The sequence below is a fragment of the Paramacrobiotus metropolitanus genome, unplaced genomic scaffold (assembly GCF_019649055.1).
Source record: "Paramacrobiotus metropolitanus isolate TYO unplaced genomic scaffold, Prichtersi_v1.0 Parri_scaffold0000036, whole genome shotgun sequence".
NCBI lineage: Eukaryota > Metazoa > Tardigrada > Eutardigrada > Parachela > Macrobiotidae > Paramacrobiotus > Paramacrobiotus metropolitanus.
This window is the reverse complement of record NW_026570256.1, coordinates 307,495-368,442: the sequence shown is the minus strand read 5'-3', so window position 1 is coordinate 368,442 and position 60,948 is coordinate 307,495. Positions and strand designations below refer to the sequence as shown.

The following is a 60,948-nucleotide window of genomic DNA, read 5'->3' as shown; positions in this document are numbered from 1 at the left end:
AATTCATGTTATGAAATCAAGAAACCAATCGGAAGGTGGATGATCTCTGTTTCGTGTGTTGGCAAGCCAATCGTCGTTGAAATCACTATGTACCGGTAAGTCAGAGTCCGCCAGCGTTTTTGGTAAATTAAATGATATTGTCACTTACTATTTAGAAATGTTGAAAAAGCAAAACAAATTGACTGATTATCCTAATTTACGGAGATTTGCCAACGCATAACTGCGGTGGCCTACTATGCGTTTTGGGTTATAGCTTGGGATTTTTCGCAAGGTTCTAACCAAGGTATTGAAGGGACCGTACAGCGCAATGTATTAATTTTAGACTCTCATGTTGGCCTCCGTAAAATACAGCCGCATTCAAATCGAATTAAGCGCTGCAGCTTCCACATTTTCTGGAAGGTGTTTTTATAAAAATCATAGCAAATAAATCCTTCGGTTAATATCACAGGATTTTTATTTCTGGAAGATGGCATTATATTATAACGAAGTAAACAATTGCAACGGTACTGATTACTGCGACTGAGTACTGCTATGAAGTTGCAGGTTCTAAGGTTCATTAAGCTATTCCGAGGTTCCTAGGTTATTGTGAGATTGTACTTACGTTTCTTAGGTTTCTTAGATTATTCTAAGGTTTCTTATGGTTCTTAGGTTTCCTACCCTAGGTTTTTTACGTTTCTTAGGTTCTTGAGGTTTCTTAGGTTATTCTTAGGTTTCTTAGGTTATTCTAAGGTTTCTTAGGTTATTCTAAGGTTTTTTAGGTTTCCTAGGTTCCTAAGAAAACTTAAATAACATAAGTGACCTTAGTCCCCTTGGTATAACCTAATAAAAATAAGGAGAGACTCAGTGTAAACCTGGAAACCTAAGAACCTAGTTTGATTGTTGGACAGTTTTCAGAGCATACCGGTCAGAGTCAGGCTTTTGCCAGTCAGAGTCAGACTTTGAGCTGTCAGAGTTTGAGTAGTCACAAGGGAGCGTAATTTTCCACATGCTTGCAAATGCACCGGGTTTGCAATAAATATCTCTTGTTTTCTCAAAGGTCCAAGACTCGTGCCAAAATGATTTCATCGTCACTGCCACCGTATGAACGGCTCTTATTTGATGCGCAGCAAATGAGCTACGAGAACACTGTCGTCGTTCGCAATGATGACAACGTGTATTGGCTGGGAAACATACAGAATATCTCCGTAGACTACGCCTACATTCACTTCAGGTCCACAAAAGTCAAACCTGGCTGGATCCACGCGGCCCGCGTGTGACCCTTACCGTTCATTGAGGACATCCACCGGAATGTGTATACCGGCAAGCGGGTATTTGCGGCTCTCCGTGACGAAGACGACGGGCCATTTCGTTTTCGGCCAGCTGTTATCGTTAGAAGAGTCACTGCGTGCACATCTTGCCGAATATTTTGCGTCAAAACGAAGAAGAGCGCGTCTCACAAGGCTCGCATGGAATTCGTGGATAAATGCCAGGTTGCCGTCCAAATGCCGGTCACCGATCCGCCGCTGCTGTGCCGAGTCGATGGACTAATGTTCAGAAAGTTTTTCGTTCCGTTTGACAAAACGCAACACATTTTAATGACGCTTCCGACAGATCGCGGATCATCAAGCATTTTCGCGACACGATGAAGCGTTGGCCACCTTATCGGATTGCTGTCGATTTCACCTCCGCATCCAACCGGACGGATGCATGTTTATTGTTGTCAGTCTGTCAGCTGACGCACAAACGGCGCAGCGGATGTCCACAGCTCTGTCGGAAATGCTGCTGACCCATCTAGCCACCCGGGACGATCTGCCACCGTACTTTCGCGCTGACCTTAGCGAAAGTGAAGAGCTTCTCTGCGAATCAGGTTTGGAAAGTCGAGATTCCCGATTGTGCTGGGAATTACAGTATACCACAGTAGAGAATCCATTGTTAATATACCGCTTGCAGCGAAATAATAAAATATCGCGAGTCAATGAACAATCGAGCAAGCGGCTTTCTATCGAGCTTCAGTGCCTATTAACAGATTAAACTGATGCAGTATGAAAGTCCCGATACCTTTCTCTGCTTGTGGATGCACGGACTGACCAGCTGAATTGTGCTTCTATTGGTAATCTTCCGCCTGTCCTCCTGAGCGAAATCTTTTCTTTTCTGGAACTGCATTCATGTGAAAAAATGAAAAGGTGAAGAAAAATTTGTACTTAATGCTTTAAAACCAAGGTGCCTTCATACGCACAGTACGCTCTGGGCAGATATTATGGTCAATCTTACCCAAGTGCCCCATAAGTCCAAGACAAGAATAATCATGATTCATGAATAACCCTTATTATGCATCAATGCGCAGCATTTATCATGAATAACCTAATCATAAAATTAATAACCAACGAACTACTGCACAGCACCTATCATTTTTACCACGGTGGTCCTGCCGGTGAACAATTTTAAGACGGCAAATAAGGCCCAGCGCAAACGGCGTAGCTGTCGGTTCCTGTACCAGCTAGTTTTGAAGTCATACTTCGTAGTTCATGAAACTTGTCCACTTTACAAGGTACAAGTTTTCAGATATTGATTTCATACAGCTTTTGTTCTTTGCAAGCCTGGTGGCCGCCTCTTGGGTAGAGTACTGGAATCTGTGTTTTTATTGGTAAAATGGCAATTTTTAGCCAATACGTGATCCTGACCATGAGCGGTGAGGACGGGAAAATAGTATATACAGATAGTACTATATACTAATAAATATTTTTAACGTGCGTTCGACTACAGCCTGCCAGTAGTTCCACACAGAGTTCATTATTATTGTAATTCACAAAAATGCTTAAAAAATACGAAGAACTCGGAAGTTTACTCGTAAATAATTCAGCGTCCGTTTTGTTGATATCTGGCTTCGCTGTATTCAGAGCGTGCGCTTTATGGCAGGAGCTCCTGAGCAGTCGTTGCGCAACCGAACACATCAGCATCAGTTTGGGGACATGTACTAACAACACACAATCCGTCAACTTCAACTGCTTCAGAGGAGCAGTCCTGCTGAGCCGTACCATCAGCTCAACCACCAAGAGCTTGGCTATACTGCAACCTTTCGCTAACAAGTACTACTTATGGAATTTGTTATCAGTCATGCAAATCAAGTGGCCTACATTAGTTTTCAAAGATTACACTTTACCCCATGCCGGTGGCATATGCGGATATGGTAGGTGGTCGGACCCTGAGAACGCTAACTATTACGGGAATTATGGTGGGACAGTATGGTTACAGTATTACCACAACACCAGCCAACGTATCGTGCTGCACAACTGGAAACTGAGCAATATTTTTAGTCCAGCTTTATATCAAATATTTTTTGATTCATCTATAAGTATAGTCAGACTTATACGGCTGCCAGCCCATGAGGTTACGTGGATGAAACCTCTCACCCGCGAGTTCCGGGGCGAGATTGATCAACTGCAAGTCACTATCCCAAAACTCGTTTTGGATGGCTGCCAAGATTGGGAGAGCATGACCAGCAAATTCATGTGGGCGCTGGACAGTAATTTTGCACCTGTCGCGGATGACGTTTACGTGAAGGTCAAGAGTATTCATGCTCGTTGGGTGCGGTCACTCGCCTATCCGCATGAATGGGACAGCATTCGAGCATATCTCTCACTGTAAGTTACTTGAAATTTATAGATCTAGTGAACTCAAAATGAACGGCTAAGCAAAACCTTTTCGTATTAGCATAAATCGTGAGTGCGACTGATGTATCTTCTACTCTGTTGAGTAAAAAAAAACCTCATTACAGAAGTAGCGTTAGGCAACCGCGTAGTATGTTGTACAGTACTGTGTACGCACGATTTGCAGCCCAAATTTTTGGTTCCTTTGCCACTTTAATATAATAACGTTACGGCTTCAGGATTGCCTCTGAGATTTTAATTTGGCCGCTGTTTTACTGCGATTATGGTTCAGATTTTTCTTTATGGTTAGTATTTAACAGGCTATGGGGATTTTAGTCTTTTACAGCAGAGCTTCGGAAAAGAACGGAGCATCGCGTGAGTTTTGAGGCGGAATGCGAATAGCTGAAAAACGCTGGCATTTTACTTGTTGTCCTTTTTATATTTCGAATCATACTCAGACCTCAGTATACAATGTTTTCTTTAAACCGGACCTCCTCTACCTTTTTCCAAATTAAAGCGATGTATTTTTTAAAATTACAATCTATTCCCCTAAAAAATTCCTAGAATTTTAGAAATTAGCTCCGTATAATGCGACATTCTCGAATTTATTTTGATTTACAAGTTTTTCTGACATTTCTTTGTTAAACGTGCCAGGTATCTTTTTCTGAAGGCATTCTTAAATTTTCGACGATTTCCTGCTCTAAACGGAATCGTGCCAAAACTTAATTTGTGGCAATACAATCTGAAACAATACAAGTCAGTTGAAAGTGGCATGCAAGCGCTTCATAAAAAAATAATTAAGAGCCGTGCTTGCGCCTCGAATAAATTAAAAAGGTAAAAGTAACCGGTTCACAGGATAAATTACTGACGGAAAAAAATACGTTAATTAGCACATGAAATAATACTGCATTTTTTACGTAGATTCTGCGGATTTCACGCCGACGGAACAGCGAGATCATGGATAGAAACTGATCTGAGACTGGTGGATGTCTACAAGTTGAGCAGAATGGCTGTGTTAGGAATCGAGGAGATATTTCGCGTTTAAAGAAGGGACTGCGTCAGCGAGCGCCTTTTACAATTTTTTTTTAACGCTAGCTAGCTGTCAACTGATTTTTTAACATTTACAATTTCAACTGCAATGAAACACAAATCATTTTGGCTATCCAGTATCAGAAAACGATATAAAACAGTGTTTGCTTGCTGTCGTGATAGGTAGGATCCTATCTGTATACCAATGTAGTACTCTGTAGAGTACAGTACAGTACTTGTTAAAAAAACAAATCGTGTGAATCTTGTGATTCAAAATAAGTCAGTATTGAAGAGCCAGTAACGGACAAACTCCAGCGTATACTGCGGTTTACCACTAGTGTCGCCTGATGGTCTCCTGGGAGAGGCATTGAACGTAATCCATGTACGGATGCGGCCTTCTCGCCTCCTGCTTGAAAATAATAAGTACCGTTACATTTTATTTAACACGTGGGTAAGTTATAATCTGATCCATTTTATTATAATCATCCATTTTACTCGCCAAATAAACACTAACTCAAAGATAGCCACCAACAACAAACCAGAAAAAGTGTAAGAACTGGCTAATCGTGACGACGAGTATAGAAAATGGTGAGACTGCTATGTCGCGATGTAAACATAAATAAAGAGTGTTATTCTCTAGCTGAAAATTCTCTCTTAGTCCCAGCTTGCGATGCATTACATGCAATAAAGAACTACAATATAGGCAGTTTTGCAAGCGAAATTTAAAGAAACGCCGTAGCTGCTACAGTATTAATAACTACTTTGTCACCGCTCAGAGACTATTTTGTTCCATTTCTGACGACAACCAGGCAAGTTTAGCGGTACAACCTTCCTTAAGTCAAACATGGTTTTCTACTAATACCGTTTTTGAGCATGAATATTTGCACTTCCCCCGAATCCGCTTTAGAGAATTCTGTCCTCAACGGCTAAACGAGGCACCGGTTAATGCTGCGACTGTTCCTCGTCCTCTTAATCTTCATCTTCTTCCGGATGACGACGTCTGTGGTGATTGTGTTTGTAGAGTACTATGCCGCCGATAATCAGCAAGATGGCCTGTTTAATTACAAATACAGTACAAACAAAGGTCATGGTCGCATGGTTGTTACATACCGCAATAACAATCGCGGCAATAATGACAACGATGTTTGGTCCACCGTCTGTAAAAGGTCACGATGTTTATTTGTTATTTTGTGTGCATGTGATAAGTAGCGTGAAAGTGCTTGCCTGTTGATCCGGCCGCAGTATTATTGCTCGCATTAGTCGGACCCCCTTTGCCGGCTGATTGTGAGGAAGGCCTTGTCCACTAGCCGCCGCCCCGCCAGCAGATTCCTTGTTATCAGCCGCTGATTGCACGCTGGGATTATCCGCAATGCCTGTGGCACCGTTTGAAATGGCAGCATTATGTGACGGTAGGGAAGATCCGATTGGTAGTGGTACTTTCTGTTCACAAACTCTCGTTATCGCGGCATGTCAGTCCTTCAGTAATTCAGAGTTTCAGACTACGTACACGTAATTGATTAAAAGATGCAAAATTCATTCAAAATTCTGCAAACAAGCTGTACATACTAGAAAAATCAAAGTGAAGTGAGCAAGCCATATTAAAAGGACTTTCTCAGTCCCACCTCGTTGTTTATTTCCTGTACCGTCACTAGCCTTTTCACCTGAAGATCAGCTGATGTAATTTGTTTTGCTGAATCTTTTTTTTTGATAGCCTTTTCCGGTGTTTCTCCGTTATCCGACGCGCAACGGTTACCCAATTGCAACTGGCCTCTATCATTACTGAAGCATTTTATTTCGGAACACAGGTGTTCATTCCAGATCACTCACATGAATGTTGAACGCACCATTCCCGATAAAATACGACATACAGACCGATAAAGAATTCATGAAAAACAAACAAAATGTTACAGAAACGGCTCTATCAAATAAGAAGAAAATCACAGCCACGCCTTTACGGAGTGGGGGAGTCCATACAATAAGAGTGCGCTCGGAGAGGATCTTGAGGATGATGCGGGGGACTCTGGTGGCTGGTGAAGAACTCGACGAAGACCTGGTTGGCCGTGGTGTAGTCGTTGCTGCGCAGTTCCCACGGCTTGTTCTCGTCCTCCCGCTCGAAGACAATCGTCTCGTTGGCCGGAACGTCGGCCACGCGGAAGACGATCTTGTTGCCGTCGTAGCGGATGTTCCAACCCAGCAGGTCGTGGCACACGTGCCGGAAGCTCTGGCTGGACTTCTTGAAGGAGACCATGTCCTGGCTGCGCTGCTTCTCCGCTTTCTCCAGCTGCTTCCTCAATTCTGCAAAATTCTGGACTTGAATACGTACAGTAGTACGGGTATTAACGGAAATGGGTGCATTAAACAATTATGTAGAAAAACGGGGCGACGACAGCGTTAATAATCACACAAGTAATATTCGTATCGACTGCATTCAAATAAAAAAACCAAGTATTTCGACAACATACGAGGTAAATCTCTTCAATTTTATAATTTAAGTTATACTGCACATTATCAAGCAAAATTTATAAATTCATCTCGGAACTTGTAAATCTTTATCTGGATCACTACCCGGTAATCACTACTCAAATTTTGACCCACGGCAATTTGCAGCCACTGCACTACGATAACTTTCTTGGGGATAGTAACCATACTCCGTAGCACTGTTCTTCACAGTATCGATTGAAAAAACGCAACGCGGGCACACTAACATGTGAAAACAGTGAATTTTTTAAGAGAAAAGCCAGTGACCCCCAAAAAAGCAGTTGCAACAACCATAAAAAGCGATATTTGGCGATTGTTACTCTCACCTTCCAGCTGTTCGCCGGGACCGCGCAGGAGCTCCTCCGCATTCACCGTCACATCCCCGCTGTATCCGCCGCCCATCTTCACCTGGTTGAGTTTCTCCTGCAGCAGTTTGTTCTCCTCCAACACCTTCCCCGCCTCCGCCAAGAACTCCTTCTGCGCCGCCTCCAACGGACTCTCCCCGACCACCACGACCTCCGTCCGCGTGGGATCGTATTCCCCGCGCAGCATCCGCAGCGTCCATTCGCCCAGCCGCTCCTCCAGTTCTTCCTTAACCGTCCGTAGCTCCTCGTTCTCCTCCGTCAGATTCTGCAGTTGTTCATGCGCCCGCACCGTCTCCGCTTCGTAGCGGCGCTGGAGGTCCTCCAAGCTGGTCTTTAATTGGGATTCCGATGAGAATGTCCGGTTGTACATCTGCTCAAAGTTGTCGGCCAGCGTCTGGCTGCGTGTGGCCCGCTCTTCCAGATCGCGCAATTTCGCCATGATGGACGGATCACCGCGGCGGCTCGACGACTGGTCGATGGTTTTTTTGATCCGTTTAAAAGTATCGCGTACCTTAAAACAATGTATTGCGTGTCAGTTATTTTTCATATTTGCTTATTATCGATGGTTGCGTGACACTGAATGCAAAAAGAAGTGGTATAGCCACCTATCAAATTCTCGTATCTGTTCTAATTGCTCTGTTGTAAACTGTAAATTCTGAAAATGATTTATCCTTTAATTTATTGGTAGTTCAGTGAAGTACAAAAGCCTGTTCAAAAACCAAACAAATGCACCATTTCCGTCTAATTCACTAAAACTGCCACTGCATTACGTTCTAAGAAAAACAAATTATGCAAAAATTCTACCATGGCAAATACTTCTGATAATCAGTAATTAAAAACGAAAGTAGCCAAGAGCCGAGTGAGCGGAAACTGAGCCAAGTCAGCGGAGCATTCATGAAATCAAGACGGATACAAAAGTCCACTTACGTCTTGAAGCGCTCGTTGAGCAGCAGATTCTCACTGCGCGCAGATCTCGGTCCAGCTGCTGCGTGCGCGTCATATGCTCCATTTTGATGTGGGCAATCTGCTCTTCGTACTGCTTCCGCATGGCGATTCCCTCCGTTTCCGCCTTGTCCATCTTCTCGCGCAGCCGGTCGTTCTCCTGCAGAATCTTCTCCGCCTGCGACCACATTTCCCCGGCTTTGGCCATGGCAGCCTGCCAAGAAAGAATGAGTTTCATTTAAATACTGTACGCATAGATATCGCAATGGTAAAACTGCAAAATGCGCTCCACACTATCCCTACGTTTAAATATGATTTAAATTCCTGAATTATTTTCTAAATACATATTTTCGATTTTCTGACAAATATCGCACACATCAGTTTTGTTGCATAAATCATAACACTGATTTTATCTGTAGAAAAAAAAACTAATTTATCGCCAAAATTCACAACGCGGACGCAGTTCCAAAGCCATGGCAGCCTGCCAAGAAAAAGGAATTAACACTGCTACGCTGCCACAGTTCCAGATATTTAATTCGGGAAAATTCGTTTATTAATCGCACAAATGTACTCTTAAAAAACGATCGAAAAAATAAAAACGTTTGCTGATTTAATGCAAGAGAAATAATTATCGGATTAAAATTTTCTAATGGAAAATAATACATAACAAAAAATAATTAATAATAAGTAACGAAATTACTAATTAACTAATCGTAAAAATATAAATCATGCAAAAGGAGATAATATAACTCATGTCTTCGTCTTGCTTGTACTTGCGCAGTGTCTCCTCCGTCCGCAATCATTCCAAGCTGACTTCTTCCTTCAATAAATCGCGCTCGAAAGTCACAGGCGTGATCTCCTTCTCCAACTTAATTAAACCCGTGGTTTTTCCAGGCAATAAGGAGAAATTAAGGCTCATCTCGCCGCCGGAATCCAGTCGTCGTTTCTCCGTTGTGGAATCGACTACAAGCAGCGACTGCCTTGCAAAATTTCGTAAAAATAAAAAACTTAATCATTAAATATCCACTTTAAATTAAAATAGTCGCAAAAAATAATCAGCACTCTAAAATAACAATTAAGCTCTTCAAAAGGGACGGAAATTGCACTGCGCAGGGAATAAAATGACAAAACCCAATCAAAAATCAAACAGGCAAAGAACGCTGCAAATAGTTTCTGAGAGTTCCTCACCATTTTCCCCTCGCAAATTCTCGTCGCCGCTCTTCCCTCGCCAACGGGCGCCCCATCCAGCCTGCGAAACGTGGCCAACACTCGCTCGGAGCTTTCCACTTCTGATTTCTGCGCAGCGTCTCGCGCAGTCTCCCCGCCCCTGCCTCACTGGCGGGGGTCTCCTGTGCCGTTTTCCGCTGCTCGTCCGTCCCATTCTCCACACTCTCCGCGTTGAACGTCAGACGGCCGCGGGGCTGGTTGTAATTGCGGTTGACTGTTGGGGAACGCACTCCGCGCCGATTCTCGCCCGGTCGCAGCGGGGTGCTGGCGGCGCTGATCATCGAGGGGCGAGTGCCAGGGGCAGCAGCGGAGGGTAAAGAATACTCGCGGGCGGGTGGCGGTGGAGGATGGGAGAATACGGGAGGATAGGATGCGGAAGTAAGGGTGGAAGGGGGACGGCGAAGAGGTTGGAAATTCTCGGACGAAGACATCGTTGTGGGTGCTCTGGCAATATATATTCAGCATTTGTTAACTGTTCAAACACTCGTTAAACTGCTGATTTCAGTGATTTGGGCCATTTGGCGATCAATCACGGCAAGAGCGGTAGCAACTTCTAATTTAAACACAAAAAATAAACTGTGCAAACGCCGGCCTGGGTGGCTGCAATAGCGCTGTGATTTAAAACGGCCGGTCTAATAAAATGTACGGAATGCCATTCGATGAATGCGCACTGCGCAGATAGAGGCGTGGTTTGCCGTGTTTATAATAATTATGCCGGCCGGTCTGCATGCAGTATTGCGACATACTGCATTTCTATTGTACAATAATTATACGTACAATAGCAATACATTGTACCAACCTGTTGAATACAGTATTCAGTGAAATCCCCATCCCCATCTCGTTCTTCCCGATACTGTAGGTAAGCGGTGGTAAGATGACAACTATCGAAACTTATTGGCTATCGGCTGGAATTGTAGTTTTTTATTAGGCAGTAGCAAACTGAGTAGCAGCAACGCAAATGCAAAAATTGCTTACTTTTTCCAAAAATTTGATAATAAAACCAGCCTTTCCTTGGTTTACTAACAGGCAAACTGCTCAACAGCATTAACACCTAATCTGCATAGGCCAAGAGTGGTTGCAAATCGGGCTAACTGCAATAAACCGTATGCAGTTTTTAAGATACGATCGAGGCATCGGGCACAGGTATCACGGTATTTCTGCGGTTTTGTCGTCCGCCCGTCAGGGCCTTCTGAGCATATAGCCTGAGCATTGACGCCATCGCTGACGTCGCCGTCCAAGCACACAGCCCGGCAGATGCCGATTACGCATTTGCTGGGAGCCGTTACGTTCTCGCAGAACGCCCAGTTCGATATCAGGAGCACTTCTCTCGCGACGCAGGGTTCCTGGGTGGTACGCCGCTGATGCTGGAAACGTTCTGGCCATTCAAGAGTTGTCTTCATTGGCTGAGTAGGTGCAAGAAGTGCTGGAACTCTGCCGCGAATTAGCCATGAGTCGGAAGTTGGAGGACGATGATGCTGAGGCGAAGATGTCGTCACGCAAGAGAAGATCGGAGTGACGGCAGTGACGGCGCCATCGATTCGGGACGACAGTGGGGACATGCGCATGGTGACACCGCTGCGTCGTCCCTGTAGATGATTTGGATTTCACTTTCACTGAGGAGCGATGCGATGCAGCTGCAAGACCCGCGAAAACAATCGGTGAGTGTGCCAACAATGAAATTCAAGGCCAGATTTATTTTTGATGGATATTCAATCTTTAAAATTAATACGAGCAGTGATTCTTAGTTTTCTTGACTTCAGATCGTTTTTGTTTTGTACTGTAGCTTTCTGCTGTGTATGTTTTAACCAAACTGATAACTGTAGCCTGGAAAAATTTGCAAACAAGATATACAGTAATTTTGAAATTGCTGATATGCTTGTAAACTTGCAGAAATCATCGCGTTGCAGCTTTTATGACTTTGTCGGCTGCTCAACGGTCTGACCCCGAAGCGTTGTACATTCGATCAAAGGCAATTCTCTTCGGCACCATAATCTAGCCATCGGTCAGTTCAACACAGGATGTGTGTGATCACGTTGGCATTTTCGTCACAACCCTTGTCGTGTCAGGAGGAAACGCTCCTGTGCCCGCGCCTAACGGACATCGGGTGGACGATGGTGGTTCATTGTGAAGCTATCCAAGCGTACTGTCGTCAGTGTGCCGTTCTACATCGAAAGTATAGATGAGAAAGTGATCACCAGTACCACTATGGATCGCGGAGGATTCCAAGGCTGTCTGGGGAATGGTCGGATTGTAGCACTGTAGCCGTCACTGGGCTCATACACACTCGAACTCTTCTTCAGGTTTGAATACCTGTACGGAATGCTCATTATAGGGCCGTCCAGTGAACGATCCGTGCACGCTTCTGATTGCCGGCGATTTCCCATTATCCGGAAGATAAATCTGGAAGCACATCACCGCCTGCTCTGTTAATGATGACGGCGAATCTGCAGATCAAATCTGACCCAGTCACTGTCACCGGAAGCTGCCGTTTAGGTGCCGGGAACGGATGAACTATTCGGTTCCACCAGAGCATCACCGAACGACCCGTCAGCCCCTTCAATCTTCCCGCTTGATCTGACTGCGGAGAAATCGCCCTTACTTTTTACGCGAGATTCATTCCAACTGGTACCGGGCACCATTTCACTGTGCGTCCATATATTTTCCCGCCAATCATTGTGCGTCTGCGCTGAGGATAATACGACGAGATGTTCGTTCCACACGAAAGGTTGTCGCTGACCGTCTGATGAATCCCCTTAAGTCCTTGACTGATCGCTTCCTGCATCCAACACTTCCAACATCGAAAAAGATAGCAAAGCAGAAACTCGAGATTACAGCAATAGCTACATTGTCGTTACCTGAAAGTACGCATCATTGACTGCCCAAAGCATACAGCGTGGTAACGCCAAGTTGAAGACAGCGCATATTTAATTCGCTCCCTCACTTCCCTGTACTTGTTGGTCCTGCTCAATTATTATGGATAAAACTATGGTTCACGGTTCACCTATTCGAAAAAAAATTTTCGCTGTCTTTTGTATAGATCTCATATTATTTATATTTTAATTTCATTTCCGGTGAAATTTCAACTGACCAGCGTTTTCAGGATATTTTGGCTTGAAACTTTTTAACGCTCTTCGTACTTTTCAGTGTTTGTTTTTTTTCTCATGTACTTTTCCGCCTATTTCAAGAAAAAAATAAGGTGGTTGGCTTTCCTTATCTTCCACAGGAAAGAGGATTTTTTTAAAATATGCTGTTTTCAAAAACCGACCGGGATTTTTTAGGTCGCCGTGGTAAATTCCCTGTACAGTTGTAAGGCATTACTCGGCTTCTCCCGGCCTGTTTTCGCACAGACACAACTGTTAGGTGTCCTAGTTTTGTGTCTGCTCAGGGGGTAGTCGCTATTAACTACACTTGTCCAACAAAATCTGGGACCTACTGTGTCATCCAGGAATCTTCCCTTTGGGAGACCCTGCAGAATCGGAATCCAATTCGAATATGGAACAATTTTGTTTTGTTCGTTGGCACAAATATCAGCCTTTACGGTGAAAAAAATGTACGAAAGAGACCCAGACGATCTGGATTTTTTGCGTAATTTTTTTGTTGATCCACCCCCTTTGCATTTTGCGAAGTGGTCACTGGTCAAATTCCAGTGACCACTTCCGGAAAAAATCCGAAAATTCCAGAAAGAGTTTATCCACCAAAACAGAGTGTTTTTCCAATTCTCCAAACATAGCGTTACTAGTTTTAGCAATAAGAGGGTTAAAAGTACCAAACTCTGAAATTTTAATAATTGGCACCCAACTGTCTTCAACTTGGCGTTACCACGCTGTACGGCCATCGCGAAGAGCTTACACTAATGCTTCCTTTTCCGTTGGAGTGTCGGCGTACAGGATAATCCCATTTGGATGAAAACTCCGCAAAGAACCGGTAAACTTTACATCGTTTTGCTGCAGAAACATCTGCATTTGGCTGCTTCTTGTTGCCCCGAAACTGACGGCATCAATCTACCGGTGACCCTAATTATTTTGGGCGATGGTGCCCAGTTTCTTGGATGACGGGATAAAGCCGCAGCTGAGGGAAGCGGTTCAGTCAGCAAGGACTCCGCGGTCGACCGCACCACTGCTTCAAATTCACACCGTCCAGTCGCTTGCAGTTCGCGCTGAAATGCTTGCAATCGCTCAAACCCAATCAATTCTCCGCAGATAATCAGCCCGATTATGTAGCCGAAAAAGGAGCGCGCCGACGCCGCAATACTCGACTGATCCACAGCCGACGGAAATGATATCGGTGCCTTGAATCTGCACTTCTTCCTCCTGGACCATTTGATCGTTCACACCGATTTCAATCTTCTTCTTGCGTTCACGCATGGACACGGTATGCAACACCCGCTTTTGTCGATGAGTACCTTTAGCTGTGCCGCTGAACCGCTGTTAAAGGTCAACACAATCAGCAACGAATCCGGCAGCGCGCTCCAGTGTGGAAACGGAATGGCTGCTTCAATGGCATAAGTCGGTGTGATGAGTGCCTTCATGGGTGAGAATAAAGAGCCGACGACGTGCAAGCGCTTCCGTGTGAAGGCAGTGGGAAATGTAAATATTAATGAAACCCACATTCGGATCGCTTTGTGCTAGAGGAAGCAAATGGAAAAAAAATGAAGCGCCGCTGCCAACACGCGAAAAGTCTCAACACGTGAAAAAGGTCATCAATTCTATGACATAAATGTGAAGTGTACATTCCGCGAATTTTATTTTCTCATCCCAACTTGAAACCGCTCCATCAACTGAAAACTGTTACTATTGACGCCGCATGACGTAACCCCGAAACTCACACAAAGAATAACAGTACCGTACTACACTCATATTCGTTTTTACAACAATGTACATCGACAAAGCCAACGATTCATTCGACGGAAAACAAAACCATCGGTGGACCAACAACTTCCGGTTATGAAATTCAAGCCTGCTGAGAGAATCCTCCGGCGACTGGCTCCCTTGGCCTTGCCTCCAGCTGGTTTGCCTGCGTCTCCTGTGGGCCACCAGCAGCCTTCTTCGGCAAAACCGTTGGAGCGTCATTGGGCAAGGACCTCCCTGGCCAGCAAATTGTTCAACTCTTCGTTCCTGCGGATGTCAAGTCGGAGAGGACGCGGAATGATGCGAGTCTTCCAGTTGTCACGTGCGGCATTGTCCGCCAATCGAGGACTTCGGCAGCCAGATGCTCCAGGACAGCGGACAGGTAAACGGGAGCATCAGCATCGATGCGTTCGTCGCATTTGCCCTTGCACAACATACGATGGATACGACCAACGGGAAACTGCTGCAGTTCAGCGCGGCTGGAACTTGGCTGGAACAGCGGGACTTGGCCTTTCGCTTGACTTTGCCTTCTTCAGCACGTCCACTCGTGATGAACTCGAACACTGTGCAACTCACGTCACGTAACGTTAGCGCTTGGAAAGATAGCGAAAGTATCACGACCGAGTTTACATGCGGAGTTGCTGTTATCAAGGAAGAATGTCCTCGGTGTCTTCATCAGATTTGGCTATCATGTCTGTGGCAGCACATTTTGAACCACAATATTCAGGCTGTACAATACATGCGGCCCTGAAGAGGAAAAGCGCGCGCAAGCGGATGACCGGCTGTTAACGGAGCTCGGTGGATCGAAACGAAAATCCTAAGAAATTCACTGCCGTAGGACATCGTTGTGGACATTAAATAGCCTACCTGAAGTGTCGGTTATACCGAATTTTGTTGCATACTAGTTGTTTGTGTATATCTTGTGTATCTCGTTCTACAATTCTGAAAGTTTTAACGGATGCTGTTTGATGCTCATAAATTTCGTTTTGACTCTCATAAACTACTTATATTACCGTGTTTTTCGAATTAGAAGCCCTCGGCTTTTAAATTTTCGAAGCTCCCTAGAGGGAGGCTTATACAGCAGAGGTTCTATACTAGCTTCATTGTTATAATTATAGTGTTTATGGAGAGAGGCTTCTAATACGGAGGAGGCTACTAAATTTTCGAACTATAATGGTGGGAGGCTTATATGGTAGAGGAGGCTTCAATTTTGGAGGAGGCTTTAAATGTGAATAACACGGTATGTAAAGCGCTTTTCCTCTGGTATGTGGTCAAATCGTCTCGCCATGGAGGTCGTGCTTCTGGTTTCTTAGCGCTATAACAAGAATGCACCGGGTACCGCTATCGACGCGTAGGTGGAAGGGGAAGACTTTCCCAGGAGGTGGCAGCAGAACGCTACGCGAAAACTTTTACCACGGCCTTTCAACCCGGCATGCAGCTTATCCTTACATAGCATACAGAATTGATTCATTATCCAGCTTATCTCTTTGTAAAACCACCAAATTATTCGCCTGAAATTCCGCGGCTACAGTAGCATAAAACCATAAGGAAATTATTCCAAGGTTTTAATGTTCTCGAATGCAAAAAGTGGTTTAAGTTGGCATTAAAGCTAGCTAGATGGAAACGGTTTTCTAATAACATAACGTAATAGACTGATCGTATCTGAAAGGTCAATGTGCGAACCAGATCCATTTGAGTCGGCGTTAATAAAGAAAATCGTACGTAGACTTCTAAGCGGTCAAATTAAACTCGGAATCGTAAATATATCTTTGGTGTAACTTTCGGTTAAAGTGTTAAGCAGGGTAAACTAGCAGTAGATTGAAACAAGAACAGAACGAGAAAAGAAGGCAGAGAAACAAACGCAGAGCTAGCATTGCAAGATGTTGAAAGCCGACTAATAAAGCTTCATGTTTTTTTGCAGAAAATGGCATCCTCCACCACGCCTCGACCAGTTGACGGATTTTACTTTGAGATGGAATTCATTTTCGATCAACACGAAGCCCATGGATGTAAGTACGGGGAAAAAATAATTCTTGCCTAGGTACCTTAGGAATGATGAAAATACACTGCTATTTCCAGAGAAATTTTACATTAATCAACAATCATGACCCGCTAGATATTACTAAGATGCCAAATTAAGTTAAACACTTTGTCGTATAATACATCAAAAATAAAATGTTGTTTGTGAGATGTAAGCGCAGTTAAAACATCCTGCTCAAAACGAAAACTCGTATTACTGGAATAATTACATCTCCTTTCTTTCAGTCAAGCCAACCAAGGCGTTGACGGACCTTATGCGCCAGCACAACATGAAAGGCGATTATTACGATTGCAACATGATGGTTGCTTCGCACAAAATGCACTTCATTCTTTTCGGCCACCGCAGTCAGGAGAAAGTCGAAGCATTCAAACAAGCCGCTGAAAGAACAGTAAGAACCTTACAGCTAATAAAAGCGCCTAGTTATTTACTAATGTTTGTTTGTAATAATGCTCCTTTGGTGACAATCTATCCGGTTGCATTTAGTTTTTCTGGTTTTGGTTTACAGTACAGAGTAGTTACTGCGGGAGTACGTATGTACATAATTTGTATTGTTCACTTTGATATTGCTTTCCTGCTGTACTTGAACGCGTGACAGCTTTGATGCCTGGTTGATCCGTAAATGTCACTTCCAGTTGTCTTATCTCAGTACCCAGCAGAAAACATTCTGGCGTGCTTCGGCCGTTGTAGGAAAAACCTACAGGATTTATGCCTTTCATTGGCGCTTCTCGACTTTATGCGACTACTGAGTGTAGAAGCATTAAAACAAAATATAACTAGTAAAATGCATGCTAGCTTTTGAGGTGCATTGGCAGACCAGAGCGCAGCCGTTGGTCACGTATTCCATTTTCGTGTAGAAAGTAGTGCAGAATGCCGAGATCGTTACTCAGTGCATGTGTTTTGTTTCCAGCCTGGATATGAGGGCAGGGTGTAAAACCTGGCACTGGCAAGTGCCTGTGGCATTGCCACTGGCATGGCACGGGATAAAACCTGGTATGCTATCCTTCTGGCACACAATAAAATATGGCATGTGCCAGAAAGCACGTGGCACAGCGTTTAATAAATAAGGAGAAAAATACTGATGTGTGTCATCATTGTACCGTACACGTTGTAAGTAAGTATCGATTGTATATAGTTGCAAATACGTAGATGAGTTAGATCCGTACATAGGCAAGAGTTACAAAACCTTATTAATATTCTCAACGAATTAGACTCACCGGCACGCACAGCTCGATCAGCAATTGCGTAACGGTGGTGCAAAAAGAATGAACTCAAGAGCTAAACTACACTGCTCCCGCGTTGCAATTTGCAATCATTTGGCAAGGACGGTGTACGTCTGATATTGTAACGCAAAAATCTTAATCGCCTAATGGAGACCGTTTGGTGTCCAGACAACAAGAAGTGACGATCTAACAGTAGAAATTTGTATTCTACTATCGGACTTATTCCGCACCGTCTGGACCTATACGCGAAGGTAAAGGTCACGATACGAATTACAATCACACAACAATTTCCAACAGATCAAAATGACGCCGATCTTAACGCAGCTGCATAATTATGAAATGCAGACAAATATTGCGGCGATAGACGCTCACGGTGTGATTCAGTAAAAAATTACACCGTAACACTGTAATGTGATCCATTTAAAAGCCGAAAACGTCCGTCAGTCTGCACTAAATAGGTCTGTAATATTGTTGACATCATCATTTAAATTCCGTAATTAGCGGCATCATTTGCATCCCAATATATATTCGAATTGCTTTTAACACATGTTCAAACGGGTGCCTAAATTTCCAATAAACCTGGTGGGAATGTTACAAGTGCAGGCCTACTACAGCCGGCACAAAGTGAAACGGCAGTCATCGATTATCAAGTTAAATCAACGCTGATTCATTGTTGCCTTTGACTGCACAAGTAAAAACTGACATGGCTACTACTGATTGTTATAGGTTTTGGGTTGACTGTTGTTTGGAAAATAGAATACTATGCAAACATAATAACAGTTCGTTGCAAAAGTGCAATTGGCCAATGTGTTATGCTTGTGTAAGTATGTTTATAAAACCTGTGTAAGGCGCCTTTTTTTTAAAACAGTGCAGTTTCACACCCGCATCGTATCGCCGGCTCAGGTTCAGTGCACATAGAGACATAACATTATTGTGGTAGTTACCATTCAGACATCAAACGATAGTCACTTTGAACTTAAAATGTAGTATCCTGCCATCAATCATCGTTTGTTATGCAGACGACACACTGAAACTTACAATTGCGAAAGGACTACGAATAATTTTATTGATTGAACGTTCCGGAACATTACTGAGCGCGTTTGCATTAATTTGTCATAGCGCTTGAAAGTGTACCGATATTGGACATTATGGATGACCATTGGGTAAGCGGTTCGGAGCTGTGTGATATACAAATCAATTTTAAACAGTCGTCATACAAATATTGATAAGTACCGACATTGTGATTTTTGACCATTAACTAGTACAAGCAGATGCCATTTACACTTAAACCTTAAAAACCCAATAAGCAGCGAAGTGTTAAAATTATGTAAAGTTGCAGTAATACAGTATATGCAGAGTAAGTTGACAGGTGAATATTACTGTTGCTTTTTTATTTCGTTTTAGGATCCCAGTAGTGGGCCGGGCAGTTGGTGCAAAGATGATCGTGAAGTGCTGAACAGGTTACAATCACCCCCGGAAAAAGAGCGGCAGTGGTAAATTTTAGCCTGGTCTGAGAAGTTCATGTAACCTTTATTAGTTTGTTTGTTGCATGGGATTTGTTTCCATGATAATAATTTAACAGCTTTTAGTGACCGCTAGAATAATAAACTGCCAGTTAACTGAAGAAAGCGCCCATACTTTTTCATATTAAATTCATATTAAGCAGTTTTTGAAGCCATGGGTATCGCAAATATTTTAATGGCTACGTACGGTTGGGAAGTTTCGCAAGGAAGTGGCTAAAAATTGACAAAAAGTCGTGTTTCTAAAAATTTTGCCAAGTGGCTGTTAGTCTTTTGTAATGCAAATTTCAGTGTGCCGTGCCTCGCCCATCGGTACATAAATCTCGCGCGTTTTTGTTGCCGCACTATCTGTAAATTGCTCTTAATATTGGGTCAGTGAGCCCTGCATGGCACTCGTATTCAGAAACTATTGCTCTTGTACCGTACGTGTATAAACAGATTTTTTGTATTAATAAGTTTTATGCGTTTTATGAACAAAATTATAAATCTTTTCATTTTAGGGCTAAGAGAAATTTTGATGCTTACCGAAGCGACAGCAGCGCGAAATCGACGCCACAGAAAAAACATCCCACAGTAACTTTGCGTTCAGACGCCGACGTCGAACATAGCGGAACTGCAAGCCATCAACCGAGACCCCAGACTGGGCGTCGCCGGTTACCGTTCCCATCTGACGAGAGCCGAAGATCGCCGTTAAGTTTAGCGAGCGCAAGCGCCATTTTTTTTGAAGCTGCAGTAAACTTAAACAGTGTGGCACTGTGTGGGATACGCCGCTTAGTCTATATTTTGACCTAACCCAAACATTTGCACGTTTCTCCGTCTGTTTGCTTGTGTTTGTGTGCGTCGGACAAGCTTGTATAGACCACGATAACACGAGCACACGATATAATATGCATGGTTTAAGTACTTCGAGAGCTTTCTACATCCGCCTTATAATGTACAATTTAATACACCCGTACAGTTTGAGCGAGTGATCTTTCTTTCCACCCTATCTACCTGGTTCGTTGTCAGTCGACTTGTTGCTTGTATAATGTTAGTCACAGGTAATTAAATAAACGATAAGAGTAGGTTATAACTTGATGAGAAAAACTAAAGTCTAGAAAACAGAGCAATCGTAATATGTTTTGTGGAAATCGTAAAAGTCGTAAAAGTTTTATGAAATCGTAAAAGTTTTATGTTTTTCGAACCGGTATCAGGCAATAAGCTTTTCTTGTTTCCGTTTCAGGTTTCTCGCATCCCACGGAAATACAAAGATAAAGTTACGGGTGAACTTCTAACCGGCACTATCAGCAATGCATATTTTCATGTTACTAGAGCATGCGTGCAAAAAGAACTACAGGAATTCAACCCATCAGACATAATCATTTTGCCGGTCGTTAGAGATCGACTTGAACCAGTGCATTATCAGCATATGAGAAATGTTTTTAAAACTCAATTTTAGTACAGTAATAGTCCATCTTGTATTCGTCGGCACGAGTGACCGCACGACGTTTGGTGTTAAGACCTTTTTTGTCTTTAGCAGTTTACCTTTCTTTAGCGGTTTAGCTTAAAAGTTGCAATTTAATCGTCTTTATTTAGCAGTTTATGGATTACTTTCTGACGGATATGCTTTACTGTCGCACTGTCACGTTTTCGGTTTACTATGCTATGTGTAAAATTGTCCTCTTTAATACCGTTCGGTTGGTAAATTGCAGTAATTCGTTGGTTTGCGCTTTGCGGTAAAGTTATTTATGAAAACCCAAAGCTACAACATCGTACTAAAAGCTATAACTTTAATAATAATTTTAGTTTTCTGGCATTTGCCATATTTTATTGTGTGCCAGGGGGACAGGATACCAGGTTTTATCCATTGCCATGCCAGTGGCAACGCCACAGGCACTTGCCAGTGCCAGGTTTTACACCCTGCCGGATATGAGAGCTGCTGGTAAACATCGGCTCGACGAATTGCTCCCTTCGAAAGGCCACACTGAAAAATATATGGATTGGGACAAAGATAAGGTTAACGACATCTGCCGCTATTCCGCGGAGCGCATGAGAGAGATCTCAGCGGAATGCAAAAAAATGGAAGAAGAGCCAGCCGGACCAAATGGCCCACCGGTCTGGATCGCCAGGGTAGGCTGTGAGGAACATACGAGTATAGTAATATAGCAAAGTCACTAAATACACAACGTATTTATTTGCCACGCAATTAGTGTTACTTCAAATAATCTTCAAAATGAGTTAGCTGACGCAGGACACCAACTAGGTAGTACTGCGCTGCTATAAATACTCCTGCTCTTCATTTTTACGCAGCGTATTAGTACGCTTGCATGCGTCATAATTTTGTTGGTTCGGAGTTCTACTCATGTACCGTGCGAGATAAAATGTATTACCACCAGCACAAAGATTAACAAAGTGCACTGCACAAACGAGAATCTCGACTTCATATTTGTTTATTATTTAGTAACTGGGACTTAACCACTGCGTCTGTCAGCGGAATTAGTTTATCGTTCTACTGTAATTTGCACTATACAGCGAAGAACCAAAATATATGCGTACGAGTGTCATATTACACCACTAAATTTATAAGAGATTGTGAGTAGAACAAATACATAAGTCCATTTTACAAGAAACTAAAAAAAATATTTCGTTTGTTAACTTAGCGCATGCATGTATGATTGTGTTTGTCTTCTGTAGGTGGAGGGAGGTGTTTCAGAGCGGGAACTAGATTTTGATTGGCGCACCGGAACAACGCCTCCTCTCCTGCCGAACAGTAGTCAGAACCGGCTCAAGGGAGAACTGTATGATCTTCATAAAACAGAATAGTGTATGTTACATGTTTCTGTTGGCTGTTTGGCGGCCTCTCAAGTCGTGAATCATTAAAGTTCAAGAATCAGTATGAAGTACGCTGTGTTATGTTAAGTAACCGAGAATTAGGCTAAGTGATGTCCAATTTAACATGCTTAATTGTTATTAATGGCAATGTGGCGTACAAGTATTGTGCTACGTGCTCCATACCGCCCACTACGTTATTATACAGCGCCAGCACGGCTTCGATGCTTTCCAGAGTTCATCGCTGCTCACATCGCAGTTCATTTCTGTTTTGCAAAGCTAGCAGTCACATACAGACTTTCTTGTCCACCCGCCACACCCGACTACTTTTCTGAATTATTTTGTCCGACGCCAAATAAGGTGTTATAAGTGCAGGGCTGGTAACCGGCAAGCGCCCACGCACAGGTGCGCAGCCGATGCCCCTCCCTATTCGAGAACTTCCACTTTCCCACAGGGCACTCTCCTTTCCGGAGAAAGATACGAGCAGTATGCACATTAACTTGAATTAAACGGCAAAATCGATAACAAACCTATTGCACAAGTGTGTTAGGCAAATCGTAAGTGAACTTTGGATAGTTTACCATGAACTAGCAAGCTGTCGAGCATGGTTCCGGGATAGAAAGCCGCGCAGAATTTATTCTGTTTTTTCTTGTTATTGTGTAGATCGTACAGAGTCTACAGACATACTCGTACACATCCAACTACAAATGCTTTTTATCGGACAATGCCTCAAATTGGCATTATGTGATGATGATGTGGCGCATACTTATAGCGTTTTGTTTGCAAACCGATGTCATAGCTATCTGGCGCTAACGTTAATATAAAACTGGTACACAGAAAGTATTCAGACTGCCGTGCGAGAAACGAATTTGCAGTTCGGCTCGGGAAAATGACCCGCAGTCAGTGGGATACAGTTACCGCATAGGCGCATACTCTGTCTGCAAGCGTTATTATTGTCTGATACCTACTTTACCTTGGAAATTGGAATCATAATGATTCCGGCTAAGGCTGTTTTGCTGCGGTAGGAACTATAGGCGGCAAAATAAATAACTGGCTAATTTATCGCAAAGACTGCGGCAAAATAGCCATTCCGAATAATTAAATATGCAGTGCGCGATCAAGTTTTCGAGTATTCACTGCCATATATAGAAATATATATTTTTAAGTCCACTGGGTGCACGGTGTCGAATTTAGTGGGCCCGGACAGACTGCTTTTATGATCGATAACCTCGAAGACTTGGTGCAATAACATAACAGATAAATAAATAACATAAAATTTAAAGGTGTTTAATAGTAATTAACGGCTGCAGCAATTTTGCAGTACGCAGTTTTCGTTAGACTGACTTGAATAAGGCGAGCGCTCTTGACTATTTGGAGGTTACTGTTCCTTATAGTCTTGACTGGTTTTGCATGTGTATTTGAGTTCCGAATTGGCTGTTTAAGAATATCATACAAATGTAAAAGCATCGCACAAACAACCAAGCGCGGTAGTTAAAAAGGTCGGTAAAATTAGTCTGCATTCAGGCATTTCAAGCCATTTTACCTTGGACCTTGTAATGCTTCTCCATCGACTACATAAGCAAAACAGCAAAAACTGCCGCTAATACACGGCAGTAGCAAGGCCATTGTCTGCAAAATGCAGCTCTTTGGCGAATACTTACGAGATATATCGGCTACAATGTCGTCCAAATGCTTGGGTGGCTTTTCGTTCCACCTGCAAAGTTAAATCCACTTAGTTTGCCATTTTTGCTTATGTTTGCTGCTCGATGCGTACAGTTCGTAGGAGAGCGTAATAAACGGCCAAATGCAACCTTTTGGTTCACAAGCCTCGCTTGTCAAAGAATTCAGCCAGTGGAAAAGGTTATCCATTGCGCGTTCTGTTAGCATTGGACAATGGTCTTCTAGTGCAGACCGGAAGGAAGCCTCGTATATTTGTGCCGCAGATTCCGAAAAACTGTGTAACCATCGTGGGATCGCAATAAAAAACGGATCACGGCAACATCTTAAATTCCATCGTCCAGGGCCCCTAACCCGATGCAGTAGCTCATCGTCTAGCCACAACACTTCTCTGAAGCATATCGATAACTTGCTACTGAAACAGCAGTTCTTCAAGGCTAGATGTTGGCAAATGCAAGCGTAATCCTTATAAATATCTGTCTGATTTGCATGGAGATAATTTCCGTACATAGTAACGAAATCATATGTATACACCATGGGAAAGGGTTTGGGAAATCGCAAAAATTCGTTGAGCAAAAGTCTGGAGTTGTTGGCGATAACCAGCCAGTCGAGTTGCACGTCCATGACCTTTAGGACTTTCACAAGGGTGAACAAGCATTCTTCCCAGTCATCGATGAAATACAAAATCCTGGCATCTTGGCTAATTGTGCTCCCGATGACATATGCCAAGTCCCGGTAACCAGAGCCGGATGGGCCGACCCTCAAACTTTCAATGGAATGTTTATGTTGGTTTGGCAACATCACGCACCGCCGAAGTGCTTTACAGAATAACCGTTGATGGAAAAATTTGGACGTTCTAAAAAAAATAAAAAGCTTATTCAAAGTATCACGAGCAAAGGAAAACTGGGAATTCTCTTGCTCTAACCTGGACCCTCAAAATGGTTTTTTCGGTGTGCTAGAGCCACTTACGCCCACTGCACATTTTTACGGTCAAGCGAAAATCTATCACGCAGCAGCGTTACAGTTGTTTAAGGATTCCTTCTAATCTGCTGCCAGAGTTGAGGTTAAACTGCCCCTTCTACCCCTGGCCTAAACCATTTCGCTCCAAGTGCCATTTACTCGACCTATTTGTTCGCTTGGTCACTGAGCATGGCTGGGGACCCAGAACTAAATACATGTGTTGTATTTGCGCCCTGTATTGTATTAATTTTGATCTACGATGCATGGTGTAAAATGGTGACGCTCAAGTGGAAAATAATAGAGAAGCAACTTTACTACAGTTTTTGCACATCTTCTTCTGCTAATTGAGTCGGAGCGGTTTTAAAGTAAACCAAAACGTTCTGGCCGGGTTTTTTAAAATGAGCCCCGCAAGCAGTTATTGATGGTTTTGGAGGGTGATTGATGCTTGGTATGGTGAAATTGCTGTAACGGGTAAATTATAATTACCGTATATAAATTTGACAACCACTGCTAGATGACTTGGTATTGAATTTGTGTGATGTTCAGTTTAACCAGTAACCAGGTGATCTCCTGAAAAGCAAATACTTATTCTATTCCAACGGACATCAGTTTCAACTTTATTTCTATGCTTTATGCACTCCCCATCTGGTATGTTAAAAAATTGCTGCTGTTAAGTAAAGAACTGCTGCGGGCATAGCGCGGGTGGGCAAATTGCGCGGGTGGGCATAACGCGGGTGGTGAATACTGGCACTGCCGGTAACTAGTGGGCAATTTTTGGGAAACGCCGAAATAATGGAAAACCAGAAATTCTTAGATAATTAGGGAAAGAACTTTTGAATTTGATTATTTTTATCGTTGTTGACAATCGCTTGGTTGTCAGTTAATGCTAAGTACAGTTTATGAATGCCGAAATGTGTATGTGTTAGTGAATAGTGATAGCTGATTTTCCGACCTGTCTGACACGCTGACAATCTGTCATAGTCAGAATATGGGTTACCGAACTCACGTAAACTTACAGCCCTCGCCTATTTCCGTTCAGCCCCAGTCAAAACGACAGCAACGGTTATTCTCATGCGTGTCAATTTAAGAACCCACTTTGCGTATGCGATCCTTCATGTCAGAAAAAGCCGCATCCCTACCTGCGGAGTTGATGCTGGTCATACACGTCCATAAAAGAAAATACTTCCGTGCTCAGCTCCATAAGTACATCATCAAAATGGAATTCGTGAGATTTGTTCAAGTCTGAAACATTACAATACAGCCTTAAGCCTGGAGCATTACATTGTAATCATAACATATGTGCGCACGATCTCGTGCGTAATAAAATTTAAATTGCAAATTGACTACCGAATTGGCTATCGCTTTATACGGACGCCCTCACTTCGTTGTTGTAACTGCACTTATCCTTAAAGGTCCAAGTTTTTTATTCTTTACGCATCCCTCGCATACTACAGTAGTTCAGTGCCAGATTCTGTTCACGCCGTATAAAGATACAGAGTTGTTTCTTATAAAAACCCCAGTTGTTTTTTTTGTACATAACGCGCAGTAGATAACAACTGGTAACGTGTGTCATCACAATCCGGAGCTTATCTGCGCTCCGAATGGTCAAAAAAACCATATGGCACGTATTCAAGATAGCGCAGTTTTTTAAAAAATACCCGTGCTTATCTCTATGAATGATGACACATGCGCCATAGTGCACATTGCTGCACAGCACTGGTCGGATACCAGTCAGCGGGAAAGATGTCAGAATTTGCGTATTGAGGAGCATGCCGGTCTCTTGTTACAGTGTTAACCATAGCCGAACCCGTGAAATGTTTAAACTTGCTGGAGCAATTTAATTTTATTGCTGTTAGGATGCATAATAAGTACCTTGATCCGTATCGATTAGAGCGACAAGCTCTTTCAGAACGGTGTTGGCAATTTTGTCTGTTGCCCGCATGAAGTCTATCATAAACCGATCCACAGCATTCGCTATGCGCTCATACATTATGTGGTCCGGTAGCTTGTAACTGGGTTTTCCTTCCACCAAAAGAATAACGCCATCATTCTGATTGTATTTCTCCTCGACCAACAGATCAATGTGATCATCCGTCGCACCCAGGAACATAATGCCATAAGTCTCTTGCATGAAGCGGCTGTGAAATCGTGGCATTTCTCGAACTTTTTGCAGAGTATCAGCGAAGTGTGTACAATACGAAGTAAACTTTGAAACCGGGATCTGCTGATTAACAAACGACTGCGGAGTAACGCGATTTCCAAGATAACCGCGGCGGCGAATCCGTTTAAAAGCGGCACCGGAAGAATCAAGGACACAGAATTGTCTGGGCACATTACCCGGCAGGCTCACTTCTGCATGTACCAACGAGAACGTCTGTATTAATTTGCCGCCTATAATACTAGCTGGCTGCCACGATTCTGGCTGATTGTCATCAACACTGACCAGTACGTCAATTTCTTCCGGTACAGTGTGAGGATGTATACGTTTGCATTCGCGATAATCCATTAGATGCAGTTTATCCATAGCGACACGTCGCAGTTCCTGCATCGAGCCAATTCGCACCATACAGTGGTCATCATCGACTGCACAAACGTACCCACGATAAGTGACATTCTCATCCAGTATATCGACAGCAAAACGTTCGTAAACGCCAGTGATGAGAGGATCTCTGCCAATGCGCGCCGATAAAAAATTTTCCATGATGCCTCCGGATGATGATCCTTCCGGATGGAACGAAGTTTTCGTGAACGATTTGTACAATCCTTTAGTTCTCCGATTTCAGCCAACGTTGTTGGGCTGTTCGTCAACCTTCTCATCCCGTAGTAGCGACGTCTGAGGTTAGGCAGATAGCGCTATGAGCAACGTTTCGTATAATTCTTTAGCATCCGAGATCTATCGTCCGAGACCGAGATCTATCGCCAAAGTCTACATTATGAATATTATTTTCATTATAATAAAAGAATGAAAGGCAAGAATGTCAGGGTTTAGTGACAGCGTTGTACGTACGGTATTGTACCAGGTTGACAAAATTAATCAGTGACTGTGAACTACCGATGTTGGAGAATGCTGGCTCCGTTGCAGTATACCATTATCAGTTATGTATCTCTTCCATTCAGGGAAGAGTCTTTCACATTAAAGTTTCATGCAAAAGAGATCGATAACAGCACACTGTCTGTACGCAGTACACACGCGTGCTGAATTGATGCATGCTCTGCTTTATAAGGCGCTTATTCGGTTGTTCCTGCTTGTTGTTGTCGACTGGCCAATGGTAATACCCGTGCCGGTATTGATTGAATATTATGCAGTTGTGCACTGTGTATGTACTGCGCCTGCGAATCCTTATTACGGTACAACGTACAACAGAATATATGTATAGATTGTAGATATATAGGGGCAAAGTAAACGTGTTCCACCGTTCCCTGTACTGCTGCCGTCACCCGACTGGAGTTTGACGTTGTGGCTGAACATGGCGCTTATGTACCGCGCCAGATTTAACCACATGTATTGCCGTAACGTCACACTCCAGGCGGGTGACGGCAGCAGTACAGGGAACGGTGGAACGCGTTTACTTTCGCCCCTATATATGTATAATATAGATATACAATGCACTGCAATTTAGAGGGTACAAAATACTTGTCCACATACTTGATAACGCTAAACTTTGCGTTTAATTAAACAGGAATCTCAGCACAGTCAGCAGACTGGTTGGAGCATCGATCCCATCGGCATCTTCTCTCTGTTCTGTAATAAGCATGCACGGCGCCGCAACTAATCGCCATACGTACATCCTGGAGTAGTATCGCTGGAAAAACGGAAATTGTACAAATCAAGAAATTACCAATACTTGTACAGCATCATAATTATACGAACGAACGTGTACGATGCAGCTGCGTAATACTGACTCCAGAATCAGCAGCGGTAAATGCTGAAAGATCTATTGATATTTTATGCATCCGTAGACAATACTTCACTGCGGTATTGCTGAAATCGGTTGGCTCATCCATATTCTCCGCAATGTCCTTTCTTGTACAGAAAATTTCATTAAACTGCACTGCAAAGAACGCGCGCACTGATGTGCCGTGCACTAGCCGTCTGATTCTCGGACTTTGAATAATTTCCCACTTAATAATGATGCAGCATGCGCGCAGCCGCAACGGAGAAATCTGGCTGCCAAAAACTTTAAAAGCCCCGCTCGTCACCGGTTTATAACCGTTTTGCTGTTGATGTTCTGTGTGGCGAATACACTTACCGTGTTCGTGGATAGTGGATACAGTCACGGCAATCTTCTGCATATTCTGATTGTTCAAAAGGGGCACGTATTTTTGAGCAACTCTAACAGCGGCAGTGCATATCTACAAACTTTACAGAACTTCCCTGTCGGCAGATGATAAATCATCAAGAGCGGCAAATGACGGCTTCTTGTACGAGTATGAGTAATACTGTCAGCAAGTAATGTGCATCTTACTGAAGGTGCGCTAAAGGTGACTGCACTGTAGGAAGACCCCATCAGTCTTAGGGGTCACGCATAAACATCTGCTCAAAAAGCCTCTCTTACCGCAAAAACTTTCGATCACGCTATTCATTACGGATACATACTCGTACATACTTATCTGCGTTGCCTACTAAACCAATCAAGGTAAAGTTGAATTTTTACCAAAATATCGGTAGATTAAGATTTTTTGACTTGTCGTTAAGAAATACAAGACAAAAGTTTTGAAAGCAATGCAGATTTAATCGGATGCACTATGTAAGTAATTTTGGCGTTTGACAATCACATCGTCTACAGAGTAAATATCCACGCCATATAAATTTTAAAAGTATTTTAACAATATTTTAAAAGTAGTACAGCTAACTGCAACCCTTTTTTTATGCAGGAAGACACTAGAGATCAACTGTAATGGAGCTGATTGCCGTTTTGACCAATAGATTGAGCCGACTAATTCTAGTGAATACTATTTCGCGGATCATTAAAGTGGAGACTGGCGGCAAATGTTCAGGGCCGAAAAGTGAAGGATATCAAGCAAAACTGGCAAGCCATCAGTGCAGCAGCCACCGAAACAAAGGAAAGATTGACAATCACGAAGTTTGGTGGCCGGTACACATAACTCAAATATCAAATACTGAATATTTCAATATCAAAGTATCAAACACAGATATGATCATTATTGATTTGTTTGCAATAGGTCGTTGGGGAAGACAGTTTTGACGTGGAAAATTTGCATCATGACCTTGATCTGACGATCTCTCCGCGTCAGAAACCGAATACTGGCGGCACCAGCCTCAAAGTAGCCAGATTTCGTTGCCCAACGGTGGGCACCCGCAAATCACGATCGCCGTCTCCGTTGAAAAAAAAATGAATCGGTAAGTTTCAACATATGGCGTTCAGTGTTTTTTTTTGGCGCGGATGTTTTTGTTAGATTCTAGCGCGGTGCGATTTTGGTTTCTAATGCGGCGCACGTTTGTTGTAACCGTAATTATATAGACTATTACACAGATTTGTACGAGGCGGGAGCAAGCATCTTCGGTAGCGCGTTCGAATAGTCAAGACTCTTAGACGTTTGAACATTGGACGTCAAGTGTGTGACAGCATGATTCACTTAACAGCCAACCGTGGAATGTTGCCCATCTGCGTGCACCTCACCGTCAACCGTGGATGGATGCCCTGATTGACAGTGGCCAAGTTACGCGTTCCTAACGCGAAAACAGCTCCTCGTAGACCTAACGCTTTAACGAACACCCACCCACAGCCAATGAGCAGGGCGCTAGCCACCGAATCTTAATTGCGTATAAGACTTCATAATTTTCTCCGCTTCGATTGCAACCACTGTGTCTGTATGTATCTGTAATTGCATGTGATATTGATTTTTTAATCTCAATGTCAGAGTTCGTTTTTCTTTCATATAACACTTTTGATATTTTGTTTTTGCTGATCACTTTTCCGCGGAATTTCACTCATTAAACACCTTTTCAATTTAGAAACTAATGGCACGTTGTGGAAAAACATGTGGGCACAGAACGTTTCTTATCGTGCGCTTTTTTTATAAGTGCATACAAGTCGAACAGTATTGATTTTTAAAATTTGTTATTGCTGCACAACAAAACAATCTCCACTGCAAAAGTAAAATGGTTTCCCAACAAAATAGTGGCAAAACACCGAAACTGTTTAGCTTTTTCTGTTATAGCGGCGCTCGTTTGCTGTACTACCGCCTGCACTACGCGATGTACTGTTGGTTGTACATCAGGTTGTACAACAATATGCACATCAAGTTGTACTGTAGATAAACATTAAGTTGTACCGCAGGCTGCACATCAGGTTGCGCTTCACGTTGTATTTGACACAATTTAAAGACCATCATTATTATAGACATTAAAAATTATTATAAAAAACCTTTTGCACGGTGTTTGCATTTTAACGCTAACTAAAGGTTTAACGTAGCTTCCGTTAGAAAATGCATTAATTTTTTTAAAATTTGGTTTGGACAATTTTTTTGCAATGATGACTGGGATGCGTAGGCTTATCAATTTGTTCTATCAGATGTCTATAGGGAGGCCTTTTAAAAATCACATCCTAAAAATGATGTTATTTTTATGAGAACTTCCAATAAAATTCGCAATATGAGGTACGCTAGTTAAAACGTATTTATGGGAAGTTAATTTTGGTCAACCAGAAATGTAAAGTTTACTTTAGCTGAAAACCAAGATATTGCATCAGAAAACAGCGTTAAAACCAGAAATTCAAAACCTACTTAATTTTCTAAGGGGATTGTATTCTTGCATAGAAGAGCTGTTAGAATTCATGAGTGTAACCGTTACTAATGTCTGTTACTCATGTTGGCACCCAGCCCCTTTGTCATACAACGGCCTTAAAGGCGAAGTTGTTACTCAGAAGTTTAGTCAATCTGTCTGTTTTACTGAATATTTAACTCTGCCGCTCGCTGTGGTCGTAAACAGAACACCGCATCGTGGGTTTGCCGGGCATTTTATTGAAAACAATAAATACACAATGAATGCACAATGAACCAAAACAGAAACGCCGCAAACAAACCCCAAAACAGAACTCAGTACATGCGGAATGATTGAATTGGCAGATTCTCCCGAATATAACTTGAAAATGTCGAAGATTTCCAACGTCCAGCAGACTGTACTTGCTGACAAGATGAACTCATCGCCAACGCAGTGGTTGCAGCGCGAATACGAAAACTGTGAGAATGAATATCAGGAAATTCCGGTAATAACCGACGTAAACAACATTCAAAATAATTCCGAGACAATGATGACCCATCACGAAACACAAAAAATGGAGCTTGAACATCAATATGGGCACGGTATCGCGAATAACGAATATATGCACGAACAGGACAAATTGAACGCTCAGTTGAATTAAAATGCACTGTATAACCATGAAAAAATTGGTCGGTTTTAGAACTTGGAATAACAAGTGACACATGATGCCCATCAAAGGTGACGTGTCGAAACTAAACAGTGTGCTTATTGCTCAACAAAACTGCAAATTCAGAGATACGCAAAAAACCAAAGAATGCAAAACACATTGCGCACCAAAGTAATGATTGGTCATATAACGATAAGCAATAATTCTGGCTTTTAACAATCGCATTATGTCTAATGAAACTGGCATTCGGTTATCAGGCATGATACGAGCCGACCGCTGAAATCCCTTAAATGCATGTTGAACGTTTATGGACAATACGGGATCAGATACACCACTTTCAAGCGCGTATTTTGTGATTCCGGCAAGATATGTTCGCACACATGAAAACTTATGGCCACAACGATATAAATGAGCAATGAAATTCAGCACGTTGACTTCGGCAAACAGTGACGAATTGCAAAATGAAGCAGACAGGAACTGCAAAAATTGATTCAATGCGGTCAAATACGTTTTCCGAGTTGATGCGGAAATATGATGCTGCATCAACTGGTAGACTGTTGCATCTGCAAGATATCAGACCAAAAATCAGGCACATTTACTGGACGCATACAAGCATTCGGAGCAGCTGCGCAAAAACGGACAAATTCGAAACGGGAAAGTGAATCGGCCATTACATTATCAATGCCCGAAACATGTTTTACAGTCATTGTAAAATTATTCAAAGCTGCAACCATTAAAATTTTTCGCAAAGCATGCAGAATGTCAGAATTTTTTGAATTAAGTGTACACCAGCACTGAACCACCGCCATGTTGTCACAATGAAAAATAATTCGTTGTTTCCGAAATTTTCCTGCCCAAACTAAGCACGCAACATAAACAGGAATGATTTCCAGAAATGCGATACACCGTTGAGCAATTTCCTGTGATGGCCAGCGGCATGCAAACCATTCCCCATCAAAATACGCGGCTAAACCGGTGCCGGCAGCTGCATCTGTATACAGATGAAGAGCGTCAAGATGAGACCAATTAAAAGACAGGAATGAGGCACAGCCATTCCACTTTGGCAAAAACTCTGCCCACCAACGAAGATCATCATAAATATCATTAGTGATAACGATTCGATTTGGATCTGGCGAAGATAGCAGATTAATTAGTCTACGCGTGAATAAACGTCCAGCAGGAACACACTTTGCGGCAAACTGCAATGAGCCGAAGAGGCTTTGAAGCTCAGTCTTGGACCAAATGGGCTGCGCCAGCCACACATTAATTAACGCTATAAGTTGTTCTAATTTACCCGCTGGGAGGGATAAAGTTTGTGACACTGAATTAAAAGTGATACCAAGAAACGGCAAACAGGTTGAAGGACCTTCAGCTTTGTCGAAGGAAAAAGGAATACCGAGATCTTGAGCAATTTGCAGTAACAGGTTAACGATAAACTGGCAGGCTTCCACCGTAAGTTCAACAATGAAGAAATCATCAACATAATGCAAAATGCTAAATTTTCCTGAAACATTTGCCACAATCCAATGTAAAGCGTCAGAGATCATGCAAAAAAGACGCGGAGACGATATTTCACCGAATGGCAGAACAATATCGTAATAAAAGTGATTTCCAACTTTATAGCCTAACAAAGGCCAATCGGCAGAACGCACAGCAAATAAGCGAAAAGCATGCTTAATATCCTGTTTACACATTAACGCCCCGACTCCCATACGTGTCAACAATTGAACGGCATCGTCAACTGCACAATAAGAGACCGTGTACGCTTCAGCATCGATATAATCGTTGACACTATTACCAACTGGCCGGGATAAATCAAGAATAACTCGATGTCCACTCAGCTTCTTTTCACGCACGCCGAGTGAACTGATAGAAAAATGCTTAAATGGCGGCTTCTTAAAAGGACCGACTGTATGTCCCAACAAAACTTCTTTTTCGATAGCTTTTAGCGAAGCGTCATGGTGATCGCGCGCAGTTTTAGCGTTAGCGGTAAAACGAGAACAAACAGGCCCGAATTAACCAATATCTGCACCATTAGTGATCATGTCAACAATCACACTTACAAAATGCTGGTCAGGATGATTGCGCATGTAATGCCGAAACGCATCAGGCTTGAGAGGTGTCGACGCGGTTCGCGGCGGCTTCGCCGACATTAGAGCGCTTTTTGCAGGTGCGCAAACCATGGGAACCGGCGTCACACGTTGCACAGCGGCGCAACTTCCCGTACTGGCATGGTGGAGTGCAGAATCCGCGTTGCCATTCGGAACAGAGACGGTCATCCGTCTCGTTGCGCCCGCGAAAAAGCTGGGGTTCCGGGTAACGATTAGGAGGATCCTTACGGCGATTAGGGCGTTTCTGGATCCAGTGGCCAGGAATAAAACACTTGTAACAGCAGTAGGATGGTGGTGGAACACTTGACAGTGTCGAACGTTCAAAAGACGCTGCTGACTTCCACTTGGACGCATACTGGGAAATACAGTCATAAAGCACTCTCTATAAATTTCATGATCAGTCTTAGACCAAATGGCGGCATTATTCGGGTGCATACGAACAAACATTCGAAAGCGCTGATCGTAATTAAACCACTGAGCGGTGTCAAATGAATGAGCAAAACTTTCCATAATGTCGAGATATTTTAACATTGGCAAAACAAGCTCTGGCTTGTTGTAAATCCGGTAAGACATGAAAATGTGATAACATCGAGTCCACATTGTAAAGGTCATGGCACTAGCGCGCTGGCCGGCCGCTGATACGGCTGATAATGGTTGAACAAATTCGTCACGACGCACTTCAGGTAAATTAAACTCGAAAACAAATGACAAGGAAAATAATTCGGTGAAATCAACGAACGCAGAATGATCAAACAAATCTCTGCTCAGTTTTTCAGCAACGGCTGGCAGGTCAGTGATATCATCTGAATACTGAATTAATGCGTCAGGCTTTACACCAAGCCGGTTAAAAACGCTGGGAACTGCAGCATTAGAGCTTTCCTTGGTAGGCACATACACAACGCTATCGTTACCTGTACGCTCAGGAGAAGGAGAAAACCGAACACTACGCAACGATGAGGGGGGTGATACTGGTGAATGTTCAGAAGTCCCTAGTTCATTGATTTCTGCAAACAATTGCCGCTTACGTGCAAGAAGTTCTGACAACCGATCAGGCTTTGGACGAGCAGTAGTAACCTTTTGAGTGGGCGCACGAGGTGGCCGGCCACGTCGCGGTGCAGGCTTGGAGATCCTTCTGGAGTTACGCCCGACGGCAGCAGGCGCATCAACCGTTTTCCATGTGCGTCCCATTGTGAATCCCAGCGTCCACAATTAATCCGATGCGTCAGATAGGATAGAGTGGAAGATTGAAGCAACACCAAAGGCGAAGATATTAATTGTCGAATCGGATACGGCTGAGTCACGAAGATGATAACGCAAAAAACGATTAAAGATCAAATTTGACGTCAAAAATCGTGCAGGAAAATCGTAAAAGTCATATGAATAAAGATGCGCTAAATCTGTTACAACTTGATTCGCAGTGATATGAGAAGAGCACAGAGTACACGTACAAGGGTAGCCAGAATGCAAGCAAATGAAGTTAGGCATTTTGCGCACCCGGCAATATGCCGGGCTGGAAGAACGGGGCGACCGCCAATACGGTGGTACTCACAAATAAAAAGCCAATATTTATTATGTAAAGGGAAATTATTACTGATCCTCGATAAAGAAAACGTAAACAGGGACCTCCAAAAATTGATCGTACGAAACACAAGCGGCTATATACAATTCATGAGAGACACGACGTAATAATTGTCGACAAGATATGCCGCGGACAAGATTACGCTATAACATAATGAAGGAGCATATGGCAGGAGCAAATACACTAAAGCACAGCAACATGGAATTTTATTCCAGAATTTTCACAAAATCGCGATCGATGTGAACTGCATCAAAGATTTTCACCACTGGTAGATGGGCATGCAAAGCTGCAGAAAGCAGCATGAAAACCAGAGCAACATCAGGAAATATTATCTGACCACCTAGATGGCCACCAATAAATCTGTCGCGCGACAGAACATTGATGTCAAAGGCGAGGCAAAAGCATGCCGCTCGCCAGAATTAACATTAATTATCTCCGATAATTCCTTATAAGATGCTACAATTACAATGTTAACGACACTTTATTATTATTATTATTACGGCACAAGAGCAGACAACCCCGAAGGGACTTCAAGTCTGGTCGAACAAAACAATTTTCTGTTAACAAAACATTTAAGAGAGATTAACAGATCTGAGTAGAAATTTAAAAGAAGGCACAGAACTAGCTTCGAGAATTTTAGGATTAACAGCAAGAATTTTATCAAGAAGACGCTTTAGTCGCATTTCCATAGTCGACCCTCCGATAACTTTCTTTGCCCGCGTAACATCGATCCGGGCCGGCTTCCGCAAGTTGTAGTGCGCGGTGTTATCTTTTACTTGGATCATGTCCAGGAGGTAGGCCGGAAGTGAGAACTGATCTTTGTTCCAGAACTTGAACAACCACACCGCATCGCTCTGACGCCATCGGTCGAATATGTGAGGAATACCCAACTTCTGATACAGTTCCGGAGTAACCGGCATCTTGTAATCAGTGATGGTTTTCAGAGCTTTACGTTGCAGTCCGTCCAGCTTGTCGCGCTCAGTCGAAGACGCTGCAGACCATACCGGCGACTGGTGTCCGATATGGCATCCAAAGCAAGCGTGGTAAAGACCTTTGCGCTGTGACATGCTGAGCCCTTTTTGTGCCCGCTTAATCATGGCAATGCCGAAATTCCCCTTCCGCTGCACCTTTCTGAACTGCTCACTCCACTTCAAGTGGTAATCGATCTCAACGCCGAGATACCGTAAACATTTTGCAATGCTGACAACCGACCTGTTGATGACGACTTCCGGATCCGGTTGTTTGTTTCGGTCAGAACATAAGTAAATGGCTTGGCATTTCTTTCCATTTACGTGCAAGAGATTTTCTTCCATAACCTGGCCGACACGCACCAGTCCAGCGTTCAGTTTAGCGGCAGCAATACTTTTCGTTTTTCCAGTTGCATGGACAATTGTGTCGTCTGCAAAACAATCAACCTCACAATCTTCTGTGTTAACAGTAAGTACATCATTAATGTAGATGGTAAACAGGATTGGTCCTAGCACTGTGCCCTGCGGGACGCCAGATGTTAATGGCAGCCAGTCGGATGTTCGTTTCCCATCTCGTACTCTTTGCACTCTGCCGGTAAGGTAACTATGTAGCCATTTCACTACGATATTCCCGGCTCCGATTTTCTTCATCTTGTCCAGTAGTCGCGAATGGCTTACACTGTCAAATGCTTTCTTGAGGTCTAAAAAACACTGCTGTCACATTCCTGCTATCCATTGCCTTTTTCCATTTCTCCGTTGTTTTTAACAATAGCGTTTCACAAGAATGACCGTCTCTGAATCCAGACTGATTTGGGGATAAGATCTGTTGTTCTTTCAAAAAACGCACTAACTGCAATTGGACGCATTTCTCAAACACCTTCGAGAAATTACAAAGTAGCGAAATGGGGCGGAAGTCATCAACACACTGCGGGGAAACACTTTTTGGCAAGGGGTAAACTTCGGCTTTTTTGAAGACGGAAGGAAACACTCCCCCCTTCAGCGACTGATTCACCATTTGCGTAAGGACTGGAGCGATGAGCGGCGTGATTTTCTGTAGCAGTTTTGGTGGCATCCCGTTTGGTCCGGGGCTTTCTTTCTTCGGGGCCATTCGATGAAGTATCCCAAGCCACCACTGCTGTATCAACATTCGCAAACCTAGAAAACAAAGCGTTACTATCGTCCTCCAGTGGCGGTCGCTCTGGGGGATCATGCGGAGCCCCGTGTTGGCCCATTGTAACAAAATGCTGATTAATCGCATTTAAATTAACTGCAACCGCACTAGGTTTCGCATCTTTTTTCATTGTTCTGCCGATTTCTTTCCACACTACGTCACTCCTGCGCTGATTTTCTTTGAAAAACGCCTCTTTAGCATTTAAAATAGCCGTGGTCACTTCTAGCTTCACTCGCTTATACTCTCGGGCTTGCTGATCGTACATCGGTGTCCCACGTGATCTGCATTTCTCTTCGTACAGTTGGTCTTTAATCTTTAGCATAGCTTCTAAATCATCGTTCATCCACGGTGGAGATGCACGCTTTACACGGCGGGAGCGTGTAGGAAAACATTTGTCAACCACAGCTGAGAGGTCTTGCACGAAATTCTCCACAACTTCATTTACGTCACGTTGTTCATCATACTGTTCGTAGCGCTTCACTGTTTCACCGATTTCATTTAAAAACTTGTTATCGTCCGTATGGCTCCACAATCGAAATTGAATTGTTTTGTGAACTGGAATTTTAGATTTGTACTGTGCAACAGTACGACACAGGCGATGATCCGAAAAACTGACATCGGTAGCAGGCATACTGGCATACAGGGAAAGTGGGGAGCATAGCATAGTATCGATTTTGGTGCAGCTGATAGAATTCATGTTATCCTTCTTCATTTTCCTGTTGGCCACGCGAGTATAACCTATCACCTTTTCGTCGAGATTAAAATTTGTTTGCAGATCATGGTAATAGCGGTGGTACGGAGTACTACTGATGGAAGTATCGATATTCAAGTCTCCCGTAAGCACGTAATCACAATCAGGGAACCGAGACAGGGTATTATCGATATGCGCAAACAAATATTTTGTATCTGAAGCGTTGGAATCCGGAGCACGGTAAATCAAACCCACCAATACTTTTCGCTTACCGATTTGTAATAAAACCCACAAACTTTCACAATGAGCATGCGTTTCTTTGCAATCAACGAGTTTACTGGTGATATAATTGGGCACATACAGCAGGAGACCTCCGCCGCGAACTTTACAGTGGTCTTTACTGCGATCTTTACGAAACAGCTTATATCCAGGGACTTCATATAATTGATCAGGATCCGAAGATGAAAGATGAGATTCCGAAATACAGAAAATTTTAGAAATGTTATCATCAGAGAGAAGAATACTTTCAACCAAATTATGCTTGGTCGAACTGCGGTTATTAATGCCCTGTATATTTAGATGGTAATAAGCCACTGAAGACAAGCTGCAGCGTTTTTTGGTCCCTATATCGATTATATACAACCAATCCGTACAAACTTACAGTTGCAAGACTCAGAAAAAATTACTGAACATTCTACTACAGAAAAAAGTTGCTTCTATTGCATTCTGAAAGGAAAAAGTTAAAGAAACTCCGCTGGCTTGGTGGAGCTAAATTTAGCCCACCAGCCAGCATACTTGAATTACTCTTCATTAAAGCAAACTACCAAAACCACGTTAATTGTATCAAGAGCTATTAAATTACATATATTATGTGTATTTTCAATATTAATACCACCAAGAAAAAGAAGCAGTGATGTACCATTTTTACAGTACTTTTAAATGTTAGTAGCTTTTTAATGTTTCATAAATTTTATAATACGACCTGTAGTATACCTTGTACTCTGTAGTATAACCTGATGTACATCCTGCAGTACGACCTAATTTATTTCTCACAGTACAATGCGTAGTGCAACTTGTAGTGCAACACTCCAGTTTGAAATACAACCTGACTGGCGCCGTTGTACAAAAAAGGTCACCATTATGTCATTTTGTTTTTTTTAAAAGTCATTTTTTAAAAAAAAATGTCAATACCTGCTCTATGCATCAATTCAGTTAGAAGATTCAATGTTTTCATTCTCAGTCGAATTAAACGTTAGATCTGGCAAGTCCAAATTAACTTTCCATAATTATACATTTTTGCTTCGCCCGCACTTCATATTGTGCAATTTATTTAAAGCCCTTATAAAAATAACATCATTTTAGGTTGAGATTTTTTAAAGGCTTCGCGGTAAACTTTTGATAAAACAAAATGATAAGTCTGCGCATCCAATTCATCGTGGTAAAGACATTGTCTAAATCAAATTCGAAATGAGAATTTATTGCATTTTAGAATGGAAGCTACTTAATCTTGAGTTAACGTTGAAAAGCAAATAAAGCGCAAGAGGTGTTTTATATTAATTTTTTATGTTTATAATAATGATGGTCTTTAAAATTAATTGAATACAACGTGCAGCGCAATCTGATGTACAGCCTGTAGTACACCCTAATGTTCATCCTGTAGTACAACTCGATGGGCATACTGTAGTACAACCTGATGTACATCCTGCAGTGCATCGCGTAGTGCAGTCGGTAGTAAACAAAACGGGCGCCGCTGTGAGAAAAGAACTAAACAGTTTCGGTATTTTGCCACTACTTTTTGGAAACCATTGTATTTTTGCAGTGGAGATTGTTTTATTGTACAGCAATAACTAATTTAAAAAATCGAAGCAGTACGACTTGTATGAATTCTGTTATTCAATATATCGCTTATAAAGATAAAGAAAGCGCACAGTAACAAACGTTCTGTTCGCCAACATGACGTTGGACAACGTGTCTTTCGTTTCTAAATCGATTAGTTTCTAAATTAGTTTGATTAATGAGTGAAATTCAGCGGAAAAGTGTCAGCAAAAACAAAATATCAAAATTGTTTTATGAAAGGAGAAATGACATTGTCATTCAAAAATCCAATATCGCATGTATGTTCAGATGCGGTGGTTGGTAACAGCAAGGGTTGCAATCGAAGCGGAGAAAATTATGAGTCCTATGCGCAATTAAGATTCGGTGGATAGCGCCCTGCTCATTGGCTGTGGGTGGGAGTTCGTTATAGCGTCAGGTCTACGAGGAGCTCTTTTCGCGTTAGGAACGCGTTGGCCAAGTTAAAACGTGGATTGTCAGCCTTCCGCGGTTGACTGTTAAGCCAGATTTGCAGCCACACGAGTGTTCAAAGTGTCTTGAGTCTTGACTATTCGAGTCTTGACTGCTTGTTCCCTCCTCGTATATAAACTGACAAGTGAGTACTAGTACTGTACATAGTTCGATAGTTTCGTCAAGGTGGATGGTTTCGTTTTAATCGGCGTTTTATGCTGCGATCACCTGGTAGCTGGCATTCAGAAGTGGCTGGATCTGTACCAAACCTGGCGTCTGTTGTCACTGTCTCGTTGCGGACCAAACTTCGCGACTACTAACAGAGAAGTTGAGAAGTGGCAGCTAATAATACGATGCGACGACAGCGACACGGTACGGATGCGAGACAGTGCCGCTACAGGAGCGACCGTGCTAGTGGTATGCCCTGGTACAGCCAGAAAGACGACGCGACTACAGCGACGCGGTATATAAGCGTGACAGTGCCGCTACCGCCGCGACCTTGCTGGTCCTATGCGCAGGCGGCGTAGCAAGAAACATGGCGCGACGGCAGCGACAGTGACCTGCGACACGATAGATTAACGGTTTTAAATTTCAAGTAGTGTGCCAGCGTCTGCAGTTATTGTTATTTGGATGGCCACTGCCTATTAAAATATAATTTAATTTGCGTTGTGTTTGAAATTTAATTTACACTGTTTGCGTTACTTGATGTCCCTGCACTGTATGTACAAGTACAGACAGTACAGACTGTACTTATCATTAATTACAGCCTGTACCTAAGTTATACTGATTAAGGACTCGCTACGGGCATCAGGTTGGCCTAATGTGAACCGCTTAATTCATTTGTTCCGTAAGATTACAGCAGCTTGCAATTTTTTCGAGTGCATATTTGCTCGTTGCCATTTGCGATCTCGTAGATACTCGGAATCGGATCAGTCGGACGTTACGTTCACCGATTTATTAACTGCAAAAGTTAATAAAGTTATAAATTACACGATAGGATCGCAGCAGTCTGTCTATCAACTTTCAAGAAGCCGTTAATTTGCAGCTGTCCTATAAATTTTGAATCAGTTGTCCGTAATTAGTGTCTACCAGCTCAGCCTTTTTTTGAAACAGAAAAAAAACAGAAAAGAAGCAGTCGTTTTAGAAACTTGTAAGATGGCAGTATGTATTACGTACGGTACTTCGATGGCAAGCTCTGGCTGAATTTACTGCTGAATTTACTGGAAACCACGAACAACACCAATAAGAATGCATAGATTTATTCATATTATCATTCAAAAAAATATATTCAAATGAAACTGGTGCCAGTTGGCATGTGAAGGGTTCGTGCCTTATAGCACTGTCGCATTATCGCATTATCTTCAAACGCAAAGATTAAAAAAGCGCGTATGGCCCGTTCTGATAAACAGCTTCTTGCTGGTCTTTTTTAACAAAGCACTTGCGGCATCACACCCAGTGCCAAATGTTTCGTCCACATCGGGAACAAAATACGAGCAACTGGTAATTAAACTGGCTGTTAAGAAAGCACTTAGTTATTAGTTACCGCCTTACCGGTAAATAAGCAAGTGGGATACACTGAAACTCATAGGAACGCCCCTACTAGAGTTAAGAGTAACTGGATGCTCGAACTGACAAATTGAACCGGTTCATTTCATCAGTTTCACTTAAATCACTGGTGCTCCGCCCCTTCAGTTCACATACATTACATGCATACGAGGATGCGCGCAGTCGAACCGACAGTAAATTTTTTCAGCGAGACCAACCGACAACCACGCTCACAAGTGGATTATTTTTTCACATAACAGCCACCCGTGGAAGGGAGGTGTCGTTTGCACTGTATGCGTGGTACAGGTGACAGCCATCCATGGATGGTTGGCAGTCGCTTGCACTATGTGCACGGTTGTCGGTTGGTCTCGCGGAAAAAATTTACTGTCGGTTTGACTGCGTGCATCCTCGTATATTGCTTCCACCGGCCGGCAGAAGTCCGTCAAGCGATTGGTTCGGCCGCGTCAACAAAGCTGCTACTTTGTAGAGTCGCCTGGACTACACGGCAGTAGCAAAGCAAGGGTCTGCATAACCAAACTTTCGGTGGAAATCCTGTTGGATATATTCAATATCACATCATCCAAGCTGCTTGGTGGTTCTTCGTCCCATCTGCAAAACCAAAAAGCCAGTTTATGGCACAACTTATTTCCACTTTCATCCTCACCTGTCCGTTCTACGTAGTCTACTCAGCTCATAAGACAGTTCCAGATACGGCGAAATACACTGATTTACTTCTAAATCTTTCTCTGTCAGGGAATCTATCCAGGAGATCAGAGTTTCCGCCTTACTGCGCTCCAGTACTGGACAAAATTCTGCCAGTGTTATCCGAAAAGCTGCAGCAAATTTGCAGTTATCTAGATCTTCGAAATGATACTGCCAGCATGGAATTCTGATGCAAAATGGATCGTAGCAACATCCCAGGGGCAGGGGATAAAAGGTGGCAGTGGCACCTGCCACTGGCTACTGCCACCGGCAGTGGCAATTGCCATTATGCGTTCTGGCAAGCGATAAAACGTGGAAAGTGGCAATTGCTTAGATATGGCTATACATTGTAAACCTAAGAAACCTATGTATAGAAAAATGTTGCCGTCTTTCCAGTTCTACTAATGGGGCGAGTGATGGCTGTAGAGTGCGGCGAAATGTCACTCCCAGTTTTCCGGGTGCGCTTTCATCGCAATTCCGTCAATCATCAAAAACCATTTCGATGCTCCTGCACGGTTGAACTGTTAGGTTCGCAATTACTAAGGGCGCTTAGAAAATCAGTGTCAACAGATTGTTTTCCATCATCTCTCCAAATATGATGAAAATGCGATCAGAAACAGAACAGAGAAATGTATGTGCTGTCAACTACATCGGCTACAGTATCCGCAAGCACAACAAGAAGGTGTCACCGAACGTTAACAGTTCTGAGCACGAGCTGCCTGCTAGCTGCCTGGAAGAAACCGCAGGTTCTTTTTCCCTGCATTGTTGTTTGTTCTGGCCAGCTTTGGACGGAGTTTAACTTTTGAATGCCCAATGCAGTGTGGCGGCCCGCCGCCGAGATCAGTGCCGCCTCCGTTGTTTCTGAATCAGTTCAGCCGCCGTCACAAGCGTCCAATTCATAACTCATACAATAAGAGCCCGATTTCTGCCCATAATGAGTTCGCCTCAGCAGTGGCTCTAACCGAGCCTTTGGATCATTATTTTGATTTTAATTTTTCTTAATCACAATTTCCAGTGATTTAGACAACTGTTCAATAATTGTAAAAGCTATAATAAGACGTTGCATGTACATATTAGCAACTTCATGTGCTCGAGTAGATATGGCACAGTTCGTACACGTCTATTTTCTGGATCACAGTTTTAACGTGTAGTCCCGTAGCGCATGTAGACGCCTGTAGCCTCGGCAGTTTCCGGAGTACGCCGTAATACCAGAAGTTTCGCAAGGTCTCTTTAGTTCGGATGTAGTCTTTTGTAGTCTCTGTAGTCTCTGTGGTCCCGTGTGGGTCTCCGTAGTCCCGTGTAGTCTCTGTAGTTTCCGTAGTCCCGTGTAGTCTCCGTAGTCTCCGTAGTCCCGTGGAGTCTCTGTAGTCTCCGTAGTCCCGTTCAGTCTCTGTAGTCTCCTTAGTCCCGTGTAGTCACCGTAGTCCCGTGTAGTCTATGTAGTCTCGTTGTCCCGTGTAGTCTCTGTAGTCCCGTGTAGTCTCGTAGTCCCGTGTAGTCTCTGTAGTCCCGTGTAGTCTCCGTAGTCCCGTGTAGTCTCCGTAGTCCCGTGTAGTCTCCGTAGTCCCGTGTAGTCTTTGTAGTCTCCGTGGTCCCGTGTAAACTCTGTAGTCTCCGTAGCCCCGTTCATTCTTTGCAGTCTCCGTGGTCCCGTGTAGTCCCCGTACTCCCGTTTAGTCTCTATAGTCTCCGTAGTCCCGTGTGGTCTATCATCGCAAGTAAAATTATACAAACAATTTGATTTGAAAATCAGATTTGTGTGCAAATAACGTGCAATATGTTTCTGATTTTGCGTATACAGATAGCTTGTCAAGGTCAAGCGTTCCAAAATCGAAAATACCGTATTTGTATCTGCTTAAAGGTTAACTTATATCCACTACCCGTAGCTTATGGAAACCTTTACTGTTCTTTTAATTTTTTTGTCGTGAAAATGTTAGTATGCGCTCAATTAATATATGAATAATAAACGCCCATTTCACCACTGGCCAAGGTTTTTCCGGGCCCATAGCATTTTGACGACGACTATCTGTGGCACTATGCAACGTATCTGACCTATAATATAAGCGCCGCTTATCCGCTTTACAGTAGTGCAGGCAAAACAGAGCAGACTATTTACGAATAAACAATTCGGTCTGCACTATTGTAGCTACTGCACTAGTTATTGTTTACTGAACAAGAGCATTGGTACACCATAATGTAGACATGGCGAGGTAGTATGGATTCATTATCTAACCAGAAGCTATATGGTCGGACATGGACAGATTCCGAATTGTTGCAGAAAGAACGTCCGAAAGGACATCTGACTTTTTAAGCCAAATCGGTAGTACTGTGTACCGTACGTACGTACTAAGAATGTTTGAGTGACTTGTAATTGTACTACTAGTAATGCCTGTGTGCGCTGCGATCAGCTTACTTTGCCTTTCTATTGAGTTGTGTGGTATACTGTAGGTACTTGAGAAAGAATTATCGTACGGCTGGTTGCAAGTACTATGTATTATGTTGCATTATGTAGTAGAAAATTATTATCCTGGCAACCTACGTCAGTACACGTTTTTACCCTGAGTGAAAGCACAATAAATTACTACTCAGCTTTCAGTCCTTGTTATCACAAACGTAAAACCATGGAAAAAATAAAATAACTTATAAACATGGCGAAGAACGCAAAAGGAAACTAAGGAAAAATAAATAACTTAGCAGTTGTGTAAAGAGGCGGATGCGTTCTCCGTGTAGTGCTCTCTGGTAGTGTATGGCATCGTGTGGTAAAATGCTGCGGTCCGATGGTGAATGTAGGCGTAATCCGTAATTAAGTCTATAAAAAAAGAGCAGCATTATACAAGTGCCAAACGGTGTAGTTTTGTTTTGTCAAAGAAATTGCAGGTGAGACTTACCGCGGAGGTTGAGGACACCAGTCAACCGATGTTCAGGTGGTCCGTTGAGGATTCTGGTGCTGAGTCGCAGAAGGTCCAGCAACTGCGATTCAATCGCGTGGTGGCGAGTTCCCAGAAACCCCGACGAATATTGCTGCAGTGGTTGTTGGGTATGAAACAGCATGGTCGGGGCGTTTTCAGGAGCGGGCGATTCCGGGGAATCGGGTACCACGGGGAAGACGTTTGGCGATAAAACAGGTGAACTGGGTGGTGACGGTGACGAGATAGGAGAATACGACTCTAAAATCTCTGTAACTGCAGGCGTGGTTTGGTGTTGTTTAGCTAATACTCGTATCGGGGGCAGTGCAAAAGGCATAGCGCGGGCCCAATGCGGAACTGGCCACGATACTGGTGGTGTTAAAGGAGGAAAGAGCGGAGGACTGTGGCGGACAACTGGGGATAACTGTAGATCGGATGGCGGAGAGACCTCAAGAGCTGCCGCGATCGCTGCTTGGACACCAGGTGATCTCAGCGCATGGGAAAGGATTGTGGGATTGAATGCCAGCGGACCAAATTGGAAGCGTGGCGGTGAAGACTGAACGGGTGAGTAGGTCTCGCGAACGGGAAACATTGGAGGACAAAAAACCAGTGTGGCAGTGGGTGATGGCGTAAGTGATCGACCCGGCTGCGCACAGTATGGTGTAGGAGGGCGGCGGCTGGGTCCCCAACGGTTATGAAAGCTACGATTAATGTAAGGCGGCCTGTCAGAAGGATCCATGGCAAGGATGGCAGCGCCACAGCAGAGCGTAAGAAAGACAACGGTATACATTATAAAGTTATATTTTAAAGAACAACAATTTCAAAAAGCTGAATAAATTCTGACACAGTTTGCCGTCTTTTATGTAGGCACACAGGGATCACTGATGTCAGTGATCCCTACGTAGGAATCACTGACTTCCGTGATCCATAAAAAAAAGTTGCTAGGCACCTGATAACTAAAAACGATTACTTCCAGCAGAAGACTAAGATTCCGGAATACTTTATAAGGTCAACAAGCAAAATTATTTTGTGATTTTTTTTCGGTTTTTATCATTGAAACATGGATAATTTTTTAGAAGAATTATTTGCACCAGATGCAGATACACCCCGTTTTGCGCAAAGCGCTAGCCCCTCCAATACTGCTGTCTCGTTCAACTACGGGTGGCTCGATGAAGTACTGGGAGAACTGAACGAACCTGCACAGGCTCAGGAACTTAATGGCACCACACCCATGTCGACCGTCCAGACGGGTACCGTTCGTGATGTGTTGGAAGATGAATACGGGTGGCTAGACGATTGGCTCAAAGAAATAAATGGATCGGAAACCAGTCAGGACCTTGGTAGAATGGAGAAAGACCACACATCGGCACAGTGTAAATAATACATTCGTACTTACCTTTTATTGTAATCTAAATAAATTTTTATTTTGTGTTTAATTACAATTTTTTTTTATTAGTGAGAAACGAATTGGTGTTCAGTGCTGAGCAAAATCAGAAATTCTTTCCAGGTATGTGACCGAAAATATTTCACGGTTTCGGTCTACGATATTCGTATACGCAACGCAAATATTTTATTATTTCTAATTTAAGTTTCCAACATTTATTTTTTATTCAGTTTGTTTAAGGTCATTCAATTAATATTTCTCCTGTTAGCTGAAGGATATCTTATCTGTTTTAGCGGACTATTTTGACTCATTTATATATCAATTTCCGGTTGATTCGAGCATCGCTGCGGAGGACATCTGTATGACGGAAGGTCACAGTGAAACGCAGAACGAGATTGCACCGCTTCCAGTACAGAATTATTGGGCGGACAACCACGGTAATCGTACAACAATCTGATATTTTTTTATTAATTTATTATTTTGTTTCATTAAAACTCAATCCTCTGAAAACCTATCCCATGTTGTTAACCTGCTCTGTTAGTTACCAGATTCACTAAAAATCTTGCGTTTAATGTTTGCGTTTTTCGCTTGTAGGTCACGAAGCAGTATGCTACGATTACAGTGCGCCGGCGACTGTAATCCTATTGGATGAAGGAGTAGTACTAGGAGGATGGGTTTCCGAGGCCATTGCGCTGACGCTGCTGCCACCGGTTGCTCCTAAGTGGATGCGTACGAATCGTGAAACGAGCACAAATAAAATGATGCCAGCCCCTTTGCGCCACGTCTCGTGGGACGTCAGAGCGGGGAATTTGCTGATGTATTTTGATGGTTCCATCGACAGTGACGGGTGGTTTAGCCATGCAATGCTTGTGTTTTTCACTAAGGAAAGTATTCTGAAAATTACGCGACAAGAACTACAGGTGCTATTCAAATACCTTTTTGCGGGTGGTTGGCACAAAGACGTTAAGTATGTTGTGGATTGCAATAACGGGAGAGAAGTTTCTGTACCACCGTATCGCCGGATCAGTCCAACACTGCTGGGGTGGTATCGGGATTTTGTAAATGGTAGCAAGTCGCGCCATAAGGCAGCGACTACAAATCTGACGTTAACACGCGTCTCGCATTTTAACACTTATGAAGGCTGTGTTAACCTTAATCTGCATGCGGTTGAATATATACAGTCTCACAGAGGTAGATTTGCTGACCTGGTTCCAGATACTGTGGAATTTCCCGAATTAGTTTCCTGAAACTGTTGTTTATCTTGTTGAATCTGACTGCTAAAAAACAAGCGAATGCGAAAAACAAATTTATGTGCGTTTATCTTGCGTTGGACAAATAAGAAATATTACTGGATACTACTAGTACAAGTTGTAATGGTTTCTGGTCATCATTAGTACCAGGTGCAGTACAAGCGAAATACAAGTTATAATGTTTTCAGTGATCCCTATATAAACAATTCTAGTAGCGCTAGTACGTATTGTAATCGTTTTCAATGATCCATACGTAAATTATACACAGGCGGTTCAAGATACCGTTGTTTACAAATAACGGGATAATTAAAAAAAATATTTGCGCTAGTATAAAACGCACAAAACGCAACAGTTATGTTTTCAATAGATAAAATTGTGAAACGATGGATAACTTGAATATGGATGCACCATATGCAGTAGAAGATTTTATTAGCGTTGAATGTACCGGTGAGAAGTTTTCCCATAAGTACCGGCTTCTTCAAGTGCTTTTCGGTAAAAGTTTCGGAACTTGAAAAAGTGCCATTTTCCGATATTCCAGTGGTCATCACCCAGATCATCGAGAACATACTGGAGACCCTTTTAGAAGATGTTGGACCAGACGAAATGGTTCGCATTCGGCTGGACTGAAATTCACTGAACCGGCCGATATGGACACCGCCAATCAAACGATCACAGTTAACTGTGACCAGATGGATGGCTGAACTCGCCCGGGTGTTAAACTCTTACGAGGAATTCGTGATCGATGACTCCTTTGAGATTTCCGGACAGTATACTGATATTCCGAAAGGAACATGCAACTGCGACGTTATTGCCCTCTTGCGACGAAGATTAGAAAAGATGAAAACAGTGGTTGTTATAAAAAATTTCGACCAAATTTGCCTAGCCCGGGCTTTGGTTATTGGTAAAGCTCACGCGGACGAAAACAAAAACCTTTACCGGAAGCTGCTGCGAAGAATGAAACTGCAAACAAGAGAAGCTCAGTGCCTCGTCCAACGAGCTGGATTTAAGGAGCAGGAATTTAATCTACGTCATCTACACAAATTTTAAGAAATCCTGCCCCAGTACCAGATCGTTGTGGTCAGTGTCGATCATGCAAATCTTATTGTCTTGAGCGGTGCTGTCCAAGATAAAAAAATCGTCCTACTGCATCACGACCGGCATTTCGATTTGCTCAACTCGTTGCCGGCATTCTTTTGCAAAAAATATTGGTGTTATTCCTGCAATAAGGGATACTTTAACCGAGGGGATCATCGCTGCTCTCAAACGTGCCGATTTTGTCTCCGGTCCTTCTGTCCGTCCGATGCGACCACTATAGTTCACTGTGACGATTGCAGTCGGGACTTTTTTGGTCAAGGTTGCTTCGCGCAGCATAAGAAAGCTGGTACTAAATCCCAACCATCACGCAAGAGCATCTGCAGTATGGTGATTGTCTGCAAGAAATGCCTGCGGATAGTCTCCATGCGGCAACAAAATGAAAATACTCATCAATGCGGTGAAATCTTGTGCAAAACGTGTAGAATTCATGCTCTACCACAACAGCATCAGTGCTACATGAAGCCACACAAGGTGGATGCCGATGAACTGGAACTGAATGAAAACGCTGACTTTTTGTATTTTGATTTTGAGACGTATGTCTCGGAAAACGGAAATTTAATACCTAACCTTGCGGTGAGTAAAAATGTAACATATTCAAACCTCGAACCGTTGGTAACACAAGTGTTGATTGCAGGTTGTCCAGGACGACAGCGGTAATGAGTGGGTGTTTCCTGAGGATGACGTCCCGCTACACGGTGACATAACGAATGAATTATGCACATTTCTGTTCCAAGAGGAACACCGCGACCACTTTATCATTGCCCATAATTTCAAGGTAATAACAGTTTTTACTTTAATTTTGCTTTTTGTTTTTCCTATGGTTTTTTTTTCATCCGCCTAATGAAATAATTTTTTTTTCCACGCAGTCCTTTGATGGATACTTCATTCTGAACTGGCTGCTTTAAAACGGCATCGTACCGAAAGTTATTCTGAATGGTGGGAAGATTTTACAATTGGATGTGCCTCAGCTGAATATCCGATTCCGGGACAGTATAAACTACAACCCTCAAAGCCTTGCAAAATGGCCGGCTACGTTTGGTCTACCAGAAATCAGCAAAGGAACGTTCCCGCACCGGTTTAATCGGCAAGAAAATTTAAATAAGATAGTTCCCTTTCCCTCAGTAGACGAGTACGGGTTTCAAGTAATGAACAAAAAATCAAAGGACTCTTTTTTACGTTGGTATGAGAAGGAGAAGCAGGAAAAAACCGCTTCTAAGATTAAACGATAGATCTAAGTATTTTTATGAGATAATTATAGAATCATAGTGCTACTGTTATTATTAAGTTACTGGACTGTCAGGACAACCCTATATAGACATTTGCATAATTATGAAATTATTCAAATTTTCTTCCCGAAATGGGCCGGCTTTCGGTTTAGCTCTTCAGAACGAATCCTTTCGCACCATAACAGTAATTAACTAATTAACTTTCACTCAGAATTTTATCTGCCCAGCTGCAACATAGTATCTCTGTAATTTTAATAACACTTATGCTACCCGGTCATTTTTACCATCGCGATTCGTGCGCTCAGCCGCGCTGTTTCGAATTTCAACCTTGCAGTTGCAGACTTGCAGTCTAGAGATACTGACTCAATCAAACACTCCCGCTTGACAGTCAAATTATCAAAAATTTCCCGAATTTCAATTAGTGTTCTGTTGCTTTGTACATATTCACTACTGTGAGGAACCTCTCCTCTACTGGGAAGGTCCTCTACTATACGCTCTACCGGAAATGGGGAAGACAGGACGATAAAAATGAACTTTTTATCCGGAAAAATAACCGCAAGCATAACACCAAAACGTGAACATGACAACTGACAATCTATGACTGCCGATAATCCTGCGTTAACACTGCTCTACCATAAGCCATATGCATAAGCCTGACGTAACCGCCGAATATGTACGGCGCGAAGCGCCGTTGGCGGATGAGAGCGGAAGGGGCGGATCGTAATACTTGCGATCAGGTATACACGATCCACGATCAGGTATACACGATATAAGCTGAAAGCCACTGCACTGCGTATGAGCTGCTGGGACGAAGGCGTGAGTCCCTCTCATGCCACTGGTGGGGACTCGAGGTCCTCCGAGAGCCTGGCACCCCCGCTGCCGAAACCAGCGATAAGCATGAGTGTGCAAGTGGGAGAATCCGCATCGCGCCGCAGTCTCACGATACTGCCGCAAGACCGAAGCACGGAAATGGACTCTCGTGACTGCATGGTCTCTTCACTGCATATAAGCCCGCAGCTGACCAGAGTCACAATAAGCGTTTTAAACCTAAATTCGCAAAAAGAATACAATAAGCGGAGATACGCGAAGCTTTATACGTTTAAGCGTGCTGCAATTTAGCTGACAATTTTATCACAAAGTTAGCGCAAGCTTATCTTTCGTCGTACAATAAAAAAAAATTTTAAACAAATATAAAATCCATCGAAATAAACGATTAGAGAAAAACGTTAAAATATTACTTGGTCATTCCGTGGTGAGGAAACAGGAAAAATGAAGATTAATTCCATCCACATGATGATCCGATTTCCAATGCGCCTGCATTCGCGTTCGGTTTCCGATCCGATTTATCGTCCAGCATCATCACATCGTTCGCTTTTAAGCTTTAATCATCGTCTGGCATCTTTCGCGTTTGCTCGCTTTCAGGTCAAAGTCTCTAGCTTTGTAGCGTTTGCATAGTTAGCGTTCAGTCGGCTGACTGCAGAGTTCTAATAAGCCGAAAATCGCTGTGTGTACGCGTTACTCTGCAAATCAACACAATTAGCGGTCAAGGTTAATAAGCGAAATATTAAGCATATCATAGCGTGAGCGTTATTAGATAACAGTTTTAGCGATTACAGTATACAGTTTACGAATGTAGCCTAATTTAAACTTTAAGCGGTTTACAACAGAGCGTGGTTTATAGCGGTACAAATAAATAAGCTACCATCTGAGAATCATTAGCATTTAATTTTAAGCTTTATTTCAGCGTTTAAGCTATTTTCTGAGGATTATTTTAGCTACCATCTGAAGAGCGTAATGTTAATTGCCGTGTGAGGAAACCAACGTAAAATTAAGCATTATCTAGCCAAATTTACAAAGTAAATCTACGCTTGCGTGTTCGCTTAGGATAACGCGATTTATTAAGCGTTTCCTGCAGTTTTGGATCTTCGCCATCGAAGAAATCATCTAGCTGTTCTGATAACAAGTCGCTAGGCGGATGTTTACGCGTTCTTCGCTTTCTAGCATTTTGTTCGGCATTAATTTCGCCTAAATTATCAGCATCAGAATTAAGCGTTAAATTTGCTGTATTATTTTGCAAGTCATTATTAAGCTGTGGTTGAGCGTGGTTTTGCGGTTGTACAGCCGTAGTAGAAGTACTGTCGTTAGCGGAAGTACCCGTACGTTCTTTATCTGGAAGATTTGTCTTTGTAATCGTATCGCCTGGGAGCGTTTGTTCGCGGCCAAAAAGCATGTAATACGGGGATTGCCTTGTTGTCTTATGCTTAGTACGATTATAAGCTGCAACAACATACGGTAAAAATTCATCCCATTTTTCAGCGGTATGTTTTTGAGCGAAAATGGATAAACAATCACCTATCCATTACATCTGCCTTTCAATTAAGCCTCTTCCTACAGGGTGATAAGCGGTACCAAAATGATGGTCAAATTTTGTAAGCTTTGATACAGTCTCCATGGTACTGCACATAAAGTGTGTACCGCGGTCTGTGTTAATTTCATGCGGTGCGCCGTATGGAAGTGTAACACCGTTAAGCAGAAAATCAGTGGCAACTCTAGCAGAGTCATCAGGTACAGCCTTCGCAATAACAAATTTAGTAAGCTGGTCAATAGCCACAATTATGTATTTATTTTTAATATTACTAAGCTTTAACGGGCCTTTAAAATCAAGCTGTAATCTGAACCATGGTTCGCCTATTTCAATTTGTTGAAACTTTCCTGGAAGCGGTTTACGCGGTACTTTACGAAGCTGACATTTTAAACAACGACGACAACAGCGCTAAATTTCGCGAAACATGTCGTCCCAATAATAACGTACGCAAATATGGTAAGGCGTCTTTTCGCGGCCTAGGTGGCCACCGGCTGGGGAGTCGTGCATAGCCTTTAAAATATCGTAACGCCAATGTTTTGGTATCACAAAACGCCTTATATGCCGGTCATTAATTTCGCCTGCGCGATAAAGCACATTATTCCATAACTCGAAATTAGCGGGACGTTGAAGCGGATATTGTGATTTGTCAGCGTCCTCTAAAGCTAGTATAGTTTTTTCTAACGCCGGATCGCTAAGCTGTTCATTACGCAGAAAAACATAATTTTGCTCTTCTGCATCGCGTACAGAACTGTTTTGCGCTTCTGGTATGCTAATTACGCGTACCGTAGGTGTGCTGAAGTGGATATCAAAGTCCTCTTCCGGTACAGCTGGGTCAACAGGGGCGCGGCTTAATGCATCAGCATTATGAGCGTATTTTCCTGGCCTATATACGATTGTCATATCATGCGCGCCTAACTGTAAAGCCCATCTTACGAGCCTGGGATTCATCCCTTCGCGGTTTGAAGTTGAGCGTAATAAATTTACCAACGCCTGATGATCAGGTTTAACAGTAAATGGCATGTAGTCTACATAATAGCGGAATTTACGAACAGCGTAGACAACTGCTAAGCATTTAAGTTCTATAGGCACGTATTTACGTTCAGCTGTAGTTAATAAGCGGCTCGCGTAAGCAACAGGATGACCATCTTGGCTTAATATAGCGCCTATTCCTATTGTACTAGCGTCACATTCTATGAGTGTAGGTTTTTCTGGATCAAATTTCGCCAAGACTGGAGCGTTCATTAGCGCTGTTTTAATAGCCTCAAATTCTTTATCACAAGCCTCATTCCAATCTGTAATGTCATTAACATTTTTAAGGAGCGCGTAAAGGTTTTCAGTTATAGGAGCATAATTTTGCACAAATTTGCGATAATAATTCGCTAAGCCTAGAACTGAACGTAATTGCTTTTCTGTTTTAGGCTGCGGGAAATTCTTAATCGCCGTAATTTTTTCGGGATCAGTATGAATACCAGATTCCGAAATTACATGTCCCAAAAAATGAAGGACAGGTTTAGCGATGTGACATTTAGCTGGTTTTAGCGTAAAGCCTGATGCGCGTAAAGCTTCAAATAAAAGCCGTAATTTAAATAATAATTCTTCCATGTTTTTAGCTGCGACGATTAGATCGTCTAAATGAGCGAATATTCCTAATTTACGAAGCTTTGGAAGCGTACGGTCCATTGCGGCTTGAAAAGTCGCGGGGCCGTTGCACACGCCGAACGGCATTCAAAGGAATTCGAAGAGGTCGTCCAGTGTGACGAAAGCTGTTTTTTCGATGCTGGCAGGGTCCATAGAGATCTGCCGGAAGCCTTTTTCGCAATCAAAGCTGCAATACAGCTTGTTTCCAGAAGCCGTATCCAGAAGTTCATCTGGCTTAGGAAGCGGATAGTTATTCTTTTTTGTAATATTATTTAAGCATATGCTCGTATAATTCACACAAAAGCGTGTACCGATTGAGCCGTCTGCATTTTTCTTTGACGCCAAGACAACTGGAAAACTCCAGTTAGAGGTTGATGGCCTGATGATGCCAAGCTTTAACATTTCCTCTACATGATCTTGTATGAGCTGTCTACCGCGCCAGCTTGTGCGGTGCGGTAGAGATTTTATCGCCGGTGCATCGCCTGTATCTATTGTGTGCTTTATCGAGGCATCTACATTGCCAAATGGTCGCGATTTTGTTGGCAGCAGGTCAGCAAATTCAAACAATAGATTATCGATACGCCTACGATCAGCTTCTGATAAATCAGCCGAAATTTTAAATTCGCGTATAGCTTGCCAGATTTCAGCTTTTTCTTCTGGCGTATAATTAGCTGCAGTAGCGGTGAAAACCGTTTTATCTGGTTCAACTTCTTCATACGTTTCAATAACGCCTAACCATGTGCCTTTTTTAATTGTACCCTTATGAGCGGAATAATTAGATACGCAAATGTCAAACTTAAAATCTTTTGGTTCGACTAAACCTTGAAGCGGAAGTAGTCTACCTTCGCTGTTTAAAGCTGGATTAGGCAAAAATATGAATTGAGGTGTACGCAAATTAGCTTTTTTGTGTGCATAAGCCGACACCCATGATGTACAAGGTACAATAGTGTAATTATCGGCTGCATATACTTTCACCATTTTTAGCCTGAATTTTTCTTTGTCTTTTTTGCTTAATTCTTCGCATTCTGGCTTATTTGCAAATGTTTGCTCCTCAGCTGATAATTCTTCATTTTTAAGCGGGTTATTAGCGAATAATTCGCTTTCATTAAGCTTGTCGCCTGTTGACTGAAATAATTCAGTTAAATCGCCTTGACCTTCGAAATAATTTTCGCTATTAGTTACAAGCGGAATATCGCCTTCTGGTGTTTCTACAATTACATAATTAGCGCCTTCTGTTTGTGTAGCTTTTGATTCTTGATCTGCGATACATAGTACATACACGTACTTTCGCTGATTTTTGCAATTGCTTTTGAATTTTATCTGCATTTTCTGCAAAGATTTTATTAACCCTCCAGCGGGCGGTACCCGAAGGAGTGCGAGTTTTCTATTGAAAATCGGGATTTCCCAATGGAAAAATTCATTTAAGAAAGGGAATTTTTAATAATTAGTCTAATAGGGATGTAGTAAAAACAATGGCTTCATTAAATAGCTCAAAAAAAGTACTTTACAATAGGAGTATAGAAGTAGTCAACAATTTGACCACTGGTCAGCAGAAATCTCAAAACTTCTAAAAAGCGTTTTCTTGCATTTTGATCACTACTACACATAGAAAACAATATAGACAACAAGCGATGCTGACAATATTCCTTCGCAAACCTTCATCACTCTCTCATGCGGCACTTCAAAAAGCAGCCTTTGTGCAATTTAACATTGCACTTGCTGCTTTTCATTTTTTGAACACGCCGAGCCGCCTAAACACTGCGTGCATCATTCGGACTTGCACGTTTCCAGGTACAGCCGCAGTGGTGGGTATGGGGAAAGGCCGGAAAGCGGCGGGCATACTCCAGCTGCAACGGCGATTGGCGCCGAACCAAATATTAGTGATCATTCGCACTTTTTCTAACACATTATCGGTCGGATGTAACCTACATAAAGCTATCGCAAAGGTCAACATCACTAATGTGGTTATTACAGCCTGAAATCGCCCCAGACAGGTCAAAACTCAAAATTCGCATGTTTCTTTAAATCTGCGCTGCTTTGCTTGCCCAAGCGGTATTTGGTACTCGTGTCGAAGGAGTGCAGGGTTGTGGAGCCATTTACAGTGCTACGTACACTGGAGGTAGAATTACTATCAGGACTAACGCATCAGGACCACCATTCCGACCGCCCGGGGTGCCGTTCAGCAACCCCATTTTCTGCCAGCTTTCAACAACCAAAACCACATGGCGCATGTTTTGCGTCCCAACCGACAGTAACTTATTCCGTTTACGTAACAAAAATAATCTGTCGAAAGTGCGCCAGCCCGTGTATTCAGAACCCTTCATGGGCAATGGTGTTGGCAAGCGACACACGTTTTTGAGGGACTGTGGTCATCTATGGTTCAACTTTTAAATTCTGTATTAGACATTTTTGAATAAAGGGTTGTTTGTTGTACCTTGTTGATTTATCTCGGTTTTAATTATTCATCCACTAATTAGTTAATTAGCAAAACCTACGAGAGGTCAGAAAGTTCAAAATTAGCGATTTTCGCGCATCTATTGTTCTTAATTGAGTTAAGACACTAGTTCAAATTGTGATTTTATTGCTGCTTTAAAGTCCCCTATTGCTTATTACGTTATGGGATAACGAATAACTGTTGCCGATCGCTGGGAAAGAAATCCCAAACACCTTGTCGTTTCCAGACATCAATGCCCGTCAACGGGTTAACGCGGTCGAAATCTGCCCATACCTGTTCCTCTTTAGCCGAATTGTTTTCCCAAAGCGTAAATTATACGGCTTTTTCAATGGCTTATTAAGCGGTAAACATGAGCGCTTAGGAGCTGAATGCGGGTTATACCGCAGCGGCGGTAGCTCATCATCTTTTTTAAAATAGCGTACTTACAGTAGGAAAATCAAGCGTTTCATGAAAGCGCAGTACTTTTACAATATTTATAGGCGGTCTGCGAGCTGTTACTTGCAGCTTTTCTTTAGGCTTAATTTTCGCGTAAACTTCTTTCAAATATTTCCTAGCTTTGCCTATTGAATCTGCACACCGGCATATTGGCTTATTTAATCCGCGTGCAGATTTGCTGAAATATAGCCTAACTGCTGTATCGATAGCCTGACGCCATTCTTCATAAATTTCCAATCGCCTTACCAAATCTAACTCAGCATCAGCGCGTTCTTGGCTAGCCTTTTTAATAGCTTCTGTTTTATCAATTTTTACGTCTTCATAAGCTTTTTTAAGCACAGCCATCAATTCTTGATGCTTCTTAAAGGTATTTGCTAAATTGATAATGTAATTTTTGTATTCCATTATCGCGGCTGTTTCACGATGCATCAATTTACGCGGTTTTATAGCGGTAGGCGTACCAGCGGCATCGCTAGGTGCCACTGGTACGGGGAAAAGCTTAGAATTAGAAGCGGATAATTTATTTTCGCCTTTACCAGTGGCTACCGTAGGTGCCACTGGTGTGGGGAAAGGCGTCATTACAGCGTGCGGTTTTGCATTTTTAGCTTTATTCGTACGAGAATGGCTTCCATGAGAAACATTTTCGACATGAGCCCTTGCGGGTGATTTACATAAGGTGCGCGCATTGTATCCAGGTAAGCCTGTAAATGTCGTAGCGGTAAAAGCCTGTTGTGGCGGAATCTCAGTGATCAGTTGTGCTTCGCCCAGACTAATCGCGTTACGACCTACAAGCGTTTCCTGTTTTATAACATGAAAATTCATAATTCTATTCGCCTTGACTTCGTACTGAGCTTGACTTAGAAAGTCTTGCCCTAATAAAAAATTTATGCCATCTCGTGCGGGTTTAACATACATAGAATGATTAAGCGTGCAACCGTTAATGGTGACGGGAGCGTTGCAGTAGTGTGTTACGCAGAAGGCGCACACACCACCGATACCGCGGATATGAAAAGGCTTATTTATGGGAAGCGTATTTAATTTATTTTGCTTACAGAACTGTTCGGATATGAAGCTTGTTTCTGCGCTTGTATCGATTACAATTTTTACGGGAATATTATTTATATGAGCGTCATGATTAAGCATTTTGGCTTTGAATGGTTCGTTATAATTTACACGGAAAGCCTGTGTAATTATATGGGCTTGAGATAAGTTACATCTACAATCGCGTATAATGTAGCCATAAATGCCTGCGCTTTCCGTCATAATTTCCTTCTCAACGTTATCCGGCGGAGACGGTGGGAAGGGGGTCGCATAGCCGGAGTATGCTCCCCTCAAGCGTTTAAAGAATCGCTGGATGAGCTGCTATCCAACGCCGATGTACCGCCTGTACTGTACTCTGAAGCGGTATCATATTGAGAATTAGCGCGTGACCCGGCCGACGACTGCCGGCTGGAAGATCTGCTAAAGCTGGGACCACCATAAGTGGTTAAATCGCTTGAATTGTTGCCCGATGGGCTGCTGTTACTGCTTCTGCTAGCCTTCCATTCTGTGAATTCTTTTAAAGTACGCCGTTCTCCAGTGGTGGGCCAATGAAACTTGCACCAGACTGGATTTTGCTTTTGAGGAACGCCTTCATATCTGCAAACTTGTCGCGTATGGCCTTCGATATCGCAGTTCGCACAATACGCTATACCGGGGCGGCCTGCTGGCTGATTAGTTTTATTATTAGCAGTATTATTCGCCTGATTATTACTCGTATTGTTTTCCTGTTCTGCGCCTTTATTAAATGGCGGTTTATTTCGCTTAATGGGATGGCTATGATGGCTTTAATTCTAAAATGCCGTTTTGCAAAAAGAAACCGCTATATAGATCGAAGACCGCTCTGTTAGATGGCAGAAAGACCGAAGTAACAGGATTGCGGGGTTATGAAATATAAATTTTTAAGTTAACTAAGTAAGCGGAGTAACGGTGGAAGCAGTGACTGGCTCGGCTCACCATTACCGTACGCATATACGAGTTTGCGCATATTCAATGAAAGCAATGGGGAGCAAAGATTTGTGATCTACATCTTTTGTTTTACTGACAGCCATAAATCGAGCACTGGTCAGTGGAATGAAAGCAAACACCGAAAGACAATAGATTTTGGTCACACATAAGTGTGGTAGGAAGCGGACAATCGCCTGTCTGGATAGTCTCCTTGGTTTGATACATGTGGTGGGCTGTAACAGTCAGCATGTACATGACTGATGTAAACTTGCATGAACTTTCAAAGGCACCCGTTTAAAAAGCGGTCGATAAGCTTTGAAACGTAACTAGTCATTTACGGAGCACATTTTTTATTACCAAAATCACACAGTCGGTGGGTAAACATCTTAAAAGTTTAACTGCGAGAGCGATTTTGAAAAAAATTAAGTTTTACCGAAGTTGTTGCTGAAAGAAGCAACTAGAAAAGTGTTTATCGCTCTTTACAACTTTAAAATTTTGATTTTTCAAAAAAGCTCTCGCAAGGTGCTGGGGGTTTTTATTGTACACTTTGTGACTAGACTTCCCCAAATCTCCCCAGAGTGCGTTCGGACTAGTTAGTTTTTGGGGTGGTAACTTTAAAACCGATTTTAAAGTGACTCGTTCGGTTTATGTCTGGGTTTGTTAGTACTGAATTTTTCTTGGATTTAACTATGTAAGTAGGTAGATTGAGAAACTGTTTAAGTTTTGAATAACTATAAATGTTGCACTTTCTAAACGAATTAAGTCAACATAGCCATAGCCTTAAATTTATTAGCGGTATTGCCTGTATTAGCGGCAGCTTGTGCATATATGCACGGTGTCTGTGAAGTCCGTGCCGCACTAATGTACACCACATCATCATCCTTATATGTAGCCTCTAAATAGCGCGCATTTTTCAAAAATTCAGCGGGAGTTTTAGGCTTCATAATTATCATATTTTGCCTAAGCGTATGATCGACTCTAAGCCTTTCATAAGGTACGTAAGAAAATGAGCGTCATCCGTTACGCC

The 60,948-nt window shown here is 42.7% G+C and overlaps 3 protein-coding genes, 3 long non-coding RNA genes and 1 pseudogene across 7 annotated transcripts; 3 read left to right on the top strand and 4 right to left on the bottom strand.

The window, feature by feature from the left end:
- Positions 1-6,490: 6,490 nt before the first annotated feature.
- On the bottom strand, positions 6,491-10,198 carry LOC129589565 (mitotic spindle assembly checkpoint protein MAD1-like). Its single transcript, XM_055484365.1, has 6 exons — positions 9,629-10,198; positions 9,214-9,403; positions 8,426-8,654; positions 8,303-8,316; positions 7,460-8,009; positions 6,491-6,950 (listed from the first exon to the last, which is right to left on the bottom strand). The coding sequence occupies exons 2-6, from the start codon at positions 9,241-9,243 to the stop codon at positions 6,607-6,609; spliced, it is 1,167 nt and encodes a 388-aa protein (XP_055340340.1). The 5' UTR covers positions 9,244-9,403; positions 9,629-10,198; the 3' UTR covers positions 6,491-6,606.
- A 272-nt stretch (positions 10,199-10,470) lies between these two features.
- Positions 10,471-16,892, top strand: LOC129589635 (uncharacterized). Its single transcript, XR_008690632.1, has 3 exons — positions 10,471-10,526; positions 16,436-16,523; positions 16,780-16,892. It is a non-coding gene; the product is annotated as an uncharacterized LOC129589635 (long non-coding RNA).
- Positions 16,893-18,673: 1,781 nt separating this feature from the next.
- Positions 18,674-20,020, top strand: LOC129589712 (uncharacterized). The gene is made up of 3 exons (XR_008690650.1): positions 18,674-18,938; positions 19,180-19,268; positions 19,796-20,020. It is a non-coding gene; the product is annotated as an uncharacterized LOC129589712 (long non-coding RNA).
- A 1,101-nt stretch (positions 20,021-21,121) lies between these two features.
- LOC129589619 (uncharacterized) lies at positions 21,122-27,874 on the bottom strand. Of its 2 annotated transcripts, XM_055484438.1 has the most exons (5): positions 26,613-27,874; positions 25,880-25,982; positions 23,878-24,636; positions 23,765-23,817; positions 21,122-21,258 (listed from the first exon to the last, which is right to left on the bottom strand). In XM_055484438.1, exons 1-5 carry the CDS (start codon positions 27,439-27,441, stop codon positions 21,188-21,190), a joined length of 1,815 nt encoding a protein of 604 aa, XP_055340413.1. In that variant the 5' UTR covers positions 27,442-27,874; the 3' UTR covers positions 21,122-21,187. The 2 variants fall into 2 exon arrangements, with proteins under 2 accessions (XP_055340413.1, XP_055340412.1); XM_055484437.1 differs by lacking the exon at positions 21,122-21,258 and having other exon boundaries at positions 23,593-23,817; positions 26,613-27,873.
- Positions 27,875-29,700: 1,826 nt separating this feature from the next.
- On the top strand, positions 29,701-30,365 carry LOC129589715 (uncharacterized). Its single transcript, XR_008690652.1, has 3 exons — positions 29,701-29,836; positions 29,925-30,102; positions 30,236-30,365. It is a non-coding gene; the product is annotated as an uncharacterized LOC129589715 (long non-coding RNA).
- Positions 30,366-32,673: 2,308 nt separating this feature from the next.
- On the bottom strand, positions 32,674-34,284 carry LOC129589564 (uncharacterized; annotated as a pseudogene).
- Positions 34,285-45,871: 11,587 nt separating this feature from the next.
- On the bottom strand, positions 45,872-46,607 carry LOC129589563 (uncharacterized). Its single transcript, XM_055484363.1, has 2 exons — positions 46,070-46,607; positions 45,872-45,990 (listed from the first exon to the last, which is right to left on the bottom strand). The coding sequence occupies exons 1-2, from the start codon at positions 46,422-46,424 to the stop codon at positions 45,872-45,874; spliced, it is 474 nt and encodes a 157-aa protein (XP_055340338.1). The 5' UTR covers positions 46,425-46,607.
- Between the last annotated feature and the right edge of the window lie 14,341 nt (positions 46,608-60,948).

Excerpts from the sequence above, each read along its gene's own strand:
- LOC129589565 (XM_055484365.1), bottom strand. The coding sequence starts at position 9,243 with ATGATTGCGGACGGAGGAGACACTGCGCAA. Across the intron at positions 8,655-9,213 it reads ACGGAGGAGACACTGCGCAA|GCTGCCATGGCCAAAGCCGG; the intron begins GTACAAGCAAGA and ends CTTTCTTGGCAG. Across the intron at positions 6,951-7,459 it reads TCCCGGCGAACAGCTGGAAG|AATTGAGGAAGCAGCTGGAG; the intron begins GTGAGAGTAACA and ends AGAATTTTGCAG.
- LOC129589563 (XM_055484363.1), bottom strand. The coding sequence starts at position 46,424 with ATGCCTTTTGCACTGCCCCCGATACGAGTATTAGCTAAACAACACCAA. Across the intron at positions 45,991-46,069 it reads TGGTGTCCTCAACCTCCGCG|ACTTAATTACGGATTACGCC; the intron begins GTAAGTCTCACC and ends CTTTTTTTATAG.
- LOC129589619 (XM_055484437.1), bottom strand. The coding sequence starts at position 27,441 with ATGGAAAATTTTTTATCGGCGCGCATTGGCAGAGATCCTCTCATCACT. Across the intron at positions 24,637-25,879 it reads GACCAGCATCAACTCCGCAG|AACGTCCAAATTTTTCCATC; the intron begins GTAGGGATGCGG and ends TATTTTTTTTAG. Across the intron at positions 23,818-23,877 it reads ATTACGCTCTCCTACGAACT|GTGGAACGAAAAGCCACCCA; the intron begins GTACGCATCGAG and ends TTAACTTTGCAG.